This window comes from Opisthorchis viverrini, assembly GCF_000715545.1.
Source record: "Opisthorchis viverrini unplaced genomic scaffold opera_v5_93, whole genome shotgun sequence".
In the NCBI taxonomy this organism is placed as follows: domain Eukaryota; kingdom Metazoa; phylum Platyhelminthes; class Trematoda; order Opisthorchiida; family Opisthorchiidae; genus Opisthorchis; species Opisthorchis viverrini.
Genome location: NW_008751750.1, coordinates 585,757 through 657,845, shown reverse-complemented (window position 1 = coordinate 657,845; position 72,089 = coordinate 585,757). Strand labels below are relative to the sequence as shown.

Below are 72,089 nucleotides of genomic sequence, written 5' to 3'. Positions count from 1 at the left end.
CCCTACTCACTGCTAAAAGAATTTCGTAGACATTCTGAGTTTGTTTCTGTATGAGACAGAAATTGGCTGATTGACGTTGTGACAGTAAGAAATTTATAACTTGTAAGAATTTTGTTTTATTTAAAATTAATAAATTTTTTATCCATAATGAAATGAAAAGATTTTCTGAAATAATGAAAGGTAAGCTACAAGTAAAGTAAATGTGATTATCAGTGGCGCGCACGTTTTTACGCACTTATTACCAAACCCATTATCATGCTCATTTTATTTCGATTTCTCTTCTATTTTGATCATCCACAGTCCCTTGAGGTTACGTCTCAAAACATTTCCGACTCAAGCAGGCTAGTAAACATTTGACAGCAGTATTGTTGAGTTTGGTACTTGGCCATATTCCCTGGCGAAAAATTGCAGCAAGGGGCAGAATTCCAGACAGAGAAAATAAATCACCCATAGTACATCACATTTGAATTTTAACATATAAGTGCATAGATTCTAATGATTCGTGTATCTTATTAGGCACCAGTTTTCTTTGGGTGCGTGGGTGTCAGCAACTAATGACGCGGCTGACCCGTCATTCAAATGCCAAGACACTCAACAATGAGGCAGAATGTTGCTTCGTAAAATTTATAAGATTTACAAGAGCTTGGAAAATGTTTGGGACCGATTGGGTAGACATCGTTGCAGAGAGGTTTGGAGAGCGGTATTAGATCAGCCGAGATGACACGAGACGGTGTGCAATCATGAGGAAAATGGTCTGAGTCTAAGAGTACAAAATCCAAGTAGAGTGAGATCCTATTGATCACATCCACCCCTATCCCCAAACCAGTTATCACGGCACCCTTCGACGAACACAGGTGAATGAAATCTGTGAACGACCAAGAGGAATATTCCATTTAGATGTCCTAAACTGAAAAGGCAAGGCCGAAAAATCCGGGTTCAACGTAAAGACAATTCTTCCCCCCTAAGTAATGTTAACCATCGACACTAACGAACAAACAGGAATATCAGACTGAACATCCAGCACTGATCAAGTCGGCTTGTTATAAGAAATCTCACTGCTTGCTTCCATGATTGCCTTAAAGCCCAATCACCTCCTCCGTTACTCAATTAGCCTGACGAAGTTTTTGTGTCAAAAGCGAAATGGTACCCAGCAGTAAATCCACCGATTGTCTGCCAGACCTCTCTGAGAGGATTGACGAGAACTCTTTTGTACCCTTCCCACTTCTTTATTCTTCAAGGATTGGGAAACTGTCTAAGTCACCAATTTTTCGCCCGTCAAATTTTATTTTAATTAGGAGGGGGTTCAAAAAGAACCCCAGCTGAGTCCTAAATTCGCTAACTCATAATGCCGCAAAATGGACGTCCTGTTGGGATTGAGACTTACGGAGTGCTTTTCTTGATATAACTGATAAATACTCATAGAAAGCTCACCACCGGTCTTACGTTTTACGGAACTCCCTGAAGTAGCATCGCCTTTCCGCTCTTTTTAACACTTGCAGTTGGCTTCCGGAATTTCTGCCTACTAGAATGTCGACGGTGAGATTTGTTGCACTGGCAACATTCAACAGATATATATATGTGATTCAGTTGACGTGAATCTCTAAAGTCAGTTTAAATGCTGTCTACTTTTTAAATTAAGTAGAGTTTTGAGTTACCCACGTCTTCCGTGGACTTTTCTTTGCTTCGGTCAGCCGGCGTTTGTTTCAATAAACGTTGCAGCGTCTGTTATCTATAGATCTACTCTGTGTCTACAGCTACTGTTTATTTCTTAAGAGCGTGGTCACAGACATAAAAAGCAAATGCAAACAATGAATGTGGAAGGGTTACAGGTGAATAGTAGATAAAAAGAGAGAAGCGTCTCATTCGAAGTCAGGCCACTAACCATTCCAGTCAGACAAGATAAACCCCAGTGTATAGAAGAATGTTTGGTATGAAAACAGGCGTGTAATGACCAACGATCGAGGAAGGTACAAACTGCTGAATGCTCTTCAAGACGCGGTAGGCGCTGAAGCAGTCGAGACTCGCGCGGACTCACAAAGTGTCCGTCATATTGGGTTTGGTGTGAGATTCAATGTCAAGGATGTACACTCCACACCATGTGCCAAACATAAATGTGTGGTAGATACGCAGAGAGCCCACAGTGGCAAGCAAACACAAGTTACTGACTGTGATCTTGGGGACTTCCAGTCCAGTATTAGCCTTGATGGATTAAGGAAAGCAGATCTCTCGATAAGAAACGATCATCGGTTGGTGAACTTAATGGTCAACATCACGACCAATTGCATATAGGACTGAGATTATGGCAAGGGAATGTTCATTAGCACCAGACTTCGGCTTCTTCTCATTCCACACAGTCAGTCCGCGCCCGTCCATGTCTATCATAGGTGCTCGGTGCTCTCAAACAGTGATTGAGTCAAAGTAGGTGCCATCAACTCCTCGAAGCCGGTGTATCCCAGGCGACGGAGATGTTTTGCAAGTTCCCTTGCAATTTGATTATATCGAGCATACCTAGCATCATGTGTGATCCAGCAGGACTGCAAAATATGCACCAAACTCTCCTGGTGGCCATGGTTTTCACTTCAGAAGATCGTCACTGCTGGTATAACCTTGCCGAGCACTTCTAACTCTTGTCCTGATCAAGTTGAATCGGAACTGAATACCTCGTATAAATATCTGAGTAAACACTGGTTTTGGAAGTACAAGCCATCGACTGGAAAGAGGCGAAGTGAAAACTCTCGTAAACCGCTGTTGTGCACACTAGCACCCCAAGTAGCCACCAGCTCTTCTTTGGTGTTCGCGTGTGCACCATGGACACGGATCGGAAAGCTGAGGTGCCGGACAATCCTGCCAAGTGTGGGATCGTTGACCACATTGCGTAGTACTCGGTAATGAATAGAAAGTAACTTTTCCATACTTTCCGCCACATCGGGGTTGTTGCACTCATACTCCTCCATGTTGTTTACCGGCATGGATGTAACTGATCGGCGTGCCCTTCGGTAGACGTAGCCAGCAACGAACAGATTGCCTATAATAGCTGTCCAACATTTTCAGCGTGATTTGATGGACTTTTCCGAGCACGAGCGAATATGTCAGCCTTAGTAGCCTTAGGTAGTCCCTTGTTGTCTCCATACATTGACGTGGCTTCAACGGGCCCCGTGTCAGTTTCAGCTGCAGCTTTCCCCTGGAAAGTAAACGGGATGCTCAAATATGTCACGGCGTCTCTGGGACCCAGGGGAGTGAAGAGTTCTTCGGCGACGCAAAATGGTTCGACTGAGACTGCTGTCGCCCGATCTTTCTGTCCCTACAAACCACCATTGCTTTCGTTTTTTGGGCGTTTATCTTTCTATCAGCCCCCACCCCCAACTCGAACGCAACAGTTTCAAGTTTCTCTGTAAGGCCAGCCTGAATTTCCGCACACACGACACAGTCGTCAGCAAAAGCGAAACCACCCGCTAGGATGTCATAGAACTTGTATTCTAGTTGCAGCATCGACAATCCAAGAACTTTATTGCTTGCTATGATGAACGATAATAAGGAGAATGGATCTCCTTGCCTCATACCTCCGTGGCAGTGAACCTCGGAATTGTGGAGAACTGCTACAGCATTCTCATAGGACTGTGCGATGTATCGAACTAGAAATAACAGTGCTCCACACGCCTTGGCAGCGTGTCATGCGAAACCGAATCAAACGCTTTCAGTATGTCAACAAACGGCAGTCTGAAGTTAGGAGCAGTTCCTGAAGACTGACAGAGCAGGGTATGCAACAGTGATGTAATGTCCAAATAATCCTTTCGATGTACACATGTAAACTGGAGTGAGGATGGTTATAATCTACGGGGCCGGCGATCAGCAAGAACCCTATGAAAGAATCGAACAAGGATAGATGATATCACCTGTTCCTAATACTGCTCAGCTTCCAGGGGTAGGGCACAGTTACCTTTGTGTTGATCCTTTCATCACCCAACGATCAGAGCAAACGCTGTACCTTTCCGTCTTTGGTGGTATAAGATCTGGATGGTGGCGGATCTGCTTTCGGTCGACCGCCACCCAATGGGCTAGCTGACGGCACCTTCGGGATACAGTTTTCCAGGCATGTGAAAATGTCTTGGAGGAGTGGAATTCCAGAAGTTACAGGACTTGCTCCAGAATCATGACGCCATACTGCAACCCTCGGGCAAATCCCAGAAGGTCAACACTAGCAGGCATGGGTGACATGGCGCAATCCACGTTTTGTTTAAACCAGGCGCCATAGTAATCGGCTTCTGATGAGTAGTCCGTCATTTGACCGATGGTTTGGTTAGGGCTGCCAGATGAGGATTCGTCCTGTTGTGCTTGCCGTGTAAGCACCCGTAACCTGGTTTTGGTGCTGATAGCCAACAGGCCAGGAAAATACTGCCTCAATCTCGTGAACAGCGTGGTTTGCGTGCCACAAGATGCATATAAATTGGGACCCAAACAATCTGGAGGGAAACCCCACAATCACCTCCCATGCACTCTGAGAAATAAGCTAGTTGATGCGCCCTATGAGGTGAAGTGTGATCCTGTTTCATCATGGTCTAAGGACCCCTACAAAGCTGAATCGCAAATTAAGACGTTAAATTCAATGGAATTTTTTAGTAAGCTGGTTTATCAAAGTTCGCAATGTCGCTGACGAAGTGGGTGCATGAGACATTTTAGTCATGGATTTATTGAAAATTTTGTCGAAGCCAGAATGAACTTTTGCTTCCTAGTTTGGGTTTGGAAGGGTAACTTTCCACTCATGTTTATTCCAAGGTTGTTTTAGATCCGTTATGGAACAACGTCAGAATCCAAATAAGAATGAGGGGCCAGATCTAGCTCGCTAAGACTGCGAGTTTATATTCAAATGGATGGAATTAACTGGTAGCATGTCAGCAGTTGGCTTGTTTTTCAAATAGGTCAATCATGCTACCAACCATTAAATAATTTTACACAGTTTACCACTTAACTCCAGAGAGATGCAAGTTGGAAAGTGAGCTTAGTCCCACAAACGACCATTAAACAAATACCCACCACAAAATTAACTGCAGTTATTGTTATCGGCGAAAAAACCGTTTAAATGTGTACAGGACTCGGAATAACAAATGCGTTCCGATAAGTTGATACCTTAAATTATAAGAGGCAAATCCGTATCCAAAACACTTGACAGTTTTTGTGTTGTTACGTTGGCTAGCTTTCTGCGACAGGCACTAGTGATAGTTTGTAACATCTCGGAAGATCAAAATGTCTGGGATAAAATAAACTGAGTTCCCAAACTGGCAGTGGGTGTTGATTCCGTCGAAATGCATCACATGTTAAGAGCCGATTATGTAATTCTTCCAAGATTTTCCGAACTCTAACACGTAGTAGAGAAGGCTTGTTACTTATCGTACACGCTCATGATCAGATGCGCATCAGTTGGCCTTCTTCTACCTCCTAAACGTACTGACCTTAGGACCTGTTGCCAGTTGGTATAATTTTAGAAGTAGCACATTGCTTTTATCCTGGCAAATTCCCCAAGCCTGTGATTACTCACCTTTTTCTGGGAACGCATATTTTGACGGTCTGTCAAGTCGCAAAACTGAGGTCTTCCCCGTTGTGAACACCTAAAAATGCAAATGGGCCGTGTCACGCAAGTTTTTTTTAACGTTTTTTGATAGTCTTCTTCTGCCATCGATGCGTTACAGGGAAATCAAGAACGGTGCAAGACTTCTGGTGTTGTCACTAATCACGCCGATTATATTTTCAGTGAGCTCGAACTATAGTTCAGGGGAGGATATCACCAATTTAGTTGTTGCGTAGATATAACACTCCGTTGCAATTGTTATTTTTTAGACACATTTTTTACTGATGAAGAGTACTTTGATTATATGTTGCGTACGGACGTGTCGCACGATTTTGTGAGAACATCATTCAGTTAAAACCCAACGAAACCGGACGAACAGGTTTCTACTTGTCGAAACTAGAAGCGTTTTTAGTCCAGGCCTTCAAACATAATGTTGAGCAGTAATCCTCCAATGGCATCAAGTTCGAATTAAGGTCGGAATCGAGCAGCGTACGTTGAAAACGAAGAATGTGAACAACCACCTTCTTCTTGCATTTCCACTTACGCAGTTCCATATGGTTTTTCACTTTCTTCCGCGCATCTTCTACCGTTTCAAACAATTTGCTGTAATACAGAGACTTGTGTCCAGCCAAAAATCAGCATCGGCACCGTCGAGTAAGATCTGAAATGGTTTGGTACCAGAATATAATAAAGTATTGGTTACAGGAAGCGGGAGTGGAGCTCAATCTGTGTGGACAGATGTGACCACCGTTAGCGAGAGATAAGTATACGGGACTGTTGGGAAGCCAGCTTATTCCGTCACAGAAAACAGTCTCCCTAAAGTAAAGTTCACATAATGTTTCTGAACCTAACTAAACACACGCTTAACCGGCGAGATGTCACTCGTGGGCCCACATGACTAAATGGTGTGAAGGTTGCATGACAGCTTAGCAAGTCTAGATGTTTACCAGCCACGTTGCTATTTGGTCGGTGGTTCTTAACGGTCTAGTCTTCAAATATTTTCCAGCAATTTATGGGTGAGCAGTTTGACTCCAATACCTAGAAAACAGCCGTAAAATGTTTCTTGACTTCTCCGCATCAGTGGACTTTAATTTTGTGACCGAATTCCCAATGCCAAATTGTCAGATCTCCACAAAACTATCAATTTTATGTCCAAGCATCACATTTGCAAACGATGAGTGGCAAGACTGCTAGAAGTCCAGAAACACGTCAGAAAATAAGGTGTGATGTGCCCAAGATCACTTTTGGAGTAGACAGCGGTATAGTAGACATCTTTTCAAGAGAAGACAAGCAGTTGGCAGGGTGTTGATGGTTTTATCGTAAGTCAAGCAGGTTGACAGGTAGTTGGTTTCCATTTTCACATAAGCAAACTTCTTCAGGTGGATGGACCTCNCAAAAGTATTCCTGAAGAACCACTATTAGGTAACATGGCTTTTACAGTTATTTCAGTGTATTCTGGTTGCCGAGGAAAACGATATTCCTTACAATGGATCCTTTACAATGAAAAACAAAGAATAAAAAATAAGGACGTGAATAAAAAATATGCCTGTTTCTATCCATTTAGTGAGGATCATGAGTTTACTCCATTTGGTTTTTGTCTTGATACATAGTTTTCTATCGGAATCAGTCGCCTCAATTAAGATTACTCGATTGATATTATCAAATTATTTCCAACAAACGGGCACTAATTCAAGGGGAGATCTACTAGAATTAAGCGAATATACTTCAGTATATATGAACAATGTTAATCGCACCATATACTTGTGTTCACTCTGTAAACATGTCATTTTCAATCAACTTCAAAGAAAACAACTGTTTATCCACTTGAACTATCACGTAGAGTGATTAAGAGCAACACTTTAGATCGATGGAGTCAATTCACATTCATATGTTGAAAAACTACGTTAATGATTTCCTCATTTTGAACAAACTTTGGGCCCCGGATTTTGTTGTGAGTACAAGCAAGATGTTTTCGAGCAATACGATTTACAAAGCGGCGTACTAATTATGGCGGTATCAGCCTGCTCAGTTGATCCCACCATATTCATTATGCGATTTTTTAGATTTAGGATACATCACATGCAAAGCTTCTGATATAGTGAACGAATCAACCGTACAGTCTACATCACAAGACCTCCATATTTTCTAAGAAGCAGTGAAAAACCGACTGATGAATTTGTTTCCAACATGAGCCGGTACCTGTTCAATAGCACTCTGACAGCAGTTGGGGCAGCTGTGGTTCGCTTACGGAACCCAAGCTTATACAATCAGGGATCAATCATATAACATCCCGGCTTTCATAGGATGTAAACTTGACACTGGCAACTCATGCCAGTCGAGCGTGAAGTAGGTGGCTGTTGAAATTTTACTAACAGACCCTTCTTTAACTTTGTTTTATCAGTAAGTTAAATTCACTTTTCTTTACACAAAACATCCATCTGCATTGACTAAAAGCGGGATTACCCGTCATAAAATTCGGTAAACCTTCGGTTCTTATTTTACCTACTCATGAGTAGCGTAGAAAATATCGTAATCGGGGATTAGAAGGTTAAGGTCTCTATGGCAAAGAAGCGTGTTGCCTTCGGTCGCAGGTACCTTGGGGGAAATCTTTTACGATAAAGTATGTTTTCAGTGGATGTGAATAGTTTGATTTATTGTGTTTGAGCTTGGTCCTACTCTCGCAATTTGCGCCTTCGGTGTCTTCTGCTTTCCTATTTTTTCGACCAATAATGGGGCATAAAACGACGAGTGTTCAATTCCTTAAGACTACTCCCAGAAAATATCCATGTCTACTCATTCTCACATCCCATTCAGATCCACAGTATATATACATATTCGGCTCTACTCAAAATGATGTTTCCCGGATTCTAACCGCATTGCACTGTACTCAAACTCAACGACAGGCACACCACCAATTAAACCGTGTAAACATAAAAGTGACAAACCGAGCATTTTTATCACTATTTGGAATAAGTCCCGAGTTGGTTAGGGACATAAATTTCAAGTTTTTTTAATTTGGGATTATTCAATATTTCTGCTATGCTCCCAGTTTACTGGAGCATAGAAAGCAATCTGTGCTCGCAGTGTGAAATAAGTGGTAGGAAAACACTTCATTGTTTTCAGCGACTTGTTGACTGAATAACCAAATGAGATCAAATCACTTTTTTTTAATTGGGATTATTCAATATTTCTGCTATGCTCCCAGTTTACTGGAGCATAGAAAGCAATCTGTGCTCGCAGTGTGAAATAAGTGGTAGGAAAACACTTCATTGTTTTCAGCGACTTGTTGACTGAATAACCAAATGAGATCAAATCACTTACTACTATAGAAAACCCATCGAAAGGATTAAAAAGGGTGTCATAAAACCCTAATGAAGATGGCCATCTTGTAGGGTAAAAGTTGTGCCATAATGGGCACTTCATTGAACAAGGTGCAGAGAGATGCATTCCAATGAGGCTATAGACGAATGTTCGTAAATAAAGCAATAAGTCTCACAGTTGTTTTAGCATCATGTTCGCTACACCATAGTTACTGAGTCACGTGCATCCAATGCTCTGGGACCAGAATAACGATTCCTTGTAAAACCTATAATTAAACTATTTCCGTGGACACAAAATTCCTTTCCAAGGCCACAACTTGCGTTGTAGCAGCTTTCCAGCTTTCGCTCTTAACTTCGCTGAGCAAAATCTATTTCCGTTAGGAATGAGAATTTATTCCGTGGAAGGTTCGATATTTTTTAAGAGTGGCGTAGTAAAGTGGAATTTTAATCATTCACACTATTGCAACGCTTGATCTGAGACCTAATTCTGCATTTCCAATAAATCAACAAACCCGTAAAGGTGGTATATTTGCAAATAAATGTAGTCTAAACCAATATTTCCAGATTTCACACCGAGGATTGTAGCACTGTCATCATCGAGCTTTCTTAAGAAGAATTCAGTCTGAAGACTGTGTGGAGATTGGTACAGTGCAACCGTCTCATCACACTACTTCACTCAGCTGGTTAGTGTGCTGTTTGGTTCGGTTGGATCTTTAGGCTCTGAAATGAGCCCCAGGCTGAGGAAACCCGACAACAATTATGCTGTCCCCAAGAAGAATAGCTAATGAAAAAAATTGATATTTCAAAAATAAATTGCCAGAGGAGGCAATTGGAGACGATTGGGTTCAATTTTTGTATTTGAGGGTGGCTACTAATCTATTTGGGAGTTAAGGCAAGCGTTTGGGAAAAAACGGCACCCCTCAAAGCTACATTTATATTCAAGCTAAAACATTGCCAAGCAAATAAAGTAGTTCAGTGAATCCCATCCACCTGTCATTATTTCTTCTAGGCAAAATGTTCTTACGAATAATTGAAAAGTAGCAATACGAGGATGAATGTCGTCTCTAAGATACAATCCTTCTACAGCTTTTTATTGCAGTTGACCAATATTGAGTCTGTTAACGAGAGAAAACCTGGTCAATTTTTTTCAATCTTGACAGAGGACTTCTTCAAACTCACTTTCAAACTGACACAAGTTATTGGAACAAGAGTGGACAGTAAGACACGTCTAACAAGCAAAATAAATATTACTTTTTGTCCTCCTTGTCTTCACCTTGATCACAAAAGGGGAGGTAGTTTAGGCGTTAATTTATCCGTTACTTGCAGATGGATCTTTATGGTAAACATCTTCTCAGCGAGTTTGTCTGTGCTGTGACTTTGGGCACACCACCCGATAAAAGAGTTAAACGAGAGTATTGTTGATTTTTCGTTTATGATTGTCTATTTTAATAATAACAAAAATTGACTTTTAATGAATTTTGTACCAGTTACATGCTGACAGCTTGAAATTTGAAGGTTGCCGATTATTATGAACAAGTCCGACGCACGCTGTAGAATCGAAAGTAACAAATCTTAAAAAGTTCGCTCTTATGCTATTGAGTATAGACGGTCCCCTTTTCCTTCTGTTCTGGTTTCTCGTTGATCGGTGTTCACTAGCCAGCATTAAACAGAAATTTTCGAAAAACATGGAGCATACTATTTCATCCAATCAACAAGCAATTACACTCGTAAGATAGGCAAGCTTATGATACCACATTGGTTTTAATTTACCATCCGGACTTGGGCTACAGAAACCGAGAAAAAGGATTTTATATATGCATGGCCAAAAGTTTCTCCTGATGAATCCCGACGACTTCTGAGTTGTGATGTAACTGTGGAGTACTGGTTCAATTTTTTATAGCCATAGATTCTTTGTTGGCCCCAATTATTTTTACCAAATACGCTTCTTTGCTCCAAGTTCTAGATTGTTTTTTTATTAAACCTTTTAATGGACTCGTAAACTATGGCTTAGATATGATTTGAATACAAAAGTATAGCATACATTCTTTTCACACAAGCCTTTTTGACAAAGCAGTAAACTATAAGTTCAGAGAAAAAGTCATCAGAAGTCCAATAATGAACAGTATCATAAAAAAGCTGCACGTATGACGTAACCCAAAAGCCAAGGAACGCTGTGGTTTTTGGTTCACTTATTAAGGTATACCGCTGAATTGTTTGCATACGTTCATACTATTATAAGAGATAAGCAGGACCAAACTTCCGAGTGGGAAAGAACGTGCTTAAAAGCGGTTCGTTGGCCGACTTCAATTCGGGAAATTGCTTTATCAAACCCAATTCTGCTCCTTCTTTCACAACAAATCATTCACTCTGGGTAGACCTTAAAGTTCGCACCCTATTTTTTAGGATAGAATATAGAAGATTTTTAAAAAGTGATTATTATTGGATGGCCAACTAAGCCACCTGCCAGGAAGTCAACCAAACGGAAAAAGTAGCTCCCCATTTTTCTGGTGTTAATTTGTTCACGTAGTTGTGATCATCACAAATTAATTGAGAGTACGTGGTTTAAGGTTGTCGGTTCGCGCCAACACCATAGGTCAAGTCATCAGCAAATCTAGCTAAACTCCATTTAATATCTACATTTGTGGAAGCGGAGCGACGGACATCCGTTGATGGAACAAAATCCGGGGATTGTTGGCTGTTGATTAGTTGGCTATTGATCTGCTTGCTAATCTTGCCAGTCGACTCACAGGCCTTTCGTCAATATGTGATGAGACATCATCAGTGCTAATTTGGTTTGATATGTCATCGTATGGTATGTCCTCCTGACGAACTGTTTGCAGGTCAGTTGCCAAGCTCGGCAAAAAGTTCAGCAGCTGCCTGAGCCACCAGCATTTCGACCCACTATCAAAGCTAGGAGTATATTTTCGAAGAAGTAAAACATTTTCGAAGGATTGACGGAGCTGCCTGGTGATTTGTGGATATATGGAAATGTCCGGTATGATAACGGGTGTAATAAGTCAAAGTAAGTCCCTTCCTATTTAATGTGATCTACCCAGTTCTGTGTTCATAATATATCCCATGCCAGTAATCACTTGCTGACCAGTAAACACTTCCGTAGCTAGTAACCACATGGTGTTCGTGGGGTAAACATCACATAGAAGGAGTAACGTTAGTAAAACGAAGTGTTTCAAATTCGTATAACCCCAGCAGACGGAATCACATAATTCAGCATGAAATATCCACATTTACGACAAGTAATAAACACCTTTTGACAAGGGAATGGAAAGGACTGGGTGTTTTCTATGGCCGTCCAGTCAAAAATGCAGAGAACCAACACAGCGAAGATTGAAACTGTTAGTGCTTCTTCTATAGGTTGTGAATTCATTCAAAAATATATGGACAGCGAACCAAAGCACATTGTTTATTCGCCTATTCGCTTGGCACACACGTGTTAAAACACATGCCTGAAACGATTGTTTAGTACTGAGATTCTAGGTCAATGTGGATGATAAAGTCATCCAAGTTTTGCGTTGAAAACAAAGTCACATAAGGCGCACAAAGTTTTGGTACTGCAATAACAGCAAAGTGCAAAATAGCATATTACTGTAGGCGAAAAAGTCATAGGTAGAACTAACTAGGTTGCTCTGGAAGCAACATGCGATCCTTCAGGTTTTGATACAGCAATAAGATCATGCAATGGCGCCTATTCCAGGAAAGAACGATCTTCGCTTACAAGTAGGTACCATAGTGCATTTTCATTGATTTAAATGAGTTACTGTAGGGAACTTAAAGTAATCTCTCTATAGCGGTAACAGAGGATGCGTAAAAGCGATATATTTTTGTATAGGCCAGGAGTCACTCTCTGGTTGACTGCTAGCGCCACATCATGATATTCACTGTTTGAACCCGAATTGCAATCTCATTACATGTAAAAAACCAGTGTGCCTTAGTATGGCATCTCTCCATAAGTAGCTTGCTATGCTGATCCACTGACAGAGCTCTGAAAATCACAAAACTCACGGCAGATACGGTCCCGTTTAGTTGTTTATGAGACTGTTCAAAGAAACGGAATTATTTCCTTTTATTCATCTGTACTGGGCACGAAATTTAAATGCAGTTTTCGGTCTAACTTGTTGAAATATTTTCGAAGCCTCAATATACAATGAAGAAGAACAAGACAATAAAGACTCGCTTACCGATGGCGCAATAGTGGACGATGTCAATTCCAATTATTCTTGGGACAACTAGTGCAAAGACAAGCTTGACTTAGTGATTGCGCTACCAGTGTAACGGTGGGTACTACTGACGGAAGCATGAGAGTAATATATTTTCTCGTAAATCCACTTCGAGTCTCTTGTGTCTTCAACTCTAGTGAGGTTAGAGGGAGGAGCAGACCATAAAGTTGTGAATTCCGCAGAAATGTGGCAATGACCTAGAACCTAGAATTATTGATGCTTTGTTCATTCTTATTTATCTTTGGGTCATTTATCCAGTTCTTAATCTTCCTCAACACACATGGTTGATTTTGGTAATCTAATTGGAATCTAATGAACAATAGTTTCCGCTTGGTCTGTTCCATACGATAAACAACTGCCGGATTCCTATGCAATCTCTGTGCGCGTGTTGCATCAACCAATCCATGCACGCAAGTGAGGCGAGTGACCACGCGGTTTTGGCAACCTAAACGTTGGACTATCCACTGCTGCTACAACCACTTGATGCATCAAGAATGGAAGAAAACATGCGTAGAACTGCTCCTTCAGTAGTACAGAATTAACCTCCAAAAATCTGGGTTTAAATGTTAAAGTAGTGCAACCGGATGTGAATCGAGTTAATGTTAAGCCATTAATTCGTGGTTTTCCTTCAATCAGTGATTCACAAACTACGAAGGGTTCAAAAATCGCTGAATCCGTGATTTCCACGGACCCGATTCTAAGGGCTCATGCAAGTTCTTTAACATATCCTACTCGTTGACCCATTAAAAATGATGTAAAACTTTCGCCTAAAAATGCCGTAGAGCGCCAAGGGATTAGGCGGCTTCTTATTTTCTTGATTCAAGCACCAAGAGCAAAGCCGGCCTTAAATTATGGCTCGGACTCATAATTTAATAACATTTCGACGATTTCTAAATATCGTCGCAATAACCGTAAGCCAACCTCAGCGAAAAAACTCGGCGAAAGCGACACTGAATTTAACTACAAACATGAAATGGATGAAGAAAGTAAATACAAGCGAACAAATAAAGCTGTATGTTGTCCAGTTGCATGGGTGTGAAAAATCGACGTTCGGAGATGGAACGATAGGGTGGGGAGGTAAGGAACGTTACGATCACGCAGGTGAAAGCTGTCAGAATGCAGCGGATGAAGTCTGTTGGACTCATACACCGCGTGGGAATAATAGCGGTTGGTGATATGTAGGTTGGATAAGGTTTAGGTACATACAATTTTTGCCTCTACTATTCTATTACAAGATTATACATCGCTCATTTAATTTAGTCTCCCAGCGCAAGCAGATATTACAAAAGATGCTTTGCCAATAGCTATTAGTTAACAGTGCGCGTTCTGAGTGATTTGGTAATTTTAGTTGAAACTGAAGGATGTCCACTGGTAAATAAAAAATGAAGCAAACAGAGACATTTCTATTTCATCCGTCTTTTTTATCCTTTTATATGACATGCATCTTGTTTTCGGTGAAACAGAACCCTTTAACTGATATTTGTCTGGTGAATGGATTTATCAATTAAAGGCACAAAACATGTACCACCGTGCAGTTATGCGCTAAATGCTGCTTAGATAACTGGCATGTTGTAGAGAAACAGTGTGTGTAATATGTTACACCGGAATTTTAATTGTTTTTTTAAAAAGATAAAATTTGCGAGCACCAGTTGCGGACAAGTCGGCCTCTAAATCACCATAGCTAACGAAAGAAACCTGATCTTGTTTTGGGAGAAACAGGTGGCGTGACGACAGCTGAGTGCTCTTGCGATTCAAGTATGCGTAGGCATGGCGAACATAAATTTCGCGCTGATTCTTTACAGACACAGTGCAGGTCATCACGTCATTGGACTACAAACATGCCAGCTGTCTGTAAACCCATTTACTAAAGTTTATTCAATTTCTTTATATATATATAATGATTACCCTACTCCGATCTCCTCAATCCCCCGTACTCACCGCTACAGTCCGTGACACCCTAATCCTATTCAAATTAGTCTGTTGCAACTGAGACAGCAAATGATGCCAGTGCATTAATGGGTTTTTCAGTGCAAACCATAGTGGAAAGAAAAACTTCCACATTATCCCGGTAGATTCCTGTACATCCGACTAACCGCTTTTTGACATCAATTCCCAATCAGTACTGGCGCCACAACGAAGCCATTTTTGGGGAAAAACAACAAATTCACTCACACAGATGGTTTTTCTGGCGAAGAGCCTTCAGCAGGGAGTTGATCATACTTTCGGTATGCAATTTAAAGAGCAGAGAACGCTCCTTATGTGGCGGAGGCCTAAATGTGGGAAGAATAGAGGTGGAAATCGATTTATCAGGCCTTTAGCTGTCAGTTTAAGTAACATTCCGGTATTGTCTGGAATACACCACCACTCCAAATTTGCCGGAAGGTTCTAGAAGTCTTTGTTAAAGCAAGATGACCACCGGGGTAGCTGCACATGGTTGTGACCCAAAGTAAAGTGTGACATATTTGTTTGTATTTCTTCCCAGGTTGAGTTGAAAAAGTAGTATGTTTGGTCGTATCTTGTGAGTTAACAGTTGGTCCAACTTGTTTTAAGTTTTACTCTCCACAGAATGTCCTCCACTTGGAGATTCGTCCGAAAACACATCCACTGTCAACCGCAAATAACTTAATGAACTTTGAACGTAAATGCATCGTTCCGAGACTCTTTCGTGCATTGTACTACATGTTGAGGCGAACTTAGCATACGGCAGAGGACGCTTAATGGATCAACAAAGAGTTCGACAAAGCCGGAAAGTGACGTATATAATTAACCCAGAATGTCTGACTATTGTATGTCTCTATGACTTTCATGAAATAAAAACAACAAACACTGCAAGGAGATAAAATACGCTTTAGTAAACAAGATTCTAACCGACGAGCCCACATTTTTGGCTTGTTTTTTCCAATCAGCTATATCATACAGTGAACTCACCAGTAGCACAGAAGTTTGTAAGTTTATCACTACTCAAATCGATCAATAAGTGACTTTACCTCCGTTGCTAGGAATTAGTGAGAGTGCAGAATATAATTCTATCCAAATCTGCCAGACACTTTTACCGTTATGAAAACTTCTAACCAGTTTTCTCCTTCTGACATCAAGATTATTTACTGAATTACACAACTTGCCTTCCGTAACCAAAATCCACGTTTGATTCCAGCTGAACACAAATTCAATGGCATCACAGCTGGTAATGATATGAAACCATCTGTATTATTCACTTGACTTAGGCTGATACCGTTTATGCTGGCTTCAAAAGGTATCTATCGCGTATCTATCACGCATTTCAAGATGATTCAGAGACTTCTCATTTCTGCGCTTGATAAATTTAGCTGAGAAAGTTGACACAAATAAATTGTGGAATGCCAGAACAGATGGGTATGAAAATCCACGAATACAAAAGTGATAGCTTCTGGTGAGTTACTGTTTGAAATGTTGGCTTGCCTAAGTCATGTGAGTACAACAGTAGTTTTTGGAATAAAGTGCGGTTGGAAAAATCATCAGTAGTTGTTGCGAACTTCAAGGTGGCGACGTCTGAATACGATTAAGTAAAGTAATCGACCTAAATAACTGATGGAAAAAATCTGCACGTGCTTGAATAAGAAGGGGGAACATTCGGATGAATTATTATGGGGTGTTTGCTCAAATTGGTTCGAAAAACAATCCCATTTGACTTTCCGAAGAAAGCGCCTTGGGCGCACACATTTTAATTATTGTACCAAAAACATAGCTGAAGGGCTGTAGAGTTCTTGGTCGTAGAAACATGAGCTTATCGGAATAAATGCTGTGGCCATTACGACAGGGACTATTATTGAATTCATATACCAGTGGTGATGTTTTGATGCCACCATGTCGACGGACCTCAGAGTAAATTGAAATAGAATAACAAATTCCACCTACACAATCATCTGAACACCATTTTGGTGTTGAATGGAGAAACCCAAGGAGCTTAGCTGATTTCTCGTTTAAGATGCTGAGCATTTGTCAGCATCCTTATGTGTAGTGTAATATCACGTTAACAAAATCAGCTTTAGCCACCCAAAAGCCTTTGCACAAAAGGCCATATATTCGTTCGGGCGGGGTTAACAGATATACTCCATTTTTGCGGCTAACCGTAAAAGACAACGGCCCACACATCTATGAGAGTTATCCCCCCGTACGCACCAAGATTTGTGCTGATAAGGTAGTACTTATCGGTTTTTCAGGTTGGCATGGCCGACACCTTAGTTCGAGCTGTCTCTGTGAGCTTGAAATCACCTTTCCTGAACAGAGTCAAACGCTGAGTTGATTTGTGCAGTAAATCATCGAGACAGATCACTAATCTATATGTTTGACTTCTTATTTTCTTACGAGCCCATTAGGTTCATGTCATGTCAGGTTAGCAAATCACCTGGGCGCTAAAATCGTCATTTTATGCATAATTATGTGTCTGACCCCAAGTGCTCCTGTATAATTTTGTTTTTTCTGACCAAGGTTAAGGTCACCGCCGAAAAACATTTCCACGACTTACCAACAAAGTGACTGTACAGGAAAAATGCAATGATGCGCGGCTTTGGGGAGTTTTCTTTATAAAATCATGATAGAACGCATTTAAGATCCCAATTGATGTCAGTACGCAAGTACAAGTGAGGTGCAGTTTCGTACAACACGGATAATTTTTCGTGGTTCCACAAAAAGTAAAATCCAGATAAACGTTGTGTAACTTAAGCAGACTCTCGCAAAAACAGGTGTATTGCAAGTGAGCCAAGTGACTTCCCACTGTGGTTACGAATGGTTTAAGTTACCTTTTTTCATTACAAAGATAATTCGAAATTCCGCCGTCCTTTCGAATACATAAATGGGCACGCATTCTTCACTTTCTCTAACACAAACATTCTTTGTATTTCGTTCACTGAATAAAATAACCGGACATTAAATGAAGTAGACTGATAACATTATAAGGTACCACTTTCGTCAAGAAACTGCGGTTAAAACGACCTAGGCGCAGGAAGCATATTTAGAATTTGCACGGACACTTTAGTTTGCATTCAATAGGGGAAGTGGCGAGGTAATTTTATGGCGTCGGAAAAGAAAAACAAATATCAACGCTCATTCGGGTTGAAACATCGAACTTACTTTTTTTAGTATGTTGGTTCCAGTGATGGAAAGCTCTACCCGGAAAATTTAGGTCCGCGAATTCTATCTCGTCTCACTCCCTTCACCTAAATTGTTATAACGTTCCTAGCAAGAATTTATCACTATATTTGTTACCATGCTCTACTATTCCAGAATATTCTGTCAGTTATTCAGCTTGCGTAAGGACGCTTTAAGCAGTGTGTTATCTGCTGATGGCCCATAAGAATTACTAAAAAACAGGATAATTATATCTAGCTCCGTTAGTATCCGTCAAAAACAGTGACAAACAAGACCAGTTCGGATGGGTGGAATCAATAGATGAAACTGTAAACAACTGAGGTTGACGAATTTAAGGAGCATGACAGCTGGGGACATCATGACAGAGATGTGTGCATATGTTTTGTATTTTTCACGTCAAATTTCAAGAAAGCCAGTTTATTTTTAGAGGGACATCTCAGTGACAGTTTTCAAGAAACTTTTTGCTATTTACACTGTTTGATAAAACACATGCTTTAGTAGTCTAAGGCAGAGATTAAATGGGACTTCCTAATGAAACGCATCAAAGCTTTCTGGAAACTTGGCTTCCAACTGTTATCTGTCGCTGGCCATGTTTCGGTGTGGGTTATCACTTGTCACAAATTTTTGACCGGAAAACGCCAAATTTAGCAGTTGTTTTTGTCCGTTTACGACTTTTACAACTATCGCACACACCTCAGAGCTACGTTTTCCATCAGGAAACTATTCATTCATGTTTTGCCCTTTACTAGGACTGAAACTTTGACCACTGCCTTCTGGTTCCAATTATTTCTCAAGCTATCCACATGTTGCACAGCATCTACTTTTTACGCACGCAATTTTGGCAAGTAAGTTGTCCCAAACTTGATTTATTTGCGTGTGGTACACCCACACATATAACTAGTTGTGTGAAACCAGAAAGTCTCTAGTTCATTAATGGCTCTTTTGCATGACTTATGGAATAGGGCAGACGCTGAAGTTATCCTCGCAACCAATTAGTTGTGAATTTGCGTGATATGCAAGGGGATATGATTATTCTTGAAAAGCATGAATGATGTCCTTCTTTCAACAAGAAACTTCGTTGTGTAGACCCCTGCCTTTGACCTTATAAATCGTGATGTTGAATATGACAAAAGTGTATTGAAAATTTCTTGAGGACCCGCACAAGCTTGAGCGAAATTTTCATTGCATAATATTCCCTCGTTAGTACTTTTGGCATTGTACCCTGTTGATTCTCGGTGTTCAGTAACTTTCACTTTTCTTAGAAGGTTGGCTTGTACGTAAAATGTAGGTAAGCAGGTTACACGAGCAGGAGAAGGGAGTGATGAACTTGAAACGCAGGCAGAAACGGACACCAAACACGAATAAGAGTCAACAGAATCGTCTCATAAGTAACTTTTGTGCCGGATAAGTAATTCAACTGGAGAACAAAATAACGCTGAACAAAAGACGAGGCCGTGTTAGGCATTTCTTCTTGTATGTATACAATCCCTGTAACTCTTCCTTGTGCGCACAAAGTGATATTGGGTACGGTCTAAGTAAATACCAGCAGGGGCACATTTTAATGTGGAAAGCGATTAGTAATACTGATTGCAAAAATGCAACGCTTTCAAACACCTCAAGTTAAATCATACCGAATTTCCACTCACACCCACAGTCATGACGTCTCTTTTCAGCCCTTCAACGTCTTCAGAGAGTCCTCTTGCTGTGCACTCCATGTTTTTCAACGGCTTTGTGGGTGAAAGTGTTTTCAAAACAACCGAATATGGAGGGAGAAATCAACCATATAATAGAATGCTGTTGGTTCCGCCTGGTCTTTAGAGGAAAATGGTGAGAAGTTTAAGTGTCCCTCTGTAGAGAATGCACTTTGGTTTTAGGTCTGGTTTAACCACATTATGTTCCTTCAATACAACTCGAAGTTCACTACATAAAACACATTCTTCCGGGCTCATGTGCATGATACAATTGCTGCAGCTAGGTGCTGCACAGGGTCCCCCGTGGTCGCATACTATGCGGTTCACAGGCTGACTCAAGGTTCTTTTGCGAAGATATTCAATGAGATTTCTCTGTTTTCTGATCACCAGGACCTATATCGATCCTCAAAGCGCAGACCCCATATTATGTATATGAGCTTGGAAGTAATCATAAAATCATTAACTTAACAAAATATTCCTCTCTAATACCGTTTGAATTAAATTTCACCATTCTTCCAAGTTCCGCCAGTAGCACATTTAGCTATCTGGGCCATGGGGATTTCGCATTTTTTCGTCGCTTACACTTATAGCCGTGACATCATAAGCTGCGCCCGTTTTATACTTTCACACTTTGACTTCCGTATATTGTAGGTATTTAGGAAGAATTCGTGATGTATGTTTCAACATTGGAGGATCATAGAGCACTAGCTGGACAACTCTGGTCTCCGATACGCGAACCGAAGGTTCAATAGGCGCAAAACCAGCTTCCAAACCATGAAATTACTACCGATGCTCTACAATCACTGATCAAAACGCATAAAATTCTGTTCGTTTCGTTATTACCCTATGCATATCGCGTCCATTTACAGCAAGATAAACAGTTGAAGGACTAATAAAGGAATCCTATGCACGATCAATCACCTAAGTGAAAAATATTGCAATGTTAGTCTCAGACGTCGCCTGAAATACTGTGAAGATGTATAGCAGCGCATGGTGAAGGCATCCCAAGTCCTAGGTGTCTAGACTGGATACTAAATGTCATCCACTCCATTCGATGGTTGGTCCAGAGCAGAAAAGGAAATTCCCGTTTTTACGGCAAACAGAAACTGCAATTTTGTCTGTTTACAAACAATGGCCACTATGGAATGTCATGTTACCGGAAAAAAGAACTCAGTTATTGTCAAGGAAGCTGAGATTCCGTTTAGACGTGTGCTTTTCCAGTTAATCTGGCTTTGCTGCTTGCTAGTTGTTCTTTATCTGAATGTGCAAAGTCGCTTCGGAAACAGCCAATCCAGGTAAGTTGTCGGATAATCCAAGGTCACAATTTAGGTTGTCGTCTAAATTGGTCGCAATAATTTTTTTAGTTCCTTTTCCGACTGCGCTCCCTTTGAACAAATTTGGATTGTAAATATATGGCTGTGATTCACTGACCTGAATAGGGGAATTGTGGTTCAGGAAGGGTGTTTCCGTCATCCTGTCGCATAGATGATATCACCTCATTGTAAAAAAGTTTTATGCAGGGTAAAATTAGTCTGAATTCATGGCTGTATTTCATAGAAAGGCTTTGACGTGGGACACATACCAACAACACTGATATTTAGGGAAGAAGGCAAATGAGCGAACACCCAGCATACAATCATGTATTACAAATGTTTGAAAAGCAGGTGGTCAACTAAATTTTATGAAAAAACTAATATACGACGAGCTTGTCTCTTATATAATGTTTTTATAGCCTTTTCGGTAGTCAGATTTATTCCCTGTTTTAGGGTGTTCTTTTAAAATATTTATTTGTTGCGAAGTTTCTTGGAATCGATTGTTTTCAGTTTCACGAATCAGAAGCCAAGGTGAACTGGCAAACGTGTGCAGCTGACGTCTCAGTTACTCTACAAATTTAAGAGTAACATAATCCATGCATACTAAATTAACTGGATGATACGGACCCGAGGCGTAATTGATTGGCAGAAACATGGCACCTTGGATGATGTTGTGTTGTTGAGCAGATTCTAGGGTTTTTATGGATGTTTCGTCCTGTAATGCAAGCCAATCTATGCTCAGAAGTCGGATGCTTCGACGTTATTCTCAATCATCTGCAATGCGCAACTCACAAAAGTCTAGGGAGTTTCGAACAATTAATCGAGCGGCCGACTGGTATTGAAATTAACTCGGCACTCTTCCGTCATCCACAGGTTCCACATCACATTGTGGCGCGAGTTGACTGGCTCACTGAGTGACGACCTCCCAGATGGAAATTACACTCAACCTGTTGAACTCTTCATCCTATGAGTACTCGTAAATTGCCAGTAGTGTGGGGAGATTTTGGAACCTTTAATTGAGATTTCGTCTTTTAGGCGAATCCAATCTGTTCTGAAAGCCCGAGAAGCACTATGCAGCTGTTTCATCCTTATGGAGGAATTATCAGCAGTGTGCACCTCAGTTAAGTGCCCAACCTACTAGCCGTGAAGTTGCGATTTCGGAACCCCCTGGAGTTTCTATAGATGCACAGTGCTGACGATTCCAAATATGCATGAAGCTGTTGTAGGGTGCTTTTAGGTGTCTCGGCATACGTTGGCTTTACTTACGAGACAAAATCTCAGTTATCCGTATCGTGATACAGGCAGTTTTTTGTTGTTTTCAATTTCCCTTATAATGAAAACATGACATGGTAAATTTTCTCCCAATGACTTGTTCGCTGGCTATTCGCTTGTTAGCTAGTCCGTTCTTAGCAGAAAGTAGAATGAATAAAATATGGCTATTTTGCTGCTCCATCTGCCCATCATCACTGTACGAAAGCAACATTCATTTGCGGATGCCGGAAAAAAATAATGCAGACAAACGAAGGAGAGTGGACATCGACCTAGGAAACACACACACGTAAAATGAGGGAAAGACGAAATTGAGTGTTCGACGTCCGCTTTTTAGAGTATAAGTTCAAAACAAATGCATTCTGGATGAGGCGATCGTTCAGTCCATCGCTGGAGTTACGGATGGTGATTACAGCAACCATGTGTTAAAAGATTTGTTGGATACATTGTAGGGTATATCTGAAGGTCAAGTATGCTCATATGAAGTGAGGTGGAGTCTTTGGATGCCCAGCGAGCAATGCACTCGCCCACGAAGCTGGTCTGTGGTTCCACTGATTTATGGACATTGATGGACATGAAGTTGAATGGTTGAATTGCTGCTCTCTAAAAAGTTCTTACCGCGAAGCTCAGATCGGTGTTAGCCTACACTACGTAGTACACTTTACCAGATTGCGTAGTAACGTACTTTTAGGAAGACGTTGTCTTCCTGTTTGTTTTTGTTGCAAAGTTGAATAACCTTCCTATAGGATGCAATCTACCGTATATTCCAGTAAATGCAAGTTAGACTGCTAGCGGAGTGGTTATAATCGTAGCGAAAAATTGCATAAAACGTTTTAGCCTATCCATGAGAACACGGAACTCAAATACCAAAGGTACCCTGAGCAAGCTATGCGTAGAAGTATGTTCAGGTAACATAAGATCAACAGACCTAAAAGAGTAGATCTGTTTTCAAGTTGTGAACCTCTCCTCGACATTAAACAAAAGGATCAATCCTACAGCAAGTGGAAGTACAATTTTCACAAATGACCTCCAAATGCCTGTCAACATATACCTCACTGTCAAAACCAACAATGAGGAGCAATCTGATGTAGAAAAAACATTCGGCCTTATTGGATATTAGGTCGGATTACAACGTTTCATTTCACTATGCTGTGTTTCTTCCTTAGAAATTCCATATGATACGCGGCATTGCACTCAACTTTCCAGCAATAAGATTGGTAACCTTAAAGTAGTTCCCCAAATGCAACTCCTTCATCGTATTCTGGGAGTAAACAAAGATTGGTGTCACGATGATGACCTTGTGCGTAGCTGATACCATTTCAGCCACACAGAACGACCTCGTTTTGCTTTTGAAAGAAGTGGTTAGGTGATTCAAGCAAAAAAGGTATACCTTTATTTCAGTGAAACATTTTAAAGATATTATATTAAAATTCAAAGTTTGTTTGGTGTCAGTAGAATACCAAGAAATAACTTCTCAATTTTCAAAAGCTCACCAAAAAACCAAAAGTAGTATACAAAACGCCACATATTTTGCACATTCTAACAGATATCAACCCAACCACACAATATGTTATCAACTATAAAAACTAGAAATACATACTTCTAATTGTCACTGGGGGAAAAATGCTGGTAACCCATGAAACGTTACTTGATGATTCTACATACCTTTCTACATAGAGCATACATGGTGATAGATTGCGGGAGTGCTTGAAGCACTGGTAAGTTGAAGTGGGATTGAGGCCACCTGCAGGCTGATTGGTTCCACGTGTAAGGATGGGCCTTCATGCAGTTGTTTGAAAACACAAATAAACTTTTTTTGGATGCCGAGGTCCTCCTCGGCCTAGTTTTTGCAGTAAGTGCAGACGACTGCAATGCGGCACCTTGGACGCTTTCTGAACAGTATAGACGGCAGTTCGATAATTTTTGGAACGTTTTACTAGTTATTTTTAAAGATGTGATTAGAAGACCGATGAGTTTGACTACAGTAGATACGTCAGCTGTTCAGGGCCCGTGTTCACTCTTGATTTATCTAAGAGATATGCAGGCGTACCAACCTATAAGTATATATAACGTGCTTTTCTATCCTGGTCAGAAAGGATGACATTTCGTGTGTTATGTTGTGAGAATATATGTCAGACAGAAAAAGTTGACGGCTTGAAAAGTAAAACGGATGAACTTTTGTTAATGGTAGCTATAAATTCCCATTGAATGTGCGTCGCTTCATACTCTTTCAAAACAGAAGCTTCTTCTCCTTTTCAGCCAAATTTGCAGCTGGTCCATCCGTTCTTTACCACGATATCTCCACTTAAAAGGTAGAAGTAAAATTTTGTGGTACAGGATGCTATTGTTTGAGTGGCGACTGATGAAAGCTAGCCTCCTGCAGAGCGCATCATTTTCGTGAGGCTCTTGGTACGAGAGAAGAATAAGCAGCTTCTATAACCAGAACTTACCTGCGAACTTTTGAGAAAGCTTTGATTTATAATAATTCTCAACTGACAAGGGGCATCCGTTTAATGATCTTGGATGGATGTCGCCTCATCGACGGCTGGACAGCGGTATTCGAGGGTATTCACACTCAGCACGGATGTGGTTACTTTCGGTGCTGTGTGTTATTTGGATTAGGATTGTCTTTGTGAAGACGCAACGCATTTCAATGGGGTTTTACTGTGCCAGGTTGCGACCTCGAGCAACCTTGATCAGAAGTGAACTGATCGGAATCACAGTCGACTTATTCCAACGACAGAACAATCAATATTCTTTGCATTACTCTGATTAGTCCGGAGTATCTTTGATTGTATATTTTGTGTTAATGTTTTTTATCGTTTTATTGGTTCCAATGATCCATCCAGCTCGTCCAAACGGCAGATTTTAGGTAATTGTTTTGAAGTCTGGTCACCTCTTGAACGGCATTATCAGTTTTATTTCATGGCCTTATACGGATAATTATATATATATATATATATATTCCCACTCGGTTTCTATTAAGCGGGTTTACGTAATCAGGAAATGCTTCGGTCATCTATGAATGTGGAACAGGCTTGCCTAAATGTCATCAGCACTTCATTATCAGGCGTCCCAATAGCCAAACATTCTATTCACGAGAGGTAATCTTCAAGTCCCGGCGCTAAGAAACAACAATATTTAGGTGTACAATAAAAGACACTAGTAATGCGCAGGTGAGAATAAATCATTTTGGTGTACAAACTAAACATTGCTGAGGAGAGGCAAATAGCCCTGCAAGTGTTTAATCGAAACAATAAAAATGAATAACATTTCAAGTGGGACTTGTTAAACTACTCATAATATGAAATCTTCAGTATCCAAACAACCAAAACATACTGATGCGTACCAAACATTTCATGTGATTTTTACGGTATAATGTGTGATCTGTTGAGCCCTTAAGAAACCCAGAAACTTTTTATTTGGAAATGTCGTTCACAAAGAGAACAGCGTTAATCACGAGGTCAAAAGATAGTGATGCTATGTTAAGCACAGTAAAAATGAAATGGCCGACCCTGAACATCAAATAGGAGAGCTTCTTGAGCGTTTGATAAGCAAATATGTCAACGGCTTAAAGTTAGCTGTCACAGTACAACAGAAAGCTCGCTTAAATTAACAAGATTGTCATTGGTGTCTATGCAACTAATTGGCCAAGCCATCCGGTAAATTTCATCTAATTTAAACACGACACGTATGCAGACCATACTGAGACCGAGCAAATTTATTTCCCAAAATACCATGCAGTTAAGTCGGTGAATCATACGAGAGGGATGAACGTTGTCCTGAATGTAGTTTGTACGTCACTAGGACTATATATGTGCACACGAGGAAAAAAGTAGTTGTCATGATCACGGGGTATGTGTGAATCCTTTCATGACACCTGAAATTTGTGTTAAAAAAAGTCATCATAACTTCGGGAAAAGTGAGGTCATACTTAATTGTTTAGATTGTCTAAGGCGACAAAAGGGACGCCAAACGCAACGTCTGGAAGAAGTAACACTCGAAGACAACAAGTGGGATAATAAACTACTGCGCGTTTGTTTCGAGATTAGCAAATATCTCCGGACGAATAACTAGACTTCAGTAGCGAATGTGAGTTAACATTGGTTATGATCCATCCTGTAACTACGTGTTCAGTTTTCCGTCTCACTTGTTCACATTTCTGTATGGATAGTCGTTTGATTAAGCGAAAGGGGTCGTTTTGTGATCTGTTCCTCAGGCTCCCACATTGCAAAGTTAGAAAGCTGTGAAAGGCTCCTTATATTTGAGGTTTTAGGTTATCTAGGATTCAGTGATCGCCTCGTCACTTGATATGTCGAGCTTGAACACAGTGATCAAGTTGCGCCGAAAGAGCGGATGAAATTCCAGTTGAATCCCGCCGTTTTTTTACCACTCATTTCCTAATGGCATTCAGCTCAAAACCGTCTTCGGTGCATAAAAAGGAACAGACAAACTTTATACACACGTGCATGCAATCGTGCGTTCACGTCATTTCCGCTGTTCTGCATTCTTAATATTTGATACCTGTGGGATTCTTGCTTCCCACAGACATTAGTACCCAAGCTCCACAAAGTGCAAGCGACATTGATGTCACGACCGGTGGCATAAAGTTACAACATAATCTGTCATCGCTGGGATACTTGCTTTGGTCTAAAATCCAAGAAGTGGGCACAATTCTAGCGAGTAGATGATGTAACAGTTAATGCGCGTACTTCCAGCTATCATCCACAACAGTTAGCTTGTGTTCGGCATTGTGCAATTCCTCGGACATTAGTTTGACTGCATGACAGCATCAAAAAGTATGTCTCACAAACATTTCAGTGTAACAGATGCACATTTCCCTAGTTATGGAGGCTGTTTCGCCTTAAGTTGCCTAAGATGGCCCTCTCGCATCAAAAAAACCTCATACATTCCATTTTGCATGACTCCATGGGATTGCATTGTTCAAGAATTCTTGCCTTTTGATGCTTCAGAGGATACCGAAACATAAGTGAGGAACATCCCCGTTGCGACTGTCATAAATAAAGCAGGAAGCTATAAGCCGCCTTGATAGCTTGCCGGTGAAAGAATGACGATGAAGAAGTCCAAAGCAGTATAGTTCTTCCAGCACACCAAGAAAAAACAGTAAAAAGAACTAGCTTAGCTGCTATCCGAACTCCAGTATAGCACGGTAACAGGGCAAGTTTGTGAGATTCTACTTCTCTCATATCAAACCCAGAGGACTGGGTTTATCGTACATTTTAAAGTGATATGTCACTAGGGTCGTGATTTATTTGATATGTTTGACAAATACTTTTCCAACTGAACTTCATTATGTTGCCTTGGCCGCACTTTGTTACTATGACAAACCAAGCTGTTTCAGTTCTTCCCATAAGGTCGATTTTTTTGTCCGTTTGACAGCTCGAATTCGCTTTATTTATCGAACGTTTATTCACAGTATGGCATCACCTTCGTAGGTTGCACGATGGACAATGCGATCGGGAGGCCTTTTTGACTTTATCGCTTCGTCTGTTGACATCACATTCAAATTACTCTAGCAAGTCAATATTAGGGTTCTTGCCATGTAAGCTGGCGGTTTCCAGTCATTTTGTTTGTCTCAGAATCTAGTTGCTTTTCTCGAGGACTGTTTACCGAGCGGTACATGCTGATTATTTTATTCTGTTTTTAGTGTGTGCGACGGGATTCTCCCTTCTGTTATTTCAGTATTGCACATTTATTTCTCCTCCGTGATTTCAACGTGAACGTATACCACACAGGAGCCACGTGAATTTGACCAGTTTGTGACCATTTTGTCTTGGCTTCATGTGAACTTGGGTGGACGCACAGATTTCTAACTGCTTTGCTTGAGCAGAATGCCCTCCGAAATTAGCGTCACTTGACCCAATGTTAGTGGGACAGCATAACCTCACGATTGGAGGTTTGTCATATTACGGTTGTATCGTTGCTTTTATAGTACCGCGTATTTGATGTGACTACGTTTAAACAATTCAACTTTTGGGGCTTTGCAACCAACCTACTTACAGCCGTTCGTATAAAAGTTGAAACACGTGATACTTAAGACCACGCATCCACATGACAAAAACTCACTATTTTTTTATTAGAATTGGTTTTCTTAGTATAAAAGGGCAATGGTGATTTAGATTTAATCTGCCCTGGTATTTTCCTCGATTGGCTTATGTGCAACATAAATGAAGAATGGTTAGCCGTTTACACTGCAATACAAATGAACCATTTATCGCAGTTTTGAAATCACTCCATAAATTGGCAGCGTTCAACGTCTGTTGTCATAGATAATACTAGAATTTCTCAGGAAATTTTAGAACTTTGTTATCGATGGTAGTCAACTGAAAATCAGAACGCACATTAGTGCTTTCAAAAAATTTCTGGCTGAATATATATTTTACGGAAAGTGTTCAACCTTTTGTCCTACTGCTGGAAAACTTCCATTTATTTTTTGGCTAAGACAAAATCGTCCATCTGTTCGATTGAAATGGAAAACGTATTCAAAACATTTCTCCTTATTTTTTATTTTTGTGGTATTTACGGGCTGAAACTCATCAAACCTGAGTTGAAATGTCTTGATGCCTATTGAATGACGATTCAGCCTATCAGTGAGTATCAGTTGCCCCAGTGGTTGCTTTGAACTTGCCGTCTTTGTCATTAGTGGGTACTTAGAACTGACTTCTCTCTAGAAATATGCGACAGCCTGATCAGACCAACAAATAACATCAGCCACCCAAGGAAACTAATCCAGAATGACTTGAGGGGTATATATATTTTCTCCCTAGTTCCCTGATACGGTAACTCAGTGGCTGAAAATCAATAAACTCTAAATACCCTGGAGATCCTGCCGACTGTTCCAATCTGGCACTCTCTAACCTACTTTTTACCAATAAATGTTTACGTGCACAAATGCCATGGCCCATAAATGTCACTGACTAATCGTGAAAATCACGCAAAGTCCGCTCGTAATTTTTTTCTGCTAATGCTGTAGAATTTAATAAAATGTCCACAATTTCACCCCTGAATCGTTGGGAATAATATTACTGGATCAAGACTTTATAGTCCGTTGAAGGCGTTATTTGTTCAAATTTAATTCAACACAATATTTAATGGACAACTCAGTAAATCTGTTATAAAGTTTGGTCTTACCCTCGACTGTGTGACATTTTTAAGCGTATGGTTAAACCCAGTCGTATAAATGAGGACTTTAAAAGGTACACAATTTTACCGACAATAGGTAAATGACACATTTATGCTTGCATTCACTTATTTATCCTACCCAAATCGATATTCTCACATCACAAATCAACTAAAGGGATCGTGAAGTTCAATGTAATTTTCAGGACACAATAGAAATTTATTTTCTCAAGAGAACACGCTTTTCAGTGCTTTTCTGAAAACTGTCTGATAGCCTTCTTCTTACTTGGTCCATCTCGAAATTTATCAGGTAAAGCTGGTTTCTACCAGCCTTATATTCTTGCTGAACCCTAATTTTTAGGCAAATTGAGAAATACCATTGGTTGGAAATTTCGCTGCTTTTAACGAGACATATGATTTAAAATAGTTTATGGAATGGATGTTTAACCAATCAGGCTACCAATAATTTTATTAGGAATATCTGTATTCAGATATCTCGCACCGGGCGAGCAATACGAAAACTTCGATAGGTCCATAAGGCTGAGACGCCCCAATAAATCGAGCTAGATAAGCCTACACTGGTGAAACTTGGAACATCGAAATGAAACAGTAGTAATAATATGGTGAAAGCTCACTGTTTGACTTAGTGGTTAAAAGCAAAACTGCGTCTTTAGCGAATGTCAGGTGAATTGTAACGACCGTTGCCAAAACACCAGTCCATTGGAATCTAACGCACAAACGCAATCGTTTGTCATACGGCTCATCATCGCGTCTTCCAGTCTTCCAAGAAATCTTTCCCGACAACAATAGTTTGATGATCGATGAACATCAAATCACTCCTCAATTTCAATCTCCAGTTCAACCATCTACCGACTCAAGAAGAAAGCACTTTTGTCTATTACTTACCACGCTTTTCTAAGGCGAAGTATGTTTAAAGCAAAACAGGCAAGCGAAGTAGCACAGTTAAAACACAGTACCGTTAAACCTAGCCACACTGTCAGCTCACCCCTCTCACTCCAGATCATATACAGTTTATGATTGTCAACCCAGAGGTGTGGTTTAACAGTAATTGATGAACCCACAATACGGCCACGTGACCAGGTTTTGTGAGGAGCCTTGAACATCGCCTGCTCATGTGACTTATGCGGCCAGCTCCACTCACCAGGCAGACATATAGATGACTGGGCATCTAATTACATGACACCACCATTTTTACCACTTGGATGTCTACACTGTCTCCAATTTTATAAGCAGCTAACCTATGACGACTGCTCTCTTTGACCATCCCAGTTATTTTAACCATATGAAATGTGTATAATGACAACGAGATCCTTCACGCATTCCTCGTTTTGCGTTCTCGATAATATTATGACTGGTTTCTTATAGTAACTCACGCATCTGTGGCTAATTCATTTTATTGCCCAATGATCGAAACTACGGTCATTGTGCAGCTTTCTTCGAGCTTTGGGATATTCGTAGAACCAATAAATGGCCCGTTCAGCTGTATCTGACTTGACGTCTGAGGAGCATTTCCAGATGTTTGTAATGTATGGTACCAGTGGAAACTGTTCTCTCTTTTGAAACTGCCTTAACAGATTTTAGTGAACGGCATACACAACCATTTTTCAACTCGAATAAGTTTTCTGTGCCCGAAAATTTAGCTTCGATAAAAAGATAAAAGGATCCTTTCCAAAATCAAATTTAGTCTTTTGTTAACATGCAGACCATCTGCAAATGAGTGGTTGTCAGCAAAAAGAGAAAGGTTGTGTGCCATGCTTCTACAAAAAAAGAATATCCTAACTCATTTGTATAATCTAACTGGATATTTCATCAAACTTTTGAGGCAAGTCAAACTTGGGATCCAATTACCAGACTGCGTTCAGAAGTTTCTCATACAAGAGAATGCCGATAATTAAAACAGTCGTCTAAACGATATATGATATTATTAATATCTCTTAGCTACGAAGCGGGGTCGACCTGTACCTTGGAGCAAAAGGTAAGCATTTTTCGCGTAATATGAAGTAAGTCTCAAAATAATGTGCTCTTTTTTTATTACCCAGGTATAAACGTAACAAGACCATGTGAAGGGAAAGCAACTTTTCTGAGCTGCATTCCTACGAGACCCAATTGTTTATGCCGATATGTGTTACGTTTTATACTCATCTGCTAAAATGATCAAATTCTTCGTTCACACTATATTTAGTCGACAGGTAGTGTGGTGGAAAGTCTCCAAACACAGCTTGCAAAATCACACTTTCCATTTAGAACAATGAACGTAGCAAAGCAGCATGTTATTCTAATTTTTTTCCTATATGACTGACCTGTAGCGCCCCAAGGATCACTAACAGGCTGTGTTGTCGAAGCACCAGTTTCAAATTAAGTCAGAGCAGTTGCTTTAAACTGATTGAAAAGTTTAGTGTGACTGCTTCAAGTTGCACGTAAAATACCTGTTAGTTCCGGTGAATGGTAACAAACAAAATTTGTTCTGTGCACTCAAGTCCTAAGCATTCAAACCTAGATTGGTCGTGTACCTGAACATCAAATGAACTCATAGACGGAATGCAGCGGGGATGATATCATCAAGATGTTCTAAAGAGCTGTATCCAAGCAGAAGTAGTAATTACATTACTGTGGTTATTCAGCTACTCCCCACAGTGGACAGCAGAAAGCCATCTCTTAGCTTCGTTGGATCTTCAGGCAAGCCAGGTGCACAGGAGCACCACATGACAGGGAGCGCGTACTCATCGAATGCTTGTATGCGGTGCCAGACAATCCAGATGACTGGTTAATCTGATATTTCCAAATGATGCTGTACAGAATGAAACTACTTACAACATTGCTGAAAACTCTTCAGCCGTCCATGACCGGTTCTGCCTTTCGTCGGGCTCATCAACTAGATGAAGTCTCCATGTTTCTATCAACGTTAGCACAGAAAATTACTCGTTGACTGTCGAGGAGTTTCAACAAACTTGTGAGTAGCTTCTTTCAAGGGGGTATGCTCAGGTATCCTGAGTACGTTCTCCATGCATAAGTTTCGAATGTTGTCGACTAGGTGGTCACTGCAAGAATGCAAGGCCCTGATGTCCGTCAGTGTTGGATTTGAAGGAGAGCAAATATTGTGAACCTAGTTGACTCAACGTAGGTTTGCGTGAAGTTAGAGCTGTTACACAACTAGTCAGTTTACAAGATGAGGGAATAAGTCAGGAAGCTGTTCATCGTGAATCCAGCCCGAAGTTTAACGCACTGACCCACATATTACATGCTGCTACATCCAAGCTTAATAAAAGTGGTAGCAAGAATGCTACTCTTGGAGAAGACGGACATTTTTTGTACCCGGCAAACTAAATTGTTTCACAGTCCTCAGTGTGGATTAGTCTGATTGCCTCGCAAATTGTACACGGCTGGTAATGGTCATTACCCCTGATGTTCTCAAATTCCTTTTCTTTTCGTCTGATAATAAAAACCTTCTGCTACATTGGTCTGTAATCGCTGTAAGTACTCAGACGATGTGGGAAGTCGCCACCCCCGTTCCAATTAATTCAGTGAATGCAGTCATTACAATTAAGCTGTTTAGAAAATTGGTCGTTTAATCCATAGTTTTCAATGTACCGATGTGTCCATATGTTGCTTTAATTCGTTTATCTGATTAAACTTCGTGTTTCGTTTCCATGAGTTAAAGGCGAGAAGTTACTAACCGGAATGTGCCTGGTTTGAATCCACCATCCTTCTGCTCCCCCTTAGGCTTCAGAAACCTGACACTGTTTTAGCCCTCAAGCCTCCATAGAATGGTATGGCAGCTGCGTACCGAAAGGGTGTTACATTTGAACAATTATTACTATTATTCATGAGTTAAAACTGGCAACCTCATCGTTGCCGATATTCATGATGTTTTTGAGCCTGAAAACACTTGACAACACAAAACGACAGGTTCAGTTGGGTTCCAGGTAGGATGCCCATCAAAACCAAACTGGTACGCGAATGAGTGTAGTTCGCTAAATTAATGTAATTTGAGCCCAAGTAAAGCATAAGTTTAACAGAAACTCGGAGATTGCACCTACCTGATGCTCCTCAAAAGGGCGAAACCGGTCGTGGGCTGTCGAAAGGTTTTCAGCAACCTTATGAAACTGGAAACTCGAGGCGGCACATCATAAACAAGAAACTAGGCTGGTTTACAAGTGAGTCTCCCGCCAAAACCAAATCGATATGCAAATGAATGTATTTCGCCATCGAAAGCTCACTTTCCTTCACACAAACGGTTTACCTGGCTGCTATGATTCCCATGGCGTTTGAGTCGAATTGACAAGATTCTTCATCTCATCGCTGGCACACCTGTTTTGCTATAAAGTTTTGATCCTCTTGGAAAGCACAGTAGTGGGCATGGGGGTAAGTAGCCTGTCGTCCTTTTTCTGTCTCATTTTTCGTGGTCCTTTCCGGAGGGGGGTTCCACATGTCAAAAGTAGGATCTTGATGACGCCTATAATAGTTTGGTGCGTTCAAGCCCCCTTCACTTTGTTTATTTAATCGGCTGCAAGATATGAAGCTTTGTAAATAAGCACACATTTCAATTCGATTGGATTTTGTTATTGTCTTACATTGGAGAGCTTCAATAGTTTCCTCGATGAAAAGCATAATTATTCGCCGATGTATGCCTGTAAGAAGATAACAATGAATGTGGAATGGGGAAACCAGTGCTGTTTTTGTTGCGGCGGTATTGCTGTTGTGTGTGTTAACTGGAATGTTTTTTGATGCGATAGTCATANATATATATATATATAGACATGTATGATGAATGCACAAAGGACCAGTCGGCCGTAACGGCCACATAATTATTCCAGTTAACCATCATGCAGTTGGCAGACGGAATCCATCCTAAGTTTGAATATGGACTTACTGCTGTTTGCCTTGTTGACTTGGTGTTAAACCTTGTGCAACACGAATACACCAATGGAACAATTGTGAAGGCGGATCTAAATGATCATGAAAATTTGCCTGTATGAAAAATTCTGTTTGGAAAGACCAGTAAGTTGTTCCTGCTGCATTCAGCCAGCCCTGTTACGAGGTGTCTCTATCAACAGTAGTACTCTTCCGAGCGTTTCGCTGGATGTCGTTCGACTGGCCGCGTTTACGGAAAACGTTTGCGGTGATACCCGTTAGATGAACGTAAATCACCCATTCTAGAAATTAGGCGCAACATTATGTTGCTATCGATTGGCACCGACTGTTTACTTGAAGATATTCTGTTTATGAGAGAACGTCAGCGTGCATTTTTTCTCCCTGCTGTAGTACAGACGAAGTCAGTACAGAAAAGAAACAAACAGTCTACGAGTAGATCCGCTCCTGCTGATTTTCGAAAATTGTGTGGCATCCACTTACCCCCACAAACATGGACATAAAAAATAGAATGGTTTTTCAATACTAACGATTGGGAAGCTACAACTCAGTTTCACTTTGGAACTATAACGTTTACATTCAGGCTCAGTTGTAGAAACAAGGAAGGCTTCTGAGATTGTATGAATGTTGAGGTATCTCATACTAAAATCAACTCAAGCGCCCTGATAGGTGAATAATTCGCAAAGTGTGTGGTTCTTTCCATCGACAAATCAGATCGCCATTTTGGATAAAGAAGAACTACGAGGATGGGGTGCTATGTATAACCAACCCGTTATTGGATGATATCGAATTCGACAACGAATGGAACGAGAAAATAACGAAAAATAAATACTTCTCTCTCTGCCGTGCTTGTGATCCCATCTAGCAGAATCCAACCCCAAAATTAACTGGATTATTTTATGGCTTTGTTGTATTGACAATTGTAACTGGTAATTGTAAAGGTAATAGTAATGACAGTGTCTGTACTAGGTCTAATTGAAGTCGCGGTTAATTACCTAAGCTGTCCATCTTACATGCCACGTTGTGTAGTTGTGGCAAAACAACAATAGTCCCGTTTACTTGCACAAATATTTACGTGCCGTTTCCCGATTCACGCTCATTAATTAGTTTTACGCCGGGTTCACAAACGCGTGGACGGACGACAAGTAATTTAGACTGAACACCAGTCAAACGGGTACCGATCGATAATGAACCAAATATAAAATAGATTAAACTGTCTTAATAGAAGAGTTAGTCGGTCCCCAAAAACTGCTATGCCTGTTCTCCAAATTATTACAACTTTTCGGTTCATTGGTAATCTGTCCTGTTAAGTGGAGTTTTTTTGGCTGTCATGCGTTTTTTGGGTTATTTCTTTTGCTCCCAAAAATTGCTCTAAAATATTGTGGACGCGGCATGTAAACTTGACGCTATGCATATGCGCTGAGATCATTTTATTGATCATCGTAACAATTCTGTTCCTGCGAGGCATACCACACACCGGTCAGCGGTTGTGGGAAAATAATCCAGACTGGGATTGGAACAAAGACGTTACCGTGCAGCAGAACGATACGAAAACCGGTTCAAATCAAGTAAGCCAAAAATACGCCATAGGCCAGACTCCGATCAGCAAACACCTTGCAGTCGTAGCAAATATAAAAGACGTTGTCATACTGTACAAAACTGATCTGCGTAAACTGAATACTTAGGTCTCAGGAGGGTTTGGTAAACCCTTTAGACTTCTCTTTAACTTCCAGAAGAGTATGTCTTTGTAACCACTTTCGGCCTGTGAGGTGAATATTAAGGATTCAACCGCTTCCTCCATGTCTTGACTAGCAAAAGTTCAGAGACAAGACAGGCAAGCAGTATTCAACTGCGTATGTTTAGAACAATTTGAAATACCCTCGTGACTGAGGTGATAATATATTTCGGTTGGGAGGCACTCAGACAACACGAAACAACTGTTACCTGAAGTCAGTCAACATCTTGTCCTTAAGAAGGGGTCAGCAAAATGAAGCTAAAGCACAACTGTGAATCGCAAACCGAGATTTGCTTCCACTGTGTTACACGTAAAAAGTACACGCGATATAGGTGAAGATGTAAATAGGAATGTCAGGTTGGGTGCAATCCCATGCCGTCAACTAAGGCCAAAGTGGTTATTAAGCAAGAGAAAATCGGTTGATAGGATTCGTTCAGAAAACCACTTGAAGAAGTCAAAATCGAGCTGTGCTTTTCTTAGTTTTTAAGTAGCACTGCATGTCACAAACTTTGTATCAAGTATAGTCCACTTGTTGTCTCAGAAAAACTAATATAATATTTCCCATTACGAGCCCAACCATAAGGCCATGCTTCTGATGAAAAGGACGTGATCGTCCGCTTACACTTTCCGATGAAGAACTGCAATCAATGGTAAACCAAACACCCGTCGAAACAGGAGCAATCGCTACATAGAGACCAAGTTGAGCTATCGAATTCACTCACGTAAATGTTTCCAATCAATTGGAGCAAGTCTGAAACCAATGGAAACCCCATCGTTTTAGAAGGGAATGGTAAACAGTTGGTAGTTTTTAACTGGGAGACGTTTCGCTTTTGACACAAAACCTTCATCGGGACAAATGAGCAGGTTACCAAAATGGCCAGGTTTTTAAGCCAGACAGAGAAAAGATCAGTAAGGTCTCTTCAGATTGGCACACTATATCAGTGTTGGATGTCAGTTAAAAGGTCTTGTCGGTTAGTGCGGTTGATTATGGGTTGAGTTGGAGGAATTTTTCGAATTACTTTTGATCGGGTTTAATTCCTTAATCATACGGTTCATTGTGCTTCAATCGATGATTCAGCTTTGGCTTGTAAGTGTCACGACAATTTATTTGGAGTTGGGCTAAAAGTGGATGAGATTAAGTCCACTGGGGATCTATGCTACTTTTGTTGATGACTCTTTTTTCCGATAAACGCACACCAACAAGTGTCAGTTCAACTGACCTAAAACCGTTCTCCACACGTTTGCCAATTCTGCGCTTTTTTATTTACATTTAGCGAATTCCAGCGCCTCGGCCATCAGATTCTGTTCCCACGTCAAAACCTCAAAATTTCCCAAATTTATTTCGTGTCCTGTTTCCAATGTATGGTGCGCCATTTCTGAATCTTTCAGTACTGCTCGTTATTCATTTGGATTTCTCGGCGGTCTGTTCATGCCTCTCCTTTTCTCTCCGGTTCTGGAGTGAAGGTTCCTATCGGTTGTCTCATACAGGCCTTGTTTCAGTTGTTGAATTTAATTTTGTAGACACAATCTATGGTTCTACTCACCGAGAGACGATCCTGCAATTGCAGCAGTGCAGAGCGCAGAGTGCTTTCCTTCTGGGAAACTACTCTTATTTTAAATGATTTTAGAACTCTTCGAAAGACCTCCAAATTCCATGGTTCATATGGAATAACAGCAATCCCAATTCATTTCCTGTTGGCGTCCACCACCACCAAAACTACATCCTTCGTACTTGATGTCTAATTAATCTAACCGGTTATTGGCTACCCCAAATTTTGTTATATACTTCAATTTGGTTTAAATAGTACTGACGGCTAGGGAAGTTCACAGCAGAATCAGGGAATAGGAGAAAAATAAGCAGACTAATCAAGTGGAAATCGTCAACCCTCCCGGTGTCAGAGGCTTGGATTTGGTGACCATTTTGGCGATTTCCACCTGATTAGCATGTTTCCGACCAACACAAGCATGTGTGCGGCGGCATAAAAGCAGAGTTGAATGGTAAAACAGTTATTCAAACTTCCTCAATTTCGATCGGAATCATGGCGCCATTTTACAGTATTTTGGAAAATTCGGCTATGAAAATATACTTTGTTATTGTTTACACATATCTTTTTATTTACTGAATAAAATATACTGGTCAGCCGCTACGCAGAACATTTAATAGCGTGCAGGTTGCGCCAACTCAGTATTGAATACCTAAACTCTTCTCATAAGGCGGCTCCTCCTTATGAATGACATATAGCCTTTTCTCATCCTGGCGATAAAACTTCAAATCCCTGACTAGTATATGTATCTTGCAGTAAAACGGGCGTGGATAAAAGCCACCATTCGGCATGCTAAAGGTCTTCATAAAAGTCGACCAAGGCCATTTCGCTCAGGGTCTTGGAAGTGGATTCACTTATTTTTTCACTCTTGACACTCAAATTTTCAGCCTGTGTCGTCCAGACTGAGTGACTCGACCGATGTTCGTGCGCAGCCGAAAGGCAGATATTTCGGCGCATCACTTTTCAGTGACCTCAGTAGCTGCATTGGGAAATCAAATATGCCTAACAGTGTCCAGTGACAATATAGTCATAATATAGTCATAGACAGGATCATTACTGCAGGAGTTTCCAAAAATATTTTGCTGTCCCATATACCTGGAATGTCGCAAGACCCGGAGTTGTGGTAATAGTTGCGCTTACTAACAAAAGACGCCCAGCTGGATTCACGGACACCAGTGCAGACTTGAAATTGTCGTTATGTTACACCTGGCGATTTGTTTCATCTGAGCGTTCCTAACGTCCCTCTCAGAAAAACTTCGGTAGGTGTGATTTCTCTTAAGGCAAAGTCGAATTTAGTGTTAAACGACATGCCCATTGGAAGCAATCCCAAAGCTTCGTGAACGTTTCTCTTCATTCCATCTTCCGAATCTCCATGCCTGTCCACTAACTTCGTGCCGGCACAATGTAAGTGTGACCAGTGGCTAAGGCTTCAAAAACAACTCCCCAGATCTTACTTACACGACCCGTGAACTGGTAGTAGGCACGAAGTAGCTGCAAGCAATAGAAATCAGGCAAAAACATCTAAGCAAACTGGAGCGCCAAATGATACTCTTCTTTGTATTTGTTACTGCTGATCAGGCACTACCAATGTAACGGTGATACTACTGATGGAAGAGGCATGCAGGTAGTGTTTTCTTGTAAATCCCCCTTGCGTCTCTTGAAAAGTGAGGTCTATTGCGGAATTTGTGGAGTCGCTTCGTAGCATTCGCTTGGATTTGAGCAACAGTCAATGAATATCCAGGAAAGTTCAGAAAGACGCGTTCAAAGAGAAGATGCACATTCAGTTTTTGTAAACAAGATGCATATGAGAGTTTTGCTCCCCTGTTCAATAGTCTGAAACTCTTAAGTTGGCATTTTCTAATAACTAACCTCGCAGCAAAGGCCTCCTTCCTTCAATCAAAACGACCTGTCAGTTTCTTTGTGCTTAAGCAGTCATTCATTCAATTGGGAGAATTAGACTGCCTGACTGACCCGGATCGAGAAACTCTTTGCACCGTTCCTGCTCACTATAAAGCCAAACATCATATAGTTTCTGTCACTCACTAGCACTCTGCCAGCAATTGTGTTAAGTTGAGATTCAGCTCTTCATTTCGACCAATCGCTAAACACCCCAAATTGAAGGTGATCAGTAGATTTGCTCATAAAACCAAATATGGTATAATATAGCACGTGTACTTCCACATGTCGTGGATCAATTATTCTAGCGACCGCGAGTCACTGGAATTTCCCAGTGGTGTGCTCCGTGTTGCAGAGAAACGGGGATACTTCACAGATAACGGGATTCGTATCCTATCTATAAAGACTTCCGTATACCCTAAAATCGGTCATTTTACCTCTTCAAAACAATCCCCCGAAGGTCTAATGTCTGCCTCGGTGATTCTGTTGCGGTATTTAGGTAGACGTCAGATCCTGTCCTACTTCTCAGTAGCGGGTAAGTTGCTATTTGCTGATTCGTGCTTGAGTTTTTTTCAGGACATGAGTAAGTTGGATAAGCATTCGTCATTTTCGATGTGTTCTTCGCTCTTTCTCAGCCGAAGGTCCTAGCCTGCATATACTTGATATGATCTGACTTATACACATTTACTTTTTTCTTTCTATTTTTGGACCAGCTAATGGCATTGATGTACATCTAAATGAAATATAGCAAACGTATCCCTTGGGGATGCATTAAAACCAGGACGCTCAAAATAGTATTGGAATGCACATGAAATTGAACGACCGACCGACGGCGCAACATTTGGTGTCAATTTCTCCTGCTTGTAGCAACCGTAAGAAGGTTAAAACATTCTTTCCAACGATTGGTTGAGACCTACAGCTATAGTTTGTTTTCAACTGCACCCGTTATACAAGTCTACAACTCTCCTTGGCGGGCGTAGCCAGTGATCAGCTGAACCACATGGGTGCATTTCGGGCGACCGTTCACGCCGTCACTGCAGTGCAAATTCCCGAAAATCGATGCAACCAACCAACAAGATCAAATCACGTGTTTCTGTCACGTATGCGAGTAATCACCTGCATCCATCGCCAGTACATTATCACGGCCAGTGCAAACCAGTGACGAAACAGTCATGTTACGGTGTAGCGCCCTTCTGGCTGAGGAAAACGCAGCGTGTTGCTGTCCGTTACCCGTCTGACTGATCTCCACCAAAGATCCAGATAGCAATAATCCCATTTCACCATGAATATGCGCTTCAAAACATCTTACATTATACCTTGTGCATAATTGACAGTCAAAGACATTCAAAATGGCTTTCACAAATTCTATTTTCTATCAGCATTACAGCTTTGAAACCGTGGAGACCCCAGAAAATCTGTTTGTCTATATTCCTTTCTTCTTATTCTCAATGATATTTTCTATAACATTGGAAGGACCACTGTTGATCGTCTCCCCAAACGGATTCCCTCATAACGGGCAAACGGATCGAGTCATACCAACTGTGGATGCGTCTGAATTTCCAAGCACTTCACTAGTCACAGGCAGAAGTATTTAAACCAGTAGGATGATTCAATTGATGACGCCTGCAGAGGACAACTTTGCTCACCGCATTTATTAAGGAGATTGTAGTCATTTTATTTATTTTGATTGGTATGAATTCTCCAATGCCTATACTTAGTATCGGTTACATCATAGAACTTTTGTGCCTTACTATAAGGACATTCTTTGGCTGGCCAACTCCGGAGTCCTAGGTCTTGACGACTGATCAGAAATACCCCGAGAAAGTTTGTCATCACCAAGCCAATACTAACCATCATGCGATTCACCTCCACTGAACAGTAACGTCAATGAATGTGTTCTCAGCCGAACCACATGTAGTTCCCTCAAACAAAGTAGGTCACATGACCATAAAACCACAATAAATGGATTGGTGGTCACTGCCATAGTGCTTAATAGCGTCCCATGCATCTGGTCACGAATGTCGATCATCACGCAAAACATAGACCACAAGCCCAGTAGTACATGACGTTACCGCGACGAATAAACTTGTTCAATCCCGTTCTGTTTTTTTTTTAAACTCCAAGTGATTTATACCGAGTAACTAGCGAAGCACTGGTTGGATTCCCACAACAGGTCCTAGAAAAACGCACCCCAGATCGTTCTAGTTGAACTTTTAGAAATCCAACTGATGCTCCGTTTGCGACTGGATGTGTATTCCACAAGGAGTTTTGTTCGCCGAACATTGTGTTCTTAAGCAGTACCAAAAGTTGACAGTGCCGCCGCTCTAACCGTCTGGAACAACGTTTTCTTATAGTAAAATACGCTTGCATGTTCACTTTGGACGAGCTTACATCCTCCGTAAATGGCGTATTACAGTTTTGTTCGAATAGTGAGTAGTACACTGCAGGTGACAGTGATACATAAGACAGTTAACAGGCCGAAACGCCTGGTTTAAGGCGCTCAAACAACTTTATGGTGTTCAACCGGGGTTTGTGGTCGACTTCGATTGCGCGTTTATCTACCAACTCTGGGAACTTCCTTTAGAAGCTGTTGCGCGGATTTTGCATAGTGATATAACAGCTTTTTTCCACGGATGATGGCTCCCGTCGGTACATTGTGTCAGTCACTCGTGATTCTGCGGTACTTCCGGTGTGTCCGTTTCAGTAGTCTATTACTTCCTTCGTTCTACACTGTTTCGTCTACAAGCTTATTCTCCCACCCATGCACTAGTGACATATCGTGTCGTTAACCGACCAAACTGGGACAAACAACCACGGCAGCCAAACTGCCTGGTGAGATGTAAGCTTGGTACAGATTTCTCAACTCTCAAAACCTGTCCCCACTTTTCTGCGCCCGGTGCAGACTTTCTATGCTTCCCTTCTATGCCCTTCATCTATTTTTCTGCGTGAGTACAATACTTGTCGATATTTAGCTATTCTATTTTATCGGCGTCTTTTCGTCGGTCTCCATTTTTTGTTGCAGATTCAGCAGCCGGTTGTTGCCGAACCCCGAACGTTTGTGCATGACACAACACAGTCAGATCCCGAACCTTCAACTGAGCTCGAAGCTTCCGAGAACCCGTGGAAGAGCTTGTGATGCGAACCACGGTAACAGCGCAGGTGGACGCGACGAAGCACAGGTTCACCGACTTGGAAGCATACTTCGCCCCTTGCAAGTCTGCGTTGGATGTTCGTAAGACCACGCCACCTAAATTGCAAAGTTTCTTGGATGAAGGGGAACACCGGTTGGGTGAGATACTGGGAGCTCCGAAGGTGGAATGTGAACATGTAAGTTAGTTAATTATCAATCTCTTGTTGCGGCCACCTCAGGGAGCACAATTACTTTAACCCAGGACACTGAACACTATGACGTTCTTTCGAAAAACACGGATGGTTGGCTACCAGAGTCTGACGAAAGCTACGTGGGAAGCAGATAGTCATAGAGAAGTGGATATGCCTGAATACTTAAGTTGATCAGTAAATGATGACATGAATTTGACGTGAATATATTGAGCACAGGTGCCTGACGTCAGTATTCATTACGTCACTTGAAGAATTTGCCTCCAAATGCGCCCGCTTTCGTCACACAGTGTCAGTGTGTCAGAATGTGTAATGAAATAAGCAAGAAGAATATACGGTTTCGTAGTACCCTAATCATAAGGTCGCTGAAAATCGTCCGACACCCCACCACCGCTCTCCCCATAAACGAGAGGTTCAGCTGGGTTCCAGTTGGGTTGCAAATGAGTGTATTTCCCTAAGATATGGTTTAATTTGAAAAGTGCTTAGTGTTATATTAGCACGTAAGTTGGCATCCACACCCCCAAACAGCAAGTACGACAATGGGTCATCTTAACAAGAAGGATTTGACACTGTTTTCCATTAGGCTGTTTTGACGAATATTTAGCCTTCAGCAGATTATTTACTTATCGGGGGCACTATTTAAGGTAGTAGTATTTACTTGGTTTAGTAAGCAAGCCATGTGGTAGCGAAGGCAGTCGGTATTACTTTATATTCTACTAGGAAGCTTGAAAGCGAATTGTTTAAGTGACTTTTCGATGGGCAAGTAGTGAAATACGTCCTCTTCTTTAAAGTGGACCCTTAAAAGTTAAAACTTTCATAAAGGGGATGAATAACGCGATTCCTGGAGAGAAAAGCTACCTTAGAATGTTGACGTGAACATCCAAACAACTTTCTTCCGTTCTTGTTGATCAAGCTGTGAGCGCACAACACACACTCAAAGCACCTTGTGAAATCGGTGACGTGCTCAACGTTGTTGGTATAAATGATTCCGGTAAAATCGTCGTCACTCACCGATTATGTCGGCAACCATGTCTTCAATATCGTCTACTTTGTGGATAGGAGGGTGTATGCATCCGGGTACAGTTTGCCGTCTTCTACTCGATGAATGGGTTTCGAAAGCACCTCGTTTGTAGTTAAAATCATGCGCGTGTTGACCTTCAGCTGTCAACTGCAGCTAAATAATTTGTGTGAGGAATTCGCTAAAATCGCGTTGCAAAGATAAACCACAGAGGACAGTCAAATGATGAATTCATAACTTACTCTCTGGGAAAAAAGGAATCAGTCATTCCTGTGGCTTCCTACTGTCAAACGCGGGTGGGCTTGACACACCTACAAGAAGATTTTTTAGGTTTTTTTCATCTGTTGGACGGATAAGTAGAGACCATATTCCCGGACTTACCTGTCTGCTTTAAACTGCTCATGCACAAGATGACACCGGAAGGTGTACTTCTGATGAGTGAATTATAAGGAGCCCGGACAAAGAGACGGTTCCGGCCGCATTCATGAAAATATCTCAACCAAATTCTTCGTCAGTAGAAAAGTGGCGGGTGAATATGCGGCATTTTTTACTACAAATCTCTATGGTTTGAGGTAAGACTAAACCTGAAATTTATAGATAAACCCAGTCCCGGATCTCCCTTTCGGAATTTACCGTGCAGCCCTAGCAAACAGGCATTTGAAGCCTCAAACTTTCACACGCGCCTATGACATAAAAAGATAGTTCAATGATAAAGGAAACTACTCACAAGGTTGCTGAAAACTCCTCGACAGCCCAAGACCGGTTTCGCCATTCTTGGGGCTCATGAGGTAGGCGCAGTCCTCGAGTTTCCGTCAACCTTATAATCTGCTTGAACACAGACTGCACTGTTTTCGAGAAATACACTCATTTGCAGATCAGTTCGGTTTTCACGAGAGACTCAACTGAATCTCTCGTTTATGATATTCTATTCTATTCTTTTGAGTCACTTGTGAAAACCAAATTGATTTGCAAATGCGTGTACTTCTCGAAAATAGTTCAGTGATGTTTAATTTCATCTGATCAGAACTGGGTGTTTATTGTTTATCTCTATTTCACTCGTGAACAAGAACCCCTTAAATTCATCTGTATTTCTCCCACAATGGGTGAAAAACGTCATACAGAAGGCTCAACTCCTCGTTAAAGCGGATGATGTGACTCTAATACGACTCATAATTCTGTTCTTGATATGCAATATATTTATTTCGTAATTCCGACCTGATAAAGCAGTGCAAATGCTCACCACATTTTTCCCTTATCGTTTAAAAATCGCTGAGATGTTTGGATTGGTAAAATAAACATACGCATTTAGAAACGGTAAACGACTATTTCAGAGAGTTCGCTGCTTGTGACATGAAAAATCACAACTAAATTAGTCACAGCTCCCTAACCATCAAGGTTAGTGAAATTCTTGTCATTAAACCAATAAATTCTCATTGTGTCAACCAAGCTCTAAAAAATGGTCGTGTTCATTTCATTCAAATCATTTGTTTACGTAAATTCATTTCCACACAAAAAATTAGTTGTTGGACAGTTGTTCTGTTCTTTAAGAGGATCATACACTCTCCAGTAGCTTGAGCTCCAACCATATGGAAAATTATTCTCCATGTTCGCAAAACTTAAAATTCGAACTGTGTAGAATAAACGCAGCATAGCTTTCACCTTTCCGGACTGCTAAAAACTGACTTCTTCACTGCAAGAGAACACCTGCAATATCCCATGAAGAGTTTGGAAGTTCTAGTCCCAGCAGGTAATCAGATTGTGATGTTTCAAACCCCTGTGACAGTTCTTTATTTTTGAGTCTATTTCTGACAGAAAGGTGTGAAATACTTTGGGGGAAAAAGGCATACTACGGAACCCGAATTAACTGGATTATGAGAAGAGTCTAAATGGCAAGTTCGTGTGTAAAAATAAGTCCGAAGTGGAATCCGCTCCGAGGAACAACACTTATCCTTCTGTTTTCCTCACTTTGATCAAACCAATTTTCCTGTCTCACCGGTTTCAAGCCAGACATCCTGATGCATTTTGCTGTTTGTCCAAAAAACGTCAGCACCATAGTCACATTATATTTTGACATAACTAGCACACATATCAGCAGAAAAAGGAGTTTTAAAGGAGATCAGATGAGTGACTTGCAATGCGGATAAAGAACACTAAGGCTATGTGTTAGTGAAACACGCTAGATTTTGACATTGAGCAATATTCTATCAACCGTCCATGATTACCAAACTTTATTCATGTAACCCAAGAGGCGAATCGAGGCCTAGAAATAATTTCAAATCAGATGGCACCGTAACTCTAAGCTGTCGGAAGTTCTATTCAGTGTTTTCCGCGGTTGATTCAAATTAAAGTCTGATTTCGAATCACGTAGGCTCTAGAAGTCAAAATAGGGAATTCAATATCGAAGTAATTATTCACTTTGTTCCGGTGAAAATAGCTTACTCAATAGTGTTTTCCTCAAAAGCAGAACCTTATTACGCAAACTGGTTACAAAAGTGGGAATGCTGACACAACGAATACAGAATGCCTCCCAGGTTTTCGTGAAAAACTTGTTCTATTCCTCCTTCGGTTATGGTAAACTTTGGGTTAATCGCGTATAATCCATCTGTTTGACAATTCCAGTAAACAAACGCTAAAAAAACGCCTTCCGGGGAATGGTTATTGTACGATCCTGTGCTAAGGCCGTGATCTCAAAGCAGGGAATTGGTTAATTAGCCTAAGCGCATAATCTTGCTGTCCTATCTGACGGGTAACGTGTAGTCTAATTCAATGGCGGATGGTCAGTAATAACTGCGGCGAAACCGAATTCTACGGCCTTCACCTGCCTTTGGTCAATAGTCGCAAGTGGGCAGCGAACAATATATTGAATTAGACGTAGACAGAGAGTTTGGTTAGGTAGACCGTGGTTCTATAAGAAAATAACACCAAATAATGAGCAGAATTAAATGAAGGCTTACGGCTGGATTTAGCCTTGGACAGTTAGCAATATAAGATGGCACAGAAAGGGCTGTGTGCAAATTAAGCGGAAAGAATGTTGTGCAGGTTAAAGTGATACAAAATGTTCAACAACAAACTCAGAAATGAGTGTGAATAAATCGAGTCATGAAAACAAATAATAAAGAATAACTGTCAATGTAGAATTGACTTTGTATAAAATAGAATAGTACAGTCTTGAAACTGGATCGGTCACCGGAAGGGTAATGAATTAGCCTGAGGAATAGGAAGACAAATAATTACGTCACGTAATTAACAGTTATGTTATTCCCCTCAATAAAATATTGATTTACTGCATGCGTAACATGTGATTATTCTTTGCTATTTGTAGTTCATGCAGTTGACTTCATCATTAGTTCCCTATCGGAGGGGTAGGAGGCTCACCGGAGAAAATTGTCCACCGGTTGAGTTTAAATAGAATAAATTTGTGAGGCGATAGCTTAACAACACACGGTATTCGACCGGTGACAGGGTAATGCCCTTTATTATAAGAGTGGATAAGAATTCTGGATGATTTCAACTATTTCATTTGACTTCGTCTTAGTTGCTGTATTTTTCCCTAAGTAGAGATGTCATGGTGGATGCTTTACGGACGACAGTAAATGATAACTCGGAAGACTTTATATTTGGATATGTTACAGACATATAGAGCCCCAAATTCAGTGGGAGAGAGAATAGTGCAATGAGTGTATGTGGAATGAGCGTGAGCTTGGCTACTCATGATAAGCAATGCTTCTATTCGAAGACAAATAGGTTCTATATTTCGACTGTATATTAACAAGTCCACCTGCAATGAGTGAGAGTTATGTTTGGTTCGGATGTACCCAATAATTGGCACACTGGTTGTTTACCTTTAAACCCATTTGGTTTTCATAAGAAAGGATGACCCAATGCCATCACGTTTTCATGTCCCGTCATTTTCCTCTGGTACTCATCATCGCTGTGTTCCAACCTGATCCAAGCAACAAGCACTTACGACGTATGCAAGGGAACCCTCGTTGGCCTCATCACAGTGACAACGTAGTCACACTGCAATGTAGTCCCAAATAACTACGATAAAAACGTAGACATGATTGGTGCAGTCCGGATACAGGCTTATAGCTAGAAGGTGCAAACTGGGGCACAATGTCAACCCAATTGCCTATCGCAGTGGCGCACATTAAGGTCAAATCCATTTCGACCTATCCCTGTGTGCTGCAACGAATGCCACATCAGCGAACCCACTAATGGACTAATGCCCGACTGATTGGCTAGCCAAACCGAGCGCTGATTCGTTCACATGTATGAACACAGACACATGCAGGACATATGTTCGTGTTAAAAGTGTGATGACACGTCCTCGTGTTGCCATCGCCGCACCCGGGTCATACATCCCAGTGCCGAACGCGTTTCTGTTGGATCGAAGTTGGATACGGGGGCTGACCGACCAAGCCTGTCTGGTTTTTACTCGGCTAGACAGATTTCAAACGGCGAAATAGCAAGCTTGCCCGAACGCTTGGGTCCTCTCTTGTTCGTGTACCATAGACTGAAGAAGGACATTATGGGTGCTATTCTCCCGACGAAATCATTACCGAAAGGGGAAGTTAAGAAACTCGTACAGAAAACTCATTTCAGTGAACACCAAATTAAGAAATGGTATAAGGAATTCATAGTGAGTTGCTTGTTCCGTGATTCTTTTGTACTATTTGCCATACGCTCCACTACCCTTCAACCATGTTTGTTAAATTATCACTCTGTCTCCGGAGTCTTTGCTGGTGTTGTGGTGCTATATTTTGGGGGGCGCATAATTTTACGTAAACGTCGTCAACTGTAGTCGCCAAGTTGTACGAAGCCCCGGTGTTGGTCACTTTTAATCAGCTGGTTAAGTACATTTGATAGCTTTTTGAAAAAATATTGTTTCACCTTGTAACTGATAAGATTGTCGAATGAAATCTCTATGGTTCCAAGATGTTTTCCTCCTTCCGAGGAGACCATTCAAAAGGGATGGACTTTCGGAAGAGATCACTTTTTGTTGCTCTCGTGCGACTATTTCCACATGGCTAACTAATCCGGAAGGAACTATCAATTTAGGTGGGAGAAAACAACAGCGTGTGTCTGATAGTTGTACACTAATGTAGCGGTCTTCAATGCATACGACTGCAATACCTTTGTCCGCTGGACAGGGGATAACTGAAATTTTAGATCTGGTTGTTGATGGTGTCGATCAGCTTCAACCTCTTCAACTGAATATACTGCATGAAAATCGCCTGATGTTTCATTTGAGGCGATTTACTCTAGATATCAAGGTGAATTACCTTGACGTAACGCACTACTCATAATTTAGTACTACCTGTTTCGCCCTTCTAGTCGGCACCAACGTGCAAACAAATGTATTTCTCCAGCCACATAAATTTTGGTGTTCAAGAGGAGTATGAAACTCTGGAACCTAAACTACATGATTTGTCTATAAGAAGGACGAAACCGGTAGCGTGCTGTCGAAGGAGCTGCTGAAGGAGCTTAGCCTGCATAACATGTATCTTCGCTCGCATGAGTCGCGGGTGTATTGAGTAAAAGCTAAAAACAAGACTGAGCCAAATGAACAAGAACGTCTCAGCTTTGACTGAATTACTTATGCATCCTCACCTGATACCTTACAGCTCTTAAAACAGATAAGTTCGTTTGGACGGTTCTGCCTGGGACAAGGGGGTCGCTTTCTAACGTACTTTTCAGCTCTACTTCCCGAGTTCGTTTCACAATCCCCAATTTTTTAACGCTGTATCGCCAGCCCTAGCCGTGATTGGGCATTTCTGGTGTCGAGACACTAGTTAGCTTACTAAAACTCTCAGACAAGCACTGCCGTTAAGCCGTTGCTGGCCTCAGCATGTGCGCACTTATTCGTCGTTTATTTATTCAATAACCTGGGAGGACATGAAAAACCATGTGTTTTGCAGACGCCATCGTGCCTCCTGATACCACGGTTTAATTCGGGCGTGGAATTCCTGATAAAATCTGGGTTAATGGGCTGGAAGTCGCCGTTCCTTCTTGAATCCATTAAAGTTTCACCAGGGAAGAGACGTTGTTCGACGAGGACGAACGATCCAAAAAAAAGCAAGGTGTACGTCTTTTACCACAAGATTTCTATCTTAACCAACGGGACTGAGTGGGTAGTGCCGTGATAGATAAGATTCTTTGTGTTTTGTGTATTTGTTGAGTTAACTGGTCGTCATAAGATCGGGTGGTATTGCAAAATAGGGCTCTTGGGAGTCACACAGATAAGTACTTCGACCAGTTACTTGACAGGGGACTTTGCTGGTTTAGATACATCTGTCCCCTAATTAACAACTGCAGTTGGATTTACACACTAATTTGTGTGCATCATTGTGGCTGCCGATGACTTGTACATCTTAACATTTGCGGAGATAAAGTTTGGCCTTATTGAGCTGTGTAAACGCGAAACCAGTGAGTGGATTTTAGCTAGTCAGGGTAAGTTCGATCCTCCGCTTTGATGCACGGTCACAATCGTATCATCGATCGACCGAGATAGGCTGGTCAGTTCGCCTAATGAACCGAGGCTCTGGTCACGTGAGCCGAAATGAGACATACAAACTAACACACAGTAATCAATCTGACCGACTGCATTTGTCATGGGCGCTGTAAAGTTATCATCGATTTAACTTCAGCTAAAACAAACCCCGTCAAATAGGCAGTGCTGGATGAATAACGGAACACCAAAATCTTTGACTCAAAACCAAACGTATGTTTAGAAGTCACAAATTTTATCTCCTTCGTCAGTACTCATTCGTAGCAGGCAGTTGGGATGAAGCGAATATACCCACTTTGGAACGAACTGAAATCGTTCCTTTAACATGTACATCTACTATAAAATCAGATGTGGTACCGAGAGACACACATTGGCTTGGCAGAAAAGTTAACTGTTAGTGATTTGTCGGAGTGGGACTGAACCATTGCTGTTATGCTGTGGGCACACTTGGTCGTACGCAAAATCAGTCACCGTTAGGGCCTCGACACCATTCGTGTTTTGGAAAAGCTGGTGTTGTTAGGGGTGGAGCTACAAACTCAAGCAACATGGATGGTCGCAACGTGCACTTTTTTTCACATTCTACTACACCCTTTGTTCATTAAACGTTTATACTGAACAGGGGGACGCTGTCATCTCAACAATATTTGACCATCGCAATTGGCATTCTGGTGACTAGAGTTTACCATCTAGTGGGTGTTTTCAACTTCACCGTTTTAATGTTGAGATGGTCCGTCCGACTCATTTTAAAAGCTGGTGTGACAAAAACGGTCCAGTGTTTTCCGGCTTGATCTTATGTGTCTCTAAAAGCTGATATTAGGGACCAGAAAACATCAATAGGATGAATTGAATCGCTACATGTGTTTACCTCCCGTAATTCCTCGGATCATAACCGAAATTCCTACAAAAATAAAACAGCTAGAATGAGTACAAAGCATACGGCCAACGAGTAATTAGTGGAAAACTATCCGAACCAACAATTCTATTAGCTCTACAAAATATTTATCCGCGGGCTGTTATTTATAGTAATAACACTACCTGTATTAACAGACCGAAATCGTTTGAAAAAAGACATGAAATTTCACATATCGATAAGGAAAGCAAATAACTAAACAAATAAATGAATATCGTAGCGACTGAAACATGAGGCGGCCTGGTACAGCACATTCGCGCGCCTGGGAACATCAAAACCGGGAGACTCAGCTGGGTTCTAGGTGGGTCTCTCGAAAAACCAAATTAGTTTGCAAATGAGTGCATATTCGTTAACTTCATGCAGTCTGATTTCAAGTAGAACATAACGTTGACGGAAGCTCGGGGACTGCGCCTACCTAATGAGCCCCAAGAAGGGCGAAACCGGTCGTGGGCTGTCGAGGAATTTTCAGCAACTTTATGAGTAGTGCATTACAGATAAACCTATTTTTTTGAAAACACGTGGCACCGGATAAGGGTATCTCATCAGTGTTGCACATTTGAAGTCCTCCCCCCACTCACTCACACCTGTATTGTGGTGTCTGTCTTGTTATGTTTTCCAGTGCGTACTCTTGTCACCTTTTCCGCTTGTTTAATTTTTCTCAAGAAAAGAAATTTTATGGATGCAAAATCACGACTTTGGACCATCAGAAGTGTCCATAAAAGTAGTCCGACTAGATCTGAAATTTACTAGTGTTTCCCGCTCACTGGACAGTTCTACGCAGTCACCCACACATGTCTGTATCGTCGTGCATCAGTATCGGCGAATTTACTGAGGAACAGAAATTTGAGTAAATCAGCATCAGCAGATGGCGTAGTTTTTAAAAGTGCAAAGCGCTGATAACCTGTATGCTTGCAACATGTCAGACAAATGAGACTATTGAGGATTGTCATTCGGACAGAGTGATAACTAATTTTCTATGCCGAAATGACATGTACTCTAAATTCTATTTTTGAAGGAAGCTGATTAAGCCTCTTTAATTTTTCTTTTGAGCGTTTAGCCTCGTAAATGCCAATCTCATTAAATGTCTGACAGAGCCATCGCCCATAGTTACCCGTTTTCAGACTGAGCAACGTTTAGAATAAGGTTCCCTGCCCGTGCAAAAGTAAATTCGGGTGTTTTCTAAACTAAATGGGATAACACATTCCCCAGAGTCAGTGTGCTCAGCGACGTTTGATTGGCACGTGTCCTAAGGTTTCGTAAATTCATGGCTACTTGCCTTTATCATCATCATCGACAGCATGACGTCAATGTTAAACACCGATGTTTCACCGCCATAGGGAGAAAGAAGGGAGGCGTCAGCAGTAGCCTGTTTTCACTTACCCGCCCTACTGTATGCAGCAAGTAAGGCGACCCGGCTGATGGCATCACGCGACGGTTTATTTGTGTATGTGCAGTTTATGGTTGTACGTGGGCTGGGATATTGCCAGGGCGTCCACACCTAGACAGGAGGACGATTAGGGTCATCAACCAAAGTCTGGCTCAAAAGCCTAACCGCAAGGCAGCGGTGTTTGGCGGGAAATGCAAATGCATTACCATTTCTACGGAACAAGTCGTCACATGTTCCAACCCCCAACCTGGAGGGCCAGGAGTCTGTGTTCGTCAGACCTCGAATCATTGACCAACCTGGTATGAGAGACTCTGTGAGTGTCGCGGGACACTCTCCAGTATAGCTCAATGAACCGCTGAGGTACGCAAACCGTCACACCACGGTAAGGTCCAGTCTCTTTGTGACGACACCCTTTATACCTATCTATGAACCTTCTTCCATAGATGGAGTGGCATCTGACTGAGCCGTACGCTCTGAAGCGTTCGGAGGAATGAGGGGTTTCGTGCTCCATGCAGGGATAGAGGCCAAAAAGATCTTCACCACCTGTACCAGTTCCGTGTCCTCCTTGACCATAGACCATACTGACGGAACATTACAGGGCGCAAGCTTTCGGACACAGTTCGCTGACTCCAGCGCTCGGAAACCTTCAAGCTTGACCGAGCTGTGTGTTGTCGTCAGTTTGGCACACTTTGGTCTACCACGGTTTCTGCGCTCATGAGCTTCCAGAATTGTCTGTTTTACGCCTAGGCTGATCAGGAACTCGGGTAGCATCCTGGTCCCGCCCTGGATGCCTTGGAATGCTTCATTATTTTCTGGCGTTCAGTGGGTGTGCGGAACTCCACCACAAGTGTTTTTTGCGGCAGAACAGACCATCTTCCCATGACTCCCTTCGCCCGGCCTCTGAGGAGGGTATTCAGAATAGCCAGGTTTCCAACGCGGTCTTCCCTTCTGCATCCTCAGAGTGCTACAGGAAAAACCGGACGTAACCATCATCAACAGGTCACGGTCACGAGACCTTCTGAATGGTGGTGGTGGCACCACATGTAAAGAACGCCTTCAAGTGTGGAAAGGCAATGAAGGTACAGAAGTGTGTCTGGAAACCTTAACAATATTTCTAGGTTCCCAGACGGACTAATTCCCTACATTTTGCTTTAGTTTGTAGGTCTACGAATCGTCAGTGCTCATTATGTATGCAACTGTGCTGCGCAAATTTCTGAGTGGATGCACACATTGTCCTAAGAATGTGCCATAACACGCGCTTCACAGGATTTCTAAAAGTACCCGATGACTCGTAGTCAATTTTTTTGAAGAACATCAAGTGGGTGCATTTTTTAGTTTTCATCACCCTTATGTTCCACTTGTACATCAACTTTTAGGGAAGTGGCAGTGTACATTCAGTTTAAATTACGCTGATTTTGATGATAATCAAAACTGAATCGCCCATAATTCTTCAAATGAATGAGAAATTCATTCTCTCTTCAGCGCCAGGATAAGTTGAAAATTAGTGTTGTGCCACCTATGTGCAATTTACTAGCCCTCTGGAACTCGAAAGCTCGATACACCTCAGTGGTTCGCGTGCGAACTAACTGATGGGAGGGTCCGTTTGGAAAAACCTGGCAGTATCTCAATCCTCGTGCATCCTTCGGTCAGCATGGGAGCAATTTATTAAAAGGTTTTTACAGCTGAAAGAATTTAAGCCATAAGATAGACTGAAACTCAAAGACGAGGCCTGCTACAACTATGTTGAAACTGACGGATTGTCGAGCAGTTCTCATCAGTTCGAGTGCGCTGTTGTGTCAAGAAAATGTGCTTCGTTATGTCGAATATGGTACTCGCTAAAACAATGGTGAACATTGTTCAGACGCAATAAATCTCTCATGTGCGATATTCCCAAATATTTATTTGAGGAATATCATAAATGATTGAGTCTCCCGTTGACACCAATGTAATTTTCAAATGGATGTGCTCCACTTATTTTTCTGCGATGTTCGAAAAACCGTTTATCCCAAATGCCTTCAAGTTTATGACTAAATTAGGTCATCTGGAGGGAACATGGAACGTACCCAAACATGTGTCATATTGTCATCGAACACGGAAATTTCGAAGCCAAGCAATTGCTCATGGTTTCTGTCAGCTGTGCGGGTCACACCATGATTGCTCGTACAGCGGCTGATCACATGGTAACCGTTCGAAAGTATACGATAATACAATAACTTGATTTCTTCAAGTGAAAACCAATTCCTCAAGAGCTTGTTTGCTCAAAATGTCAAATTGATCATATTCTGTATCTCAATACATGCTCCAGGTTGAGCTGAAATTTCGGGCTAATAGAAAATCTCATCCAGGGTCAAGCAATCTCCGGATATACACCAAGCACCACTCATTCGTGCAAGTGGAATAATTATGCTGTTATCGGTCAGCGGTTCGCCGGAACGAGTTGCTGAGAAATAAACTAAAGTGGCCGTCATTCACATTCATCGTACATAATAATTTAGTCATGTTTCAGCTGTAACGCTCTTTCGAGGGCTAGCTGCCATGCCTCCCAAAGAAAGCATGAGGGCCAAGTTAATGGTAGGTTGCTCAAACCTAGACAGGAGTAGTCTTGATGCAGAGGTTGTGTTCGAGCCATGGACCTTCTGGTCAGTAAGTTTTCCCCTAACCACTGAGCCATCTCAAGCTCATGTGTTTAGCGTGCACGCGATCACACGTGAAATATCTATCTGTCTACCTAATTTCGCTTCAGTGAACGTGCTATTGGGTGTAGTTATCACGACGCTCTTTGCAGTCTGACCCTCCTTCACCGATATGCGTATAAATGTTTGACATTAACTCGCAACCTTTGAGAATGAATATTTATCTAATCATTTTATCTATTCTAACAAATGACCTGCAATAGCCAACTAGCATGCTGATGCCCCAGCCATGTTTGAATGTTCTGATAAGTTATTCTTTTGTTAGCAGCGAGAAACTTCCCTTTAGTGCAAGATTTACGGTTGACGAATGGGGATGCGGCTGGTGTGAAAATGCTCTCAATACTAAATAAGGGTGAAATGTTTCAGTCACTTGGCGGAAAAGGTTGATTGCTAGCTAGGGAAGACGAACATTCTTCATTGTTAGGAGAGAATTCTAATCTGGACGTTTATAAACTGTCACTTACGTAGATAGAGGCACACGCACAGGTTTATATGCATTGATCAGTTTCAAGGAGCGATGAACCCTCTACGTGGCTCAGTGAGGTCAACGCTTAGCTGGTTTTCCCAGCGACTGAACCTTTTCGAGCACAAAAGGTGTGCTCAAACTTTACCATGTGACCGATTTGAAGGTGTGGACATGGGTTATCCTTGGAGCACGCTACCATCAAAGGTCTGATTAATTGTGTCACAACTAAATTACTGCGCATACCGCCTTGTTCACAATTTGTGCACTCCTACAACTAAGGCACTGAACACGAAGTATGCCAAATGCCTCAAGAGTATTCATATTAAGCTATCCGGAACGGAGGAAGGGGAAAGCAACAATGTCTTTTTTGGACACGTCTCTTTGCTATCAAGCTTAGTTTTTGAAGAAACATGACATACCCAAGTCAAGAGGTGGATTTTGCAAAGGAAGACTGGAACATTGTCCATACATTCTTGCCATATACATTTTCTACGTAGTAATTCCATCTTTTCTCCAGTGTAGGTCGTGTCCATATACCCCTGAAAAACTATAGGTAAACTAATTTATCCCAAGAATTCTTTGAAGGATGAGTTAAAATGAACGGACCGACGCCTACTTGGCTTATAAAATATCGGAAACCTGCAAGGCCCTGCCAATCTGATCGGAAAGTTGCGAAACATTCAAAACCAGATAGGGCTTGTGTGTAACTGGACTGTAATGTGACCGAACAATAAAGGCAAGGTGGTCTAACGAGACTCAGAATTTTCTGAGCGCAAATGGTAGACTTGGATCGATTAATCAATATTGCCTCAAAGAACTTCAGCCTGTGTGAACGGTTGCTTTGTGCTATGACCCGGAACTAGCAGCGAAGTTCACCTGTGTGTCCCGTCTCGACCGGATGTCTGGTAATCGATGACTTTGTTTTTGACTCTTTCCATATCAAATCCGTATAATCCAACAGCATACGAATTTGCTCGGTTTTTTGCTCGTGTTTCTGGCCTCCGGTTACTTCTACCAATGTACGCGATCCGTAACTGCAGGGAAACTGGTTGTACTAGTGGTGAGTAGTGACTGGTTGGTTGGTGAGAATGACATGCCCTAAGCGTCTGCAGTGTGGCACAGGGCCACGTTTAAGGTCCGCTCAAGTCGAATGAAAGCGTGGCCACCAGTATAAAAGACCTCCGGGTGAATGAACTTCTTCGGTACCATGGTTTGCACCCGTTTTCACTAATTCTGAGACATTTTAATGAAACGTTCAGGGTGGTTACCCGACCTCAGCACGTTTTGGCAATTCAGCCTCCTCAGCGGGCTTATTTGGAATGTAGATTAGCCGCGCATTATGTGATAAAATGTGAAGTAAGGCAAATTTGTACTGCATGGGATAGAGGCCTGTAAAACGTAGAGCATGCCCGTTCCAGGTAGAATTTCGTTCGTAGGAACGAGGCGTCGTACCACCGATATTCATAGTGATCAAAATGCCTAGAAAGGAATTTGCTTTCCTACCTCAAATTCACAGGTAAAAGAAACGTGTCAGTGACGTATGTTAAAATACGGGTGCAAATAATAAACTTGTTATCTGTGTTCTACCATGAGAAAAATACCGTTTAAATGTCGTTTACACAGAGTTCGCTTCAGAATGTGGTTTCGTTCCAGGCATGCACCCTACACTCAGGAAGATCCGACAGTCAATCTAAGACTGCTTTGATTTTGTTCTTGGGTCATGTGACAGCTGGGTTCCATATAAACCATTCAATTAGCGCTGTATTCTGTGCCATTTTATCCCGTTTCACAAGTATTGCTACGGACGAGATGGTACCAAGTGAATTCTTCCTGCAGCATTGTTTTTCACATTTGTTTTTGTTCAAACTGAACCGGGGATCACAGCTTATTAATTACGTAAGTCCACTGTGAAAAACAAAAACAAACAAGCGAAATCCACAGGCAACATCAACAGAAATCATCCAGCTAGTGAACTAACCAACCAACTAACTAAACTTGAATCAATGACCATAGTTTCAATGGAATATTAGGAAGTGTCCCCTCCGGTGACAATATGGACATCTGGAAATAAGCTGAGCCGATGAAAACCAAACGGTTTGGAAAAATCCCTTTCCAGTAGGGGTTGCACAAGGTTCCACATGTTCGGCAAGTTTTAAGGTCTCTATATATTGATGTTGGATAGAAAGTATTGCCTTCCTCTTTAGAGAATTTATCCTTTAGCAGAGGCCAAATTAATGCTTTCTTCGTGGTGGTTTCGTTCCCAGACGATTACCGTAGTTGTTTTACTTACAATACCGTAGATCAGAACACCAGGTTTTACTGTAAACGAAACAAAACTCGGAAACATTCTAAGAGCGTCTGTTGAAAAACTGTTCTCTAAATTAGCACAAATGTGAGCAACGTTGATTATCCAGTCAGATGCGTATGGCACAATTTCATCTCTTCTACTCACCTACTCACGTTTCAACCCAGCTAAGCAAACACGTCATCGATTAAACACGCATGTAAAATGTTGGCAAGTTCTAGGTTTCCTAACGCAGTTTGTATCCACAAATCAATGCGGTTGTCAACAGAGATTAAACAGACTGCTGTACGCTCGGCATGTCTCTGTTACAATGTTTTCGCTCTCGGCTATGCCACAACAACAGTGTGGTGGAAAGCACCAACTGTTCAGCTGCCCGACTATACGTAAAAAATGATCCTGGCAACCAGTCTAACACCCACTGTCTTTGTTTGTCATTGTTCTGGTTGATTGTACATCAACACATGTGAATTTTGACGTTCAGCGATGACGAATTCTTGCCGCCCACCAAACAGGTCCGCTGATTTTATTTGTGAAATCATGTTAAGATGCATCACAATTACGTTGTCAAGATCGGTTCTTATCTGAATAAAAACAGTATTTGACAAATCGAATGACCACTTAAACCCCCCATCCTCATACTGCACAAACACTTTGTTCGTGGTTGTGTGTGAAACACTTCTGTGCCTGCCACTTTTATGTTTTCTCAGCTCGTTTGATTCTTCAGAAACATACTACTAGTCTTAGTTGGGTACTCTGTTGACCATCATTTTTATTTTGTAGCCTATAACACTGTACGGTATATTGACAGGGTGAGAAACACTGCTACGCTTGTTTCGTAGACCAAACGGCTGACTGACCCAGAGCTACTGTTAACTTGTTCATCACTATTCATTTGCTTGAGAAGACAGATGATATTTGAATCACCTTTTTCGGTGCTACGTGGAGGAAATAATAATTGGGACGCTATGTTAGCCGCCAAAAGTATCGCAATCTATTATCGGTCGAACATTTCGGTAAATGCTTATTGATCGACTCGGATTCCTTCCTAAACTAACCTAAGATGAACTGTAAAGTGTGACCAGCAAAGAACAGTGGAAGTCAGTGCGAAACCCAAAGAAACCGCTCAATGTAGAATGTTATGTCAGATGTGTCCGGATAGCGTCCAGAGGTTCATCGATCTTGACGGGCACCGAGAGAAATGTTTTCCAGTGTTTAAGCAGTGTGGGCACAACACATGTGCAAGTTCATATCTTCCTTTCGAGGAAATGTACGACTTATAAGGTCTCGTTGGGTCTCCTGGGAAGAAGAACAAATCCCCCATACGTGGGGCCAAATCACGGGGTATTTATTGTTTATGTGTGCCGTTCATATCGAACGTGTTAATACCTTTTGAATACACTAAGCACTAGAGTCGCTGCAGATCCCTTAATAAGACACTACCAGCCAAATGCTTTATCCCTTCTGTCGGCGAATACTTGGACGGTGAATCGCCAGTGTATTTGTTAACAAAGCCTAATTACGGAAATTAGTACTGCGCTTATAAAACACCTGTTCTGGATACCTCTCAGGACATGAGCCTTCAAGAAGGGTGTGTGGAGATACGTACTCCGGTGGATGGACTAACGACAGCAAACAAAAGTGTTTGAAAGAATTATGGACCTGAAATCCTGCGGATTTCTTTCGAAGCTATACTAAGACGGCACCCTCACTAATGAATGATTATAAACGTCTCAATCTCTGAACTGTGATTTTATGCGCCCACGGTAAATCGACCGTATTAGCATTTCCCACCCCAGCATCGCGCATATTTACATGTTTTGCGTTTAGTAAACGGGGATTGATTTCAAAATCAGGGAATAACTTAGATTGTTGGCGGGTGTTCACATTGAGAATGTTCTCCGTTTTGCGTGAGCTCCATCGTGAAGAGACTGGTAGGTGTAAGGATGGCTTGCAATCCTGTCAGCAACCTGCTAAGCTTTACTGCAGGATGCCCGTGCACAAACCACAGGGTTTCTTCTGCCAGCTTGTTAAGCGGACACGGGTTTGACAAACAGTCTTCTGGCCCTCAGGGTCGGGGGTGGGGGGGTTGAATAAAGGTGGTGCATCGTTTCCTAAAGAAATGCTAGGCTATCAGGGTGGATTTACGCTAGTCACTGCTGCCTTGCACACAAATTTTCGACCCAAACTGACTGAAGGTTCTAATCACCAGCCTGCCAAATATAGCAGTATCTCAACCCACGTACAAAAATGAAGTATACAACCAAGTAAACCTTCATTTCACATATGTAGCCTCCTATTCAAGTAAGCCTAGTCCCGTTAGTTGCTGTATACAGCCGGGCGAATAAGTGAACTGCTATTGATAAAGCCCCCATCTATCTATCTCCTATCACCTCCCGCCCTATTTAAAGGTTACTGTTCCCTAGACCACACCTGTGAACATGTCAATCCGGATGACAGCTTACATCTGTCCATTCACTTCCAGTGATCACACCGCGATACCCCTTTGTACGGCAGTGTTTACAATTTCAGGTACCGGCCAGTGAGCCTTTCAATCGATTTTAAAATGTTTGGGACCGATGGGGTAGTCATCATCTCAGAGAGGTTTGGTAAATAATCGGTGGATTCATTGCTCCTAACCTAATAGCTTTTCGGGCCAAATAAGTAAGCAACCAGACTGATCGGGTTTTAAGACAGTCAGGGAAGCAATCCATGAGATTTCTCATGAATAGCCGACTTGATCACTGCTGGGTGTCGGTCTGAAGTTCTTGTTGGTCGGTTAGTAGGGATGACTAGCATCTACGACAGATTAGTTATGAGGGGTTGTTTTTTTGTTGAAATCACGTTTTGTGGCCTTGTTTTTATGGTCTAGGACACCTCAATGGAATATCCACAGATTTTATTCACCTGTCTTTGTCGAGGGGTGCTGGGACTATTGGTTTGGGGTTGGGGGGTGAGTGGGTAATTGGATCATACTCTGCTTGGATTTTGTGATTTTAGACACAGACTATTTTGCTGATAACTGCACATCACCTCGTATCATCTTAGCCGATCCAATACCGCTCTTTACTCGCTTGCTAGTTCTAAGCTTTCTATTCTGTTCACCCAGGAATACTTGGACATTTACATCGCCTTGGCCACCAGTCGTAGTGTGAATCTTAGTCCTCGTCTCAGAATGTCCACATTTTCCAAATCTATCTTGTGCCCAGTTTCCAGTGTATGACCTGCCATTACCGAGTCTTTGACTGTCGCCTGATATTCACCTACGGTTCTCGATGGTCTGTTAAGGCATCGCTTATAATCACCGATTTTGGTGCGCAATTCCCCGGCTGTCCGACCTATATAAACCTTCGAACAATCGTTACATTTTATTTTGTCTATAGTTGCTGTTTATGGTTTCAGGTTATCCACATGTTCAAACATCACTATGTGGATTTTTTCGTACAAAAATAATGATTATGTAACTAATCATTGTTCGATGTTGAAGCACATGAATGTCCAGATGATCTCCGTTGAAGTTTCTCAAAATCAGCCTTGTGTTTTCTGAAATTTTAGAAAGACTGTCCATCCGGCCTACTCAATCGTGCTACGTTCCTCAGCATGTACACACAGTTCTTCCCTGATGGCAAAGCTCGCCCATTCTATGAGCATTTGTTTCGCACTTTCGACCAAGATGGAAGTGGTAACATTGATTTTACAGAGTTTCTCACCGTAAGTGTTATCATCTGTCGTGTAATGCCTTACGGATAGGTCCTATTTTACTAGCTCATGACTTTTTTAATGCTTGAGAAACACGGCCCTGAAAGGCCCAATGTAGCTACATAGACCACTATGGCTCCAAACAAATTTTGAACCGTACTCTTCACTTCGTCTGTCGCGACGCTTCATTCTCCATTCTGATTTTTTTTCCGGAACGTGGGCTTGGAGTAGCCAAACAGGCAAAGTCACAGGTTTACTACCCCCGTCCTGATAATATGCACATATGTCATTCCGGGGGTAAAAGGGTATAAAGCGCTGTTCTAAAAGTAATTTACAGGAACAGTTGGCCTCAATGAAAGCATAACAATTTCATTCATTGTGCATAGTAGGCTGGTCAAATGAGGACCTTCTTTAGTTACGAAACCTAACACACTACTCATAAGTTTGCTTAGGAACATCTTAAACGAGGAATTCATCTGGGCTCCAGGTGAGTCTCCCGTCAGTATCTAATCGGTATGCAGATGAGTATATTTCACCACCCTCGTTAGTACCTGATAAGGCATTTCAATCCTACCCTTTGAACTGCTCTAGTTTGGCAAAACTAAGTACGATTCCCAATTGACAACGTTTGTTGCTTTAAGCAACAGCATGCACACCAAGACTGAGAATGCTGTTTTTTACCCGAAGCTTCAAAAAAAAGAACAGATGGAGCATAAGTTTGATCAAAATACGGGAGAGATGACGTAGCAGCTAAGACTGCTGACAATGACGATACTCAACGGAACATAGGGTTTCACAGGCTGTTGGCAGCAGGTGATATCCATTCTGCCACGACTTTCACTTCAAGAACCATAGGAGTCAGTGTTGTGCTTTTGCTGACTCATGTAAGCCATTGAATTCAGCAGTAACTACAAACACACAGAGAGAAGACCGAAACCTAGCCCTGCATGAAGAATTCAGTGGTTATCAGGTGAACAATCATCATCACCTTTATTATTATCAGCTGTAAGAACCGCGTACTTGTCGCACAGTGGTTGTAGCTGCCACAGTTTCCTTCACCGATGCTTTGGGGAGGTGGGGGAGGTAACTATGCATTGGAGGCGGGGGCTGATAAGTCGGTGCGTAAATACGGCAGTGTCAGTGAACTGTTAAGTGGGGGAATCGGGAAGAAAGCTACGCAGTGAAGGCAGTAGATTGCATGTACAAGAGCGAGTGTGGGCGCTACTGAGCCTTGATGTAGCCTGTCTCAGAGTCCCCAGCTAGGAAAACGGCAATCGCCAGCGCAGCTGAATTTGCTGGTTATGGCTTTCATACTTTGCTGCCAAGTCATTGCTCGACCTCCTCTGGCCCGTTTCCACCCTTCGCGTGGTCGTGCGAAAATAACTCTCCGAGGAATTCGGTCGACTGGCATAGGAGACACGTGGCCAAACCAATGCAACCTACACAGTGTGATCAGTTCATCTATCGAGGGTGAGTTATTTCTTCCGAATATTATTCAAAGTGCTCCAGCACTGCTGATCTGGTTTTCCCACCAGACTCGAGCAATGCCCCGAAAACCTCGACGTCCTCGGCGCGCAGCGGCCAGGTTTCTGATCCACATCGTAATATGGCGTGCAGCACAGCATTGTAAACGCGACTCTCGACGGTTAAGCTGTTGCCACGCCTACGCCACAGGTGACGCAGGTTTATAAAAGCTACTTTGAAATTCCCAATCCGGATGGAAATATCAACTTTTGCGAGCCATTTGGGCTGATATAGCTGCTCAGGTAAACAAGTCTTCTACTACCTCAATCGGTTCATCCGCAAAGATGAGGCTAGGTTCCGAGCCCAAGCAGTCTTGCAGTAGCACGTTGCAGGTGTGATGGGCATGTCAAACCCAAGTTTGATTTACGGAGTGTACAATAGGGTGGGTTCACTCTCAAACTAAGTGAGAATGGTCTGGACACCGTCTCCAAGTCCTTGGCTAACAAAACCAACAGTAAAATAATGAGGAAGGTGGAATCGAATTTCGTACAATCGCCTAAGTTGGCATCTCAAGAAGTTCGAATCCTGCATATTTCTAAGCTGTGCATCCAACTCATCCTCACCTCGTTTCAAGTCGAGGGAGTTGTTCGTTCGTCAAGCCTTCCATATGTGACATCAGACCGTTAGTTATGGTTTGGACGGTCCAACACTAACTCAAAAAAAATAACGGACATCAGAAACTTGACGAAAAACCAGTAGATATGGCTATCGGGCGACAAAAACATCTAATGAATCAAAAAACAGTCAGTACTTCAGTGATTTGTATTTCCAAAGAAGGAACGTGAATCGATTTCTGGAACTTTGATACCCTCTCCTGAAGAACTAATACGATAGTATTATTTTTTTAAAATACATTAAATGTGAGTTAGCTTCCAGGGGACGGTGATGCTTCAGAAACTGCTCGTTCAGCGCATTAATCGAACTGACATACAACAGGCGCAATTCCAGGAACGATTCCCCCAGTAAGTACCCAGCCTACAACGGTGCACTAAGGTTTAACCAGTTTTCTTGGCGTAGTCTGTGTTATTCATAGCTGGAAATACTTTGCGATCTGAATCACCTGCATTTGTGCCTTGGTTTGCATAGTACACGCGAACGATTTCGAAAAAATGTCTTATGATTGACTGGAAAGAAGTGGCTTTATGGGATGACCTACGATTGCGACCGCACTTAACGATCTATCCCGTATCCTATAAAATCGTCTCACGTAAATGAAGGTACTGATAGTTTACGATTTTTATAACTGCTCAGTTCCTATCATATTTAACTCCTAAAAAGGTGCACATATCGAATGTAATGGGAAAGCATGAGTTAAATAGATTGTTATGAAAAGCACGTGTATCCACATGTCGGTTGACGTCACCGTTTTGTCATCCGAAGTGTTTTGCACTTCTCAGTCACTTGTTTCCCCTGGAATGTTTTATATTGTTGCTTGCATGGTAGTCTTGTAAAAACATTGCTGTCTTCCTAGCTTAATACTGTGTGGTTAAAAACCAGTAAACTCAACGTTGGACTTGTATGAGAGACAACTGACTTGTTTGAGAAGTCTGGAACATCAGCGAACTCATTGTGTCCCCGGTATTCCCTCCGCCTTCGGCGAGTGAAATTTTAGCAACCTGGATTTACGTACATTGCCTCTACGCACGCTTGCTGTCTGACAGTCTAACTGTTCACTGAAAACTCTCGTAGCATTTCTTCCCCCTAAAAATGCGAATCATCTCCCAGAAGCTGTGTATTTTCCCTTACAGTTATGTGCGTAAACAGTACAAGAATTTCCACACGCGCCAGTACGTGTATGGCGCACACAGCATGTAAATCGATTACGGCGAGTTGTTCGCCCATGTGCATATCCATCATCTCTCAAGTGGGTCAACCTGTAGGCCGACCACTTCGCGTAGCAAAAATGGTACAAGGTTAAAAGTATCTCTTCAATCGTCAAAACTGACGGTGATTGTAGAACACAAATTCAGTGCCTGACCACAAGTGGACCGAAAGGTATTTGCACAACCTGGTGTGTTGAACGTAATGTTCTTAGTGGAAGAAAATGTTTCGGTGAGTCAGGTCAACACAACAAGTACACGTGATCAGTTATTCAGTGGAAACGCCGAAGGCTGTTACTACAATTAGGCAAACCACAATAAAATAAAATGCTAAGTAGAACATAAGGTTGACGGAAACTCGGGGATTACGCCTACCTGATGAGTTCCAAGAAGGGCGAAACCGGTCGTGGACTGTCGAAGAGTTTTCAGCAACTTTGTGAGTAGTTTCGATTGTAAAAATGCTAAGCGTTTCCACTAATTCGGTTTATTTGAAGGATGGCAAACTTTTCGGTATTGCTGCCAGGATTCAGAATTTCTTGAAGAAATGCACGTTTTTCTTATTTTCAGGCTATAAGCATTACTCAAAGTGGCGATCCTGAGGAGAAACTAGATCTTGCCTTTCAGTTATACGACATTGACCGAAACGGGACGATAGAAGAATCCGAAATGACTCAAATTATCACAGTAAGCTATTTCACATTTATTTTCATTAGGTTTACATGTTCACAGGCTGTCAGCTGCATCAATAGTCCATTGAGAAGATTGCTCGTGAGGCTGTCAGCAATGGTCGTTTAATTAAATCGGCCAATGCGTTTACTTATTTATTCATCAACCTTGTGGTCATTTCCTGAATTCTGGGATCTTTTGACAGCTTATCTCGTGACAACTTTAGTAAACAGCGACTGAATGAAACGCATGAATACAGATCGTTCGGTAAACAGCGCTGTCTTCAGTTGTTCTGTTTTCAGCCTCTATTCGAAACTTTTGTGAAAAAAATTCCGATAATTTGTCAACAAACTAGGCCTTTCTTGTCAAACTTCCTCTTTTTTATTCGGGACTCTGTTCGACTCGTGACAGATTTTCCATATTTGGCTGTTGTGTCTTTGCAGGAAAGGCGTCCCCTTTATGAACTGAAGGGGAGCTCTGAACTAAACTTTAGTGTGGTTAATGGTAGTCTCGTTAAACCTGTTTTAATGAAGGTCTTTTTAGGGATGATATTCCCCTCAGAACCCGATCATTTTGAATAAATTTACAATCTGACCACGATTTAGTGCAGCATAGTTTTTGGATAGATCTCTTATCAGACACCTAGATGATACTCTCAATGATTCAGTTTGATGCCAGTCACTTTTTAAGTTATACATGAGTACTTTCCAGGCAGTCCACTTTGCTTCCTGTTTAAGTACCCGAAACATGCGACTCCTTCCGAAGGGAAGGAAGAATAATTGAGGACATTTTTATTAATTTGGTAACTGGTTATATGTTCTGCCTTCCATCCCTTACATCCAGATAGAAGAATCAAATATGGAGATGTTTCCACTTGGCAGTCATTCAGAGTTAACGACCATATCCCGGTTAAAAAACAGGCTCAGGTTGAATTCGTTACTACAGCCGAACCGCCCTGTCAATTGTTTGCCATGGCATTCCTCGCCGGTGGTTGTCTGGTAGTTAAGCACCTGTATTTACTATTGGTGCACTTAATTCGTTGATGGTGATAAGAAGCACGAAGGAGAAAGTAAACTATCTAGGTTACTGTGCACGAAATTATCGTATGCCTCTCTTGGACAACACGCAACGGCGACTGTAAGCCCAGTGTACTTGCATTCACAATGCACTGATTATGTCACCTCGAGTGATGATGTAACGTTTTCAACCGAATTGCCCAGCTCAGCTAAAAAAGACCATCGGCCACTTAACACCAGTTCACCGAAGGCTTATCTGCCGTAAATTCAGCTTACTTTCCGACGATATGTTGGCAAGAGTTAGGGGGACTGGTATTCTCTGCCAAAACCAACAGAGTGATGTTCTCCACAGAAACGGTGAGAGTGAAACTGGTTTTCCTGTTCGGAGTAAACGACGTGGTTGCCGGAAATTCGATCCTCATAAGCATTACGTAAAATCTTACAGTGATCTGTTTTAATCGGTGTGGGACCTAGATGTAAACCGCGTTGACTTTGAAGACGGCGAGTAAAAGTGAAAAGTTGCTCAAATCCATGGTGGTCGTTCACTTATTTGGTCGAAGAATTCACTTACTGTCAGCAGTTTAAGTTACCATATACGAAGAAAATGCGGCCTTACGTAAGTCAGGTCTGGAGTATCATTACTCCAAGAAGCGCTGTTCATTCACAAATGTGCTTGTTTCCTGTTCGGAAGCACCATTTTATCAAGAAAGTCAGATTCCTGAAAGTAACCATTGAGTGCCCGAAATCTACTGAGACTGACCAGACAGACAAGGCCCCCCTCAAAATGCAGCATGTCATAGCCTTGTATTAGTGCCAGACGGCGGGGTCAGCGTTGAATCAAGGTCAGACAACGCCCTCTCAATATGCAGCGTGTGACAGCCTTGTCTCAAATCCAGGCACCGCGAGGTAGCGTCGGACCGAGGTCAGACAGTGGCCCTCCGGTAAAATAGCTTGAGGCAACTGTACATTCGCACCCACGCTGTCACACTCGCTTGTTCGCAATAAAACTATTAACTTCCTAATCGACGAGTCTTTTTCGGGCGCTAGGCACTGGAGCGGGAACAGCTATCACATATAACACATATGTACGGTCGGACCAGTGTTTCAAATGCGCTAATCTACACTAAAATAAATGAGTTAGGTTCCTGTGAAAGATCAACTATTGTTTAAACCAGATTACCGCACCCAGCACACTCTTCCGGTTTGAGGACACGGTTTTGCGATGTTATTTGTCACAGCAGCATTGGGGGGGGAATGTTCCTACAAATGTTCTCTTTTCAAAGCTCCAAAAATAGGTCTGTTTTGTCGGCACCGGTGGGTTGCTTTGATCACTCATGACAGAAGTTCATCGCATGGATTGTTTATGCACATATTCTCCCAGCGCTTCAGCTCAAACTTCGTCGGATGATAGTTGGAGCGGGACGAATAGCTCAAAGAAGAATTCAAGTGTGGCGACATGGTTTGCTGAAAAAGCATGTGAAGCATACTAACCCATGACAATAAGCTTCTGACAAAGATTCAGTGAATTCTAGGCCCCATGGCTTAAGACAAATGGGTGGCATCTTTGGTTGTGGGAGAGTAGAAATAATGAGGCTTTGAGATAAAGTCCTCAGTCAGTTTTTTGCTTGTTCATTTTTCTGTGATGTCTTTATGTGAGCTCTTGATTATATCAGAAGTTATAGCAGTATCCTCATGTATTATTTTTGTTGTCTAACACTAAGTGAATTTTTGAATCTCCCCCATACTAGGCTATTCATCTCATGGTTGGTGAGGTGGATACGCGCGACAACAATCCAGGTGAACGTACTCGGGCAATCTTCCAGAAGATGGACGCAAATTCGGATAAACTTTTAACTAAAGAAGAGTTTATCAAGGGCTGCCTAAGCGACGAACATCTTTATCGGTTACTTGCGCAGTCGGAAGATAAAAAGTCCACTTAAACTGGACCAATCTGGACGATGCCGCTCGTGTCATTGTCTTGTGTGAGTGATCCAAATCGGTTGTCCTGATTTCAGATTAAAAAATTCTTCATTTGAACCTGATGGCATTTTCTCAGCCTCTTCACGTGTTGCGCCGATTTAGTAACAATATTTACTCGATTTCCATCATTTGATGATTCATTTTCTCGTTGATTTGCCAATTAACTCACGGCTGCTTTCAGTACATTCTCCTCCGTCCATTTCGACGAAGAGTATCATTTGTCCACCTTTCAAACCGCACTTTCCCACTTGATATCTTTGACTTTTTGTACTTGTGTGAAATGTGGTCTGCCTATTCTAAAACTGTACGAAATGAGTCCACCAAAATTTACGGGCCAGTTGGCGAAAAGCAAAACCTTCATCCTGTTAGTGGATTGTGTTTGTGCACCACTCAGGAATCACTTGATAGATAAACTCTTTGAATGTTCTTTAAACGGAAATCGTAATTTCTATTGTCTAATTGACAACATTACTTCACTTGTTTATGGGTTATGCAGGTATCTATGGTTCATATCAGAAAGTCTTGGTAGAGTACAGGAAAAGAACGGGAGAACTGAGAATTACTAGCTTGCGGTTTTTAGCTATTAGTGAACACACTCTTATCGGCGCCCCATCGATCATACAAAATTTCTATGGATCAACACCAAATAAAACAAAGAACGGTTTGTATAGATCAACACAACGGATTTTCAAGTTTTCTTTACTGCACTACTTGAAGTATGTTGTTGATAATACTTCGGAGCATCCTACACATACAAAGCTTTACAGATACCACCATAATTTCCATTTTAGAGAGCAAGCGAGATAGGGTTTATTTTCCAAGGTTGATAAAACCTAGTATTGGATCCATTTCCTATTAACGTCTGGTTCTCTCGCGTGAAGCCTACCAGGCTAAATGAATCAATACAGTATGCTACATTCGGATTTCGCCGAGTAGTCCCCATATTCTCGTTCTTCGTTCATTAGTACCACCATCCAGTTCTTCGCGTTCATGAAACAGTTGCGTTGGATTTGTTCACAGCATGCAGATTAGAACGTCACACTGAACAACCCAATGTTTTTAGCAAAATACACTAATTTGCAAGCCAATTTTTTTTTGAGAGACGCACCAGCAACCCAGCTGAATTGCCCGTTTGTGATATCTCCAGGCAACTGAATGTGCTGAACCAGGCCGCCTCATGTTTCAGTCGCTACGACATTCGAGCTATCGCGATACATGTATATTTGTAATGCACTTCTCATAAGGTTGCTGAAAATTCGTCGACAGCCCACGACCGGTTTCGCCCTTATTGGGGCTCATCGGGTAGTCGCAGTCCCCTGGTTTCCGTAAACCTTATGCTTATGAACACAAATTACACGAAATTAGCTGAATACACTCATTCGCACACCAATTTAGTTTTGACGTGAGATTCACCTGGAACCCAGCTCAATCTCTCGTTTGTGATGTTTCCCAATATTTTACTCGTGAAGAGTTGAGATAGAATACCCATCCACGGCATGCACAATGATATAAGGGTTTTGTGTCAGAACAAATCAGAACAATTTCTGTGTTCCACCCTTGCGGGGCGTCCTATTGTAAGCTTGGTATCTCACGGATTACCTTCGTGTCCCATACCAAACCAATCGTCATCATTGCATTTTGAACTACCAATATCCTATTCAGTTGCTCATAATATCAGGCAAAGCTTTGTTTGCACCGTGGTTGGATTCTTGTGGCACTTTTCGATTCCTTGACTTCACATCTTAATAATCAAGAGCGACGGGGATTAGTTTTTTGCCGAAGCTCTTACCTATGGTTGCTTCGCGAAGCTTTTTTGCACGATACAACCACAAGCAGCATACAGATCCTATGGATGGTTCGCCCACGGAATTGTGTCCGGTGGCATTCTCAGTGCTCTGAAGGGCGCCTGAATCGTTTGATTGTGAATACGGTTACTCAAGTTGCTGGAAACCTGAATTTTCACGAAGACACATAAACCTCTAGACGTGGGAGATCAAATTAAAGTCCCACATAGCTAAGCTGAAGTAAGCTGTTAAACAGGAACAACGAATATTGTGCACTTTTGTGAAAAATGGAGTCCATTTACAATTGAGGCCGTTTTTTTAGTGTTCTGGTATCTCTGCCCTCTTCTTGGCAGTCTTGGTGGGTTGTGAGACTACCACCGACTTTCCGTTTAGTACGTGGGTGAGTTCGATGAATTTGTCAATCAGTGCACGCCACCCTAATGTGAAAATCTATGCCACACTCTAAAAATGAATCCATTGATCTGGGGGAACAGAATTAGGAAAGGGAAGAACTAGGTTAACAATGATACAATCATTGAACCTGGCCTGTGATCAGCTGTGTCTAGTTCTTCCTACAGGTTGCTAGGCTTGATGCACATTCAAAATAATACTGTCTCCAGCTGGTCAAAACAAAACTGATTATGAGGCGAAGAACCGGTTTTTCGCTTTCTGGCCAGCTGGTTTAAACCTTAAGGTGCTCTAGGTTTTGAGTACTCCCTCATTCGTTTCGAATGAAGAACTTCAGAAATGCTCCACTCATTGTTTACCTTACCAAATAAATATGATGATTGGGTTTGTGGCTTGGATACGTTGAACACTGACGCCTACTGAAGAACTAGCAATCCAAATCATACTGTCTGGTCGAGTTTTTGGGAGAGTCCACTGTGACAGATTTGGTAAGTATTGAACTGGACTGGGCAGGCTCACACGGGTTTGGCTGCATCCAACGTACCATGAACCTGAAAATCGATTAATTGCAATAAGAGGACTACAAAAGCTGCACCCTAAGGATGTCTAAGTTCGTATTCATATGCATTCGTAAGGCTCCCCAATCAAATTTTGAAAGATCTTATCGAGTATGAAACATGCAATTGTATGCCGTTTCATGAAACTTAAGTTTTATTCGTTTCCAGCAGATGGTGGTATCGTATGAGACAAAGGAGCATCATTCACACCAGTGACTGAATTCCTTAGGTTATAACATTATTACCTAGGAGTGTGATACTAATCAAGGCACGTACGTCTCAACTC

General features: G+C 41.7%; 2 protein-coding genes across 2 annotated transcripts; both read left to right on the top strand.

The window, feature by feature from the left end:
• Nucleotides 1-40,008: 40,008 nt before the first annotated feature.
• On the top strand, nucleotides 40,009-43,199 carry T265_05162 (hypothetical protein; the record flags this gene model as incomplete). The annotated part of the gene is made up of 3 exons (XM_009170094.1): nucleotides 40,009-40,258; nucleotides 42,878-43,054; nucleotides 43,093-43,199. 3 exons carry the CDS (start codon nucleotides 40,009-40,011, stop codon nucleotides 43,197-43,199), a joined length of 534 nt encoding a protein of 177 aa, XP_009168358.1.
• A 5,225-nt stretch (nucleotides 43,200-48,424) lies between these two features.
• On the top strand, nucleotides 48,425-69,014 carry T265_13704 (hypothetical protein; the record flags this gene model as incomplete). The annotated part of the gene is made up of 4 exons (XM_009170124.1): nucleotides 48,425-48,722; nucleotides 61,905-62,060; nucleotides 65,960-66,076; nucleotides 68,823-69,014. Coding segments are annotated over 4 exons (762 nt in total), but the record flags the coding sequence as incomplete, so codon positions are not given.
• Nucleotides 69,015-72,089: the final 3,075 nt, after the last annotated feature.